The sequence below is a fragment of the Quercus robur genome, chromosome 12, assembly GCF_932294415.1.
Source record: "Quercus robur chromosome 12, dhQueRobu3.1, whole genome shotgun sequence".
NCBI classification, from domain to species: domain Eukaryota; kingdom Viridiplantae; phylum Streptophyta; class Magnoliopsida; order Fagales; family Fagaceae; genus Quercus; species Quercus robur.
In genome coordinates, this window is record NC_065545.1 from 17,049,957 (window position 1) to 17,110,904 (window position 60,948).

A 60,948-nucleotide genomic window follows, 5' to 3' on the forward strand; every position below is an offset into this window, starting at 1 on the left:
GCTTAACTAAGTCGCGAGTTCCAGTCGCGAGTTAACCGTATGGCCAGTTGTCCTGTTTTGTCCTGTAGTGCTCCAGCTAGCATGACTGTTCATCTTCCAGCATGCTTGGCACGTGTGCATCTTCTGGCGGGTTGAAGCCGCGAGTCCAGCCGCGAGTCCCAGCCGCGACACTCTGTTTTCTTGCACACTCTTGAGCAATCTTCACACTATCTCACTCACTACCCTTACAACAATCCCACCTAAATACAGGGTTACTAAATGCTGAATTACAAGCAAATTTGGCACGGAATAAAGCCAATTAGATGGTTGAATAAATTCAACCTTACAATCTCCCCCTTTGGCTATTCCGTGACAAAACCCTAAAACAGACTCTAGACTTAACATGTGAGTTGGGAACAGTTGATCAAAACTCACTCACACCTAACTCTAGAAGCTGTGAAGCACTTGAATCATATGAACATAAACTCCTGAAACACAACAATACACCATGATCATTGTAAGCAGAAAATTATAAATGCATATGAAACAAGCAGAATTTGATCAAGCATAAGATGGAGTTAATGAACTAACCATGGCTTGATCAACCAAGTGAACACCACAAAGTAGTGATCACAGTGTTCATTCACACTTGGAATGAACACAAGGACATACAAGTTAACAAGCACAAAGCAAGACACTTGTATGTTCAACACTCAACCAATGCATAGCTCACATGGCATATGCATCTAGGAACAATCCTACAAGGGCACAAGAGTGACAGTACAACAATCACAATGCAGAACATTTAGATTAAAGTACTGATTTCAACATAGCATAAAGGCTGCACTTAAGCATGGTACATACCACAAGGCCTACAAACTATGCATAAAACATAAACCCTAAAAGCTTACAAAAGCATATGGGTACAAACCAACAAATACCTGAATAACAGTTTTACAAAACATAATATATCAACTTAAAGAGAAGAAGGAAACAAAAATAAAGACACTCCCCCTTAGAGAGTGACACTCCCCCTTAGGGTAATATCCTCCCCCTCTGATTATGCCTATCACTCCCCCTTTTTGTCATGGAATAGGCTAGTCATCCTCTTCTAGTTTTCTCTGAATTTGATCCAACTGAGTCTGAAGAGAAGTAAACTTCATATCCCATCGGTTGCTTTGATGGTGTAGAGAAGCAGTGAGTCCAGACATCTTTGTATTCAACTCATGGACAGAGGAAACAATGCGATCAAGTTTCTCATCGAGGGAGAGATTGCTGAACTGAGAGTCACTGTGAGATGTAGAAGTTTCTGGTTTGGCTCTCTTCCGACTATGTCCAACACTTGCATTGTATGTACGCATGTTGATCGGACTCGGTTTGGGGATAGGCGACTCATCAGCCGTTGGATAGATCCCCTTGAGCTTCAAGATCCGTGAAATGAGACTGCAGAAAGGAATGCAGATCCGAGACTCACTGCGAAGAACCGTTTTGCGCAGAACATGAAAGATGTGAGCACAAATGTCGATTTCTTCATCAGAGATTAGATCATGAAGAAACAAAGCACGTCCGAGATTCATATACCCAGTACTTGATAAAGGGTACAAATTGTGAAACATCACAATTGTAAGCACTCGCAGTTTCGGAGAAAGGGAGGAAACACTGATGGATTTGCCATTGGGTGAGAACTCCAAGTCTTGACCAAGACTTTGTTTGAGAAGCTCCTCATCAGGACATAGATCATCATAGACCGGTGAATGACGAAAAATGGGTCTGTTGATGTGAAGAATTTCTGCCAGGTATGTAGGAGAGACAGAAAAGCTCTTTTGCCGAACCCAACACTTAAGTTCATCTCCTTCCACAATTGCATTAGCATAAAATTCTTTAACCAACTCTTCATACACGATATCCGGATCCGAGAGAAGGTAATTCCAATCCTTGTGAGCAAAACATATCGGAATGTCAGTGTTATGAGGTGAAGGCAGATCCACAGCTCTCTCTAGTAGTGGTGTGGCATGAAGAAAGAAATTCTCATATGACTGATATGCTGAATAGGATCTGAACTTATTGGGATCGAATCGCTGTGATGAAGAGCGAGTCACTTTCGGGAGAGGTGTGTCTTCATCAACATCAATTACGGGTTCCTTCCCTTTGGAAGAACCTCCTTTCACAGCAGCCTTTTTGAATGGAGACATGACCAGTCTGTATTATAAACAAGGGAAATGACAAAACACAATCCAACAGACTATATCAGCAGTGGGTTAGTGAAAATGTAGGAACAATGAAGAAACCCTAACAGCTGGATGAGTATGGTCAGAAAGTAGCAATGAGGGACACCAAAGGCCCAAATTAGAACTACACAGTAGAGAGATCAAATATAACCACAAAGACAGCTGTAAAAGGACCAAAATCAACACCACATCAACAAGATACCACACAAGATCAAAGTGAAACATGATAGCAACAACAGATCAGACAAAAATTAGCTAACCCTAGCTAAGCACATGATGAAGAACACAGCCAACAAAATAAATTAGCTCAAAACCAGAAGCACAGGTTACCATAAGCTAAGAAAGGACAACTATGACAGCAAAAACCATCACAAAACCCACACTCAAAAGTGAATAATCCAGAGGGAAAACCATAACAACAGGAAAATTAGAGTGCAAGACAAGGAACCATACCTGTGAGTCGACGATTTTTAGCTGAGAAGAAGCAAACAATGGAGATCGACAATGGAGGCACGGTGAGAAAGGGAAAGTGCAGAAGAAAAAGACAATGAACAGTCACAAAAAGATCGAGGGAAAACAGAAAATTTTAAAAACTGCCCCTGTATGTCCAAAACACGCGATTTTCGCGACTGAGACAAGTCGCCACACAGTCGCCAGATTAAGCCGCCAAAGAACACAAAAACAAAATTTTGAAAAAAATTTTCTAAGTGTTTTTCGCGACTGGAAGGTCTACCCGCGAGTTAGTCGCGAGCTGAGCCGCGAAAATCTCTGAGTGAATCTCGCGACTGGACCTTCCACTCGCGAACAAGGCGCCAAACAAGACCAGCGAAGATGCGACTGAGGCTCGCGACTTGGCATACCCGCGACTGAGCCGCCAAAACAGGGCAAAACTGTATTTTTGAAATTTTCAGATTTTTCCAACAAAACACTTTCCAAAAACACCTAAAATACTCAAAAATCTTTTTGTGCTTGAATTCACAAAGATTGAGCATGTGAAAACACATTTTATCAAGTACAATCACACAAATGAATAAGGCATTTATTGAACATAAACTTGTGTGTTGTGTGTGGATATCAACAATGAAATAGTCCTTTGTCTAATGTGAAGCTTCAATGATCAATTCAACCAAGGCATACACAATTAGCACTAGATCATGTGACCAATCTCAATTATAGAAATATGAATATATGACCTCCCACACAACTTGATAACATAACTTGGAGCTTTTCATTTGACTCCACTTTCATCCTTAACATTTGATCTTTTGAGGCAATCATCTCTCATTGTGAGAGGGATATATAACATTTCTCTTTGAAGAACAGGCCTTTGGCCTTTTTGAATGAAATTTCACTTTTAATATAAAGTCGCTTACCCTTTTTCCTAGTCAAATACTAGAATGTGCGACAGGCTTTTGCAGCTCAATATCTCTTTTCATTTGGAGATTTACATTTGGTGAGCTCTTTTTAGCAAAAAAAATAAAAAGTGGGAAGAGATATAGACACAAATCTATGCATGTTTCAAGATCAACATCACCATTCACTAATCATTCATGACAAGCTTGAAGATCTATTTACAACAATCACATAGATTTCCAGATTTTTCCCATAGTGATATGAGTGCATGAAAACAAGCAATGCTCGAAAATGCACAAAGCCATTAGCACAAAGGTACAAGGCAAAACGAGTTTTAAGACAAAACTCAACAAAGTCAATCAAGCGTTTTGATTTTCAAATTCTTTATGTAATTTTTGGATTTTTGACTCAAGAAACAAAAAGAATGAATCAAACACAAACATAACCAGCAGCAAACACAAAAGAACAAGCAAACAAGAAACAAGTTGCAAAAAGAAGTGTGTGCTCCAACACAGACAGATATATAAACAATGAAGCACACAACACACAAGAGAGTCAAGGAATTGTACCGACACCAATGGTCTTACGGAGTGATTCAAACCGTGGACCATCGAGAGGCTTGGTGAAGATATCCGCCTTTTGATTGTCAGTGTGTATGAACTCAAGACACACAACTCTTTCCTCTACCAAATCCCGAATGAAATGGTAACGTATCTCTATGTGTTTGGATTTTGAATGCTGAACAGGATTTTTGGAAAGATTGATGGCACTGGTGTTGTCACAGAAGACACACATCGTTTCTTGAGGAATTCCATAGTCATGAAGTAATTTCTTCATCCAAAGAAGCTGAGTGCAGCAACTTCCAGCAGCTATGTACTCTACTTCTGCAGTAGATAGAGATACTGAATTCTGCTTCTTGCTCATCCACGAAACAAGATTGTTACCAAGATAAAAACAGCCGCCTGAAGTGCTTTTCCGACCGTCTACACTTCCAGCCCAGTCAGCATCCGAATATCCGGCAAGACACGCATTTGAGTCTTTTGAATACCACAGACCATAGTTTGCAGTACCATTCACATATCGAATGATTCGTTTAGCAGCAGTCAGATGAGATTCCTTCGGATTAGCTTGGTACCTGGCACAAACGCCCACACTGAAAGCAATGTCCGGTCTACTTGCTGTAAGGTAGAGCAAACTTCCAATGATGCTCCTATACAATGTGGGACTTACTTCAACTCCTGATGAATCCACATTCAGTTTAGTGGAAGAGCTCATGGGAGTGGAGGCATGTTTTTTGGAGTCTAGGCCAAACTTCTTGACAATATTTCTGGCATACTTCTCTTGAGATACAAATATACCCTCCTTCTGTTGTTTGACTTGAAGGCCCAAAAAGAATGTGAGCTCCCCCACCATGCTCATCTCAAACTCCTTCTTCATCTCCTCAGAAAATTCAGTAGCACGATCTTCGATAGTTGCTCCAAACACTATGTCATCAACATAGACTTGTGCCACAAGGAGATAATCTTCATCATTTTTGACAAATAGAGTTCGATCAGCATACCCTCTCTTGAAACCTCTATCTAGAAGATAATGTGTAAGACGATCGTACCAGGCTCTAGGCGCTTGTTTTAAACCATACAGTGCTTTCTTCAATCTTAATACATGATCTGGAAAATGAGGATCCTCAAATCCTTTTGGTTGCTCAACAAAAACCTCTTCATTTAGATATCCATTCAGAAAAGCACACTTAACATCCATTTGATAAAGTTTGAACTTCAAAGTGCACGCAATGGACATGAGGATTCGAATGGATTCGAGTCTTGCCACCGGAGCAAATGATTCATCAAAATCCACCCCTTCTACTTGTGTGTAGCCTTGAGCCACCAACCGAGACTTGTTTTGAATTATCTCTCCATCTTCATCAGTTTTGTTTTTAAAAATCCACTTTGTGCCTATAACATGAACGTTCTCAGGCCGTGGAGCAAGTTCCCACACGTCATTCCTCACAAACTGATTCAGCTCGTCATGCATTGATTCAACCCAATTCTCATCTAGAAGAGCCTCTTCAACCCTCTTTGGTTCAAACTGTGCAAGATAACAATGATATGTTACATGATTGGCTAGCAGAATATTTCCTTTCCTGAGGCGAAGACCGTCATCAAGTGATCCTATGATATTACTTTCCGGATGATTCTTGAGAATTCTTGAGGAAGGCCTTTTTGAAGTGGAAACTTCATCACTACGAGAGATAGGAGGATGAACTTCTGGAGGAGTAAGAGGACTTGAAGTTCTAGACATCGATCTCGTTTCCCTTCTTGGGTTGATGGGAGTCGATTCTACTTCTGGTATAGGTTCTTCACCTTCTATATCCAAAGCTTCTACCTCAACATCAGGCTCTTCGGTGCTCGGCCCTTCTACATCATCAATCATTTCCACCTTAGGTAAGGCATCATCAATCTTGACATTTATGGATTCCATCACAGTCTTTGTTCTCTTGTTGAACACTCTATATGCTCGACTTGTAGCAGAGTAGCCAAGAAAAATACCCTCATCACTTCTTGCATCAAACTTCCCAAGATTCTCTCGATCATTTAAGATATAACATTTACTTCCAAATACCCGGAAATACTTCACTTTAGGCTTCTTCTCATTCCATATCTCATATGCAGTCTTCTTTGTACCAGCTCGAAAGAAAATCCTATTGCCAATATGACACGAGGTGTTGACAGCTTCTCCCCAAAAATTTTGAGGTATTTGCTTATTAAGCAACATGACTCTTGCCATCTCCTAAATCACACGATTTTTTCTCTCTACCACTCCATTTTGTTGTGGAGTTTTGGGAGCTGAAAACTCTCTTTTAATACCATTCTTCTCACAGAAGGACTCGAATCTTGCATTCTCAAATTCTCTCCCATGATCACTTCTAACTTTGGCTATCGGAATCCCCTTTTCATTTTGTAGTTTCTTGCACAAAATCTCCAGCCTCTCACAAGCTTCTGATTTTTCTCTAAGGAATTCAACCCAAGTGTATCTTGAGTAGTCGTCCACAATGACCATAATATATCTTTTTCCCCCTAGGCTTTCAGTTCTGGTGGGCCCCATCAGATCAACATGAAGTAACTCCAAACAACGAGAGGTGGCTATCACATTTACCTTGTGATGACTTGCCTTAGTTTGCTTCCCCATTTGACATGCACCACAAATGGTCTTCTTTACTTTTCCAAACTTAGGAAGTCCCTCGACTGCTTCAAGTTTGGAGACTTTGGCTACTTGTTTGAAGTTGGCATGCCCAAATCTGTGATGCCACAGCTCCAACATATCCACCCGAGCACTTCTACATGATATTGGTGCCGTGGGGACTATTCCATAACAGTTATCCGTAGTCCGATTTCCTTCCAAAACCTGAATCCCCTCTTTATTGATGATCAAACATCCTTTCTTGGAGAATTGTACCAGGAAGTCGTCATCACAAATTTGAGTGATGCTCAGCAAATTCGCCTTCAGCCCTTTTATGAACAGCACATCTTTCAACAGAGGCAAACCGGGTATCTCGATGGTTCCTTTGCCTAGGACTTGAGCATGGCTTCCATCCCCAAAGGTCACATAGTCACCCACCTTTTCTTTGAGTGACTTAAACAATGACTTATCCCCTGTCATATGGCGAGAACACCCACTATCAAGATACCACAAACATGCATTAAACACCTTTAATGAGGTATGCACAAATAGGTTCACATGTGACAGACAATCTTGACCTTCAAACACAAACTCATCATCAGGTTTCATGCTACTTTTAGATTGATTTTTCATTTTCAGATTCTCAATCATCTCACACAACATTCTATTCTTTCTTTTATATTTCTTAATCAATGATTTTGATTCAGATATGCTACTGTGTAAGACAAGATTCTGATTCTCAAGAAATTTCAGCATGTGAACAAAAACTCTAGCATGTTTCTTAGTTTTTAATAACTCTACAAGGTCATCAGTAAGACACCTTTCAGTCATATGCATAGAGACATTTTCACAAACACTTGAGCTACAATTCAGCATGGTATAAACAAAAACAACAACCACAACTCAGGGGTCTAGGATCACACAAATGGTAATGAAACCAAACAGCTGTGTACCCGCTCTGATACCAATTGAAAGTTCAAAAACGTGTACAAAAACACTTTTGAACGTTTAGACCCCCAAAAACAAACTTAACCAACCCAAGCAATATGTCAAACAACTAGTGTGCGGAAACTTAACATATGCTATAATATGGAATTGATTAAACAACTATCTAAGCCACAACAAAATAAACCACAGCAGATAATGTAAAGGCAGAGATAGAGAGGAAGGAAGATGCAAACACAGCGATAACACCAGATATGTTATCGAAGAGGAAACCGAAGACCTCGGCGAAAAACCTCTCCGCCACCCTCCAAGCGGTAATCAATCCACTAGAAAATACAGTTGGGATACAAGGACAGCAATAGACCCTCCAAGCCTAATCTACCCAATGCACCTAAGCCCTCCAAGCTTCTTGCTCCAACGAGGTTGCGCCGAACCTTTTTCTTTTCTAGCTTTCCGGATTCCGCTACTACACCGTAGCATCAACCAATGAATATTGGCTCCTTCCTAACTGCTTCCCAGAACTCCAAACGTCTGTCTCACAGGGATGATAATGGTGAGAACCAGGTTTGGTATAAAGCCTCTCAAGGATTTGACAATGGAGAGGAAGAGAGTGAGGGATTTTGATGAGACTCTAAGGTAGAGATTGTGGGTGAAACAATCTGGTTTTTCTTTAGGGTTTCTCTCTCAAAATTCTCTCTGGAAGCTCTCTTTCAATCGTGGGTTAAAAGGGTATTTATACTAGAGTGAAGAGGAATGCGAAACGTCAGGTTTTTCCAAAACAGGGGTGGCTCGCGGCTTGACCTCGCGGCTTGACTAAGTCGCGAGTTCCAGTCGCGAGTTAACCGTATGGCCAGTTGTCCTGTTTTGTCCTGTAGTGCTCCAGCTAGCATGACTGTTCATCTTCCAGCATGCTTGGCACGTGTGCATCTTCTGGCGGGTTGAAGCCGCGAGTCCACCCGCGAGTCCCAGCCGCGACACTCTGTTTTCTTGCACACTCTTGAGCAATCTTCACACTATCTCACTCACTACCCTTACAACAATCCCACCTAAATACAGGGTTACTAAATGCTGAATTACAAGCAAATTTGGCACGGAATAAAGCCAATTAGATGGTTGAATAAATTCAACCTTACAATAATTTTCAATGGCATTTAAGCCATTGCATGCACATCATCTTGGAATGAATTTAGTTCAAGTTGCGTTTACTTGAGTGATTTACTCTCTTTTAGAATGAGTTATGCAAAATGGCATTGTGGTTTAATATATATGCTTAAAATATTATGCTATGTTCATTTTTCTGAATTTACATTTGGGTTCTAATTCATGCTACTGTGTTAGGATCATCTAGTCATAGAAAAAAAATTAAGCGTGATACAAAAATAGTATATTGAAATTATAACGACAACACAATATTTCATTTTTTTTTAAATTGAAATTATCTTGAGAAAAGAATTGGTAACTTTGGTTTCCTCGTTATTTTCATTTTTTGAATTACTGAATGTTAAATACAAGGAAAGAAAAGTGAACAAACAAATAACAAATAGTTGGATGTGAGTTGGGTAACCATGTAATTTATCAAGACCTAGTTATGAGTCTTTTGACTATATAAATAAAATTTTGAAATGAGGAAAATGTGTTTATGCAGTTTGAATACTTTTTTCATGGTATCAATCTATTGGATTTTCCATAAAATGTGGTTGTACAATGTCAAAATAAAAAATAAATATAACATGTTTTGGTCATTTTCATTGATAATGTCTTTTGTTTTAAAATATTGGACTTGAGTTTGAATTATGGCTACCCAAAAAAAGAACTCAATTAGTGTCTTGGCTTGACATTAAAAAACAGTCATTATGGATCATACGTCACAAATTTTCAAATATTATTATAACTATATATGTAAAAAATAAATGTTGAGTAAAAAAAAAAAGATGAATATTGTGTCCTATGGATTGTGAGTTGAATTTTTTTTTTTTTTTTTTTTTTTTGTAATACAATATGCATATATAGTGACGACCCACAAATAGTCTACCAAGGACCAAACACCCTCCTTTCACTCAAAAAACAATAAGTATGTGAAATTTTAAAATTAAAAAAAAAACATAATTACTAATATTTAAAAACAAAAATTTTGTGTATATATAAAAATATATGTTTTTATGAGGACATCAAATGAATTTATATTTCTATATATAAAACAATATTTTTAAAGTACTTCATTTTTATTATAAATCTTAAAGTTATTTTGATTCATTTAAATAGGGTCACAATCCCATAAGTTACATTCACAAGTGTTTAAATTAAATGAACATTCACAAATTTTGTACTGATGCTTAATTTAGTTGGTATTTTTTTATTTTTTTTTTTTGTGCTTGTCTGGTGCCTAAATGTAACTAACTAATGATAAATTTAAAATATTTTTTATTAACATTATTATTGTCATAATTTGTCAAGTTACACCAAGTGCGACTTTAAGTAATGTTACTAGAGTTAAAATGTTTTTTTTTTTTTTATTGTGAGTTTTAATAAATCTATTGTTGAATTGCATGTTCTCCGTATAACCTTCATGCATGTAAAATTTCAAAATGATCGGAGAACAATAGCACATTAATCTATTAATTGTTCAAAATTTAAGCCTTAATTTGTATATTAAATTTGTACATTAAAAATGAGCTTTTGGACCACATAGTAAAAAACATTTGATTAGCATGAAATTTGACACGCGTATTAAGAATATAGAAAAAATGTAATTCAATAGTGTATACGTTAGGTTAAAAAATGTAATTCATCAGTCACAAACTTTTACACAAATTTGAATAATATATTTTTGGTAGTACGCATACAGTTTGGGTAAAAGATTTCTATCCTATAATAATAGAAAAAGGATCAAAACACTTACAATATATTTATTAAAATGTTTCTACTTTTCTCTTTTTGAGGAGTATTTCTCCTGTGAGTTTTATTTTAATCGATAAAATTCTCTTGTGAGTTATATATAGTATATACACAAAATCATGGATATTGTAATTTAGAAGTTGACAACTCTTTTACGTTTGATTAATTGGAAAAGTAGCAACAACCAAAGTAGTTTTATTTGAAATCCTTGATCTTTATATCGAAACACCCCTTCATCAGTTTTATCATTATTGAGATTAAATTCGTTATTCTCAAGAACATCTTTGGGAAAAATGACCAGCATCAATGAAGTATAACTTACCATGATCTTAATGAAAGTTTTCTAGCATTGATGGTATTAATAGAACGGATTTTGAAGTATTAAACCAATGCATCAATGACACTTAAACAAGTTTCAGTTTTTATGTCATTGATAGGTAATATAAGTTCCCATCCTCTCGCTTCCATTAGCCTCAAGCATCCTCCATTACCAATTATAAACCAGTACTCACACATACTACCAGTTTATCCAATTCGATAAGTACCATGGCATATAAATCACAATGCTTTGCTTTCATATTGATATATGCATGTTTGGCAGTGTTGGTTCCTACGGGGCTAGCTCAGTTGCAACAAACACCTGGATCACCTCAAATACCCAGATTGTCACAAATATCTGGATTGTTGCCACAAATAACTAGATTGTTCCCAAACCTTGGAGCTGGGGGACTTTCAGGGGCAAATGGGCAGTGTTTGTCATCTCTTGTAGACATACCAGGGTGTCTTACTCAAGTTTTTGGTTCACTTGTCAATGGCCAATTCAGCATTATAGGTTCCTCTTGTTGCAAAGCCATCTTAGAGATTGAGGGAAATTGCTTGTCTAATTTGTTCCCCTCCAATCCCATCTTTGCTCCTTTGCTCAATAACACTTGTGGTCAACCATCTAAAGGAAACGAACAGGTCTTCGGAATCACTGCCAGTAAGGCCGCTTTACCAGGGATTTTACCGGGGAATCAAGACGTACAGGAATGTTGGTCTTCTCTTTCGGGCGTACCAGGGTGTCTTACAGATGTCATGAATTCACTCTTTAATGGCAGAGTTAACTTCCTTGGCCCTACTTGTTGTAAAGCCATCACTTTGGTCAATGACCATTGCTTGCCTAAATTGTTCCCTTTTAACCCCGCTTTTCATTCAACACTTAAAAACGTTTGCTTAACTGGCTTTGGGGTTGGAGAACCTGCACCTTCACCTCTAGGAACAGATCAACTCACTGTGAGCAAGCTTTATTTGCCAGTGAAACTACCTTTCCTAGGAGTATCAGACGGGAATTGGGAAAAAGATGTTGCAAAATGCTGGTCATCACTTTCAAGCATTAATCAGTGTGTTGATGAGATTTACGGAACACTTTCCCAGGGCGTATTTAGTGTGGTCGGTCCTTCTTGTTGCAAATCGATCACTATTATTAGTCACAAGTGTTGGCCCAAGATGTTCCCACTCAACCCATTGTTCCCTCCATTGCTCAAGAGTAAATGTGAACGCAATTCCATGGCAGCACCAAAACCTTGGAGAATTTGATCTTCCCTATGACTTCATACGGGCTCATCTTTGGCTACTGTAATATTAATAATGTGTTGGCTAGTGATTGTAGGAAAATGTGGTCTTTTTTTTTTTTTTTGGAGTTTAATTGAGGCTAGTGTTTCCCAGTGTGTTGCTTTTGGAATTTTCAATTCATCAATAAAATTCTCATTGGCATTTAATCCATTGCATGCACGTCATTCTTGGAATGAATTTAGTTCAAGTTGCTTTTACTTGAGTGATTTACTCTCTTTAAGAATGAGTTATGCAAAAAGGCATTGTGGCTTAATATATATGCTTAAAATATTATGCTAAGTTCATTTTTCTGAATTTACATTTGCGTTCTAATTCATGCTACAATGTTGGGATCATCTTGTCGTAGAAAAAAAATTAATGGGGATACGAAAATAGAATATTGAAATTATATAACACAATATTTCTTTTTTTTTTAAATTGAAATTATCTTGAGAAAAAATTGGTAACTTTGGTTTCATGTTGATTTTCAACTGTTGAATTACTGAATGTTAAATACAACAAAAGAGAAGTGAACAAACAAATACCAAATAGTTGGATATGAGTTGGGTAACCTTGTAATTTATCAAGATCTAGTTATGAGTCTTTTGACTATATAAATAAAATTTTGAAGTCAAGAAAATGTGTTTATGCAGTTTGAATACTTTTTTCATGGTATCAGTCTATTGGATATTCCATAAAATGTGGAGGTACAATTTCAAAATAAAAAATAAATATAACAACATGTTTTGTTTATTTTCAATGATAATGTCTTATGTTTTGAAATATTGGACTTGAGTTCGAATTATGTCTACCCAAAAAAGAAATCAATTAGTGTCTTGGCTTGACATTAAAAAACAGTAGTTATGATGTCACAAATTTTGAAAATATTATTATAAGTATATATGTAAAAAATAAATGTGGGGTAAAAAAAAGATGAATATTGTGTCCTATGAATTGTGAGTTGATTTTTTTTTTTTTTTAATACAATATGCATATACAATGATGAGCCACAAATAGTCCAATTCAACACAAAAATGTCACTAGGACATTTTGTCAAACACCTAACATGCAACAAAGTACACAGATGATGTAAAATGCATGAACATAATGAAATTTGCCTCAATACATGCTCAAACTGCCACAAGGGGGCAACACAAGAACAATCACAGCAAATGGGACTTAGCCCAATCAAAAATTTTGAAAAAATTTCACAAAAACTAAGAACCCCAACCCATTTTTGAAAAATCCCCAATATATAAAACCTTAAACTAAAATTTGCATAATCTCAGTAAAATGATAAGAGAGGTTATCAGAAATGCATACCTTGAAGAGATTTTGCAAATATAAACTTGAAATTGATGGGGTTTTGAAGAAAAATAAGTTTTGGGTTGAAGGGGGTTCAAGAGAGTCTAAGCGAGGGAAGTGAAGAATTTTTGAAAACCTGTCACATCTGCTACATAAAAACTGAAAACATGTGTTTTTCGCGGGTTAGAAAGTAGCAAAACAATCGTGAGACATACTAAAGCTTTCGCTAAAAGCACTTAGTCGCGATAGCCTCTGTATGAACTTGAAAAAATTCAGTTTTTGCCTAAAAACATTTTGCGAGAAGAGTTTAGTTGCGAAATACTCGCGAGGCAGTAGCAAGACTTTCTGTATGAAAATGTGACTTTTTAATTTCCCTTAAGCACATTTCACGGGAAGCTCTCAGTCACGAGCTTCTCGTGAAAAGACCTCTGAACCAATTTTTGAACAAAAACACAAAAATGCATTTTGAACAAAAACTAAAAGCACGAAAGTATAAAATTACTTTCAAAAATATATAAAACACTCAAAAATCTTTTTGGGTTTGATTAGCAAGTACTTGAGCATACACATCACATTTGAACATGTACAATCACACGAATGAGATAAGCAGTATCTAAACAAAGTCTTGTGTGTAGTGTGTGAGTATCAAATGAGGAATAGTCCATAGACCAGAGTGAAGCTTCATTGATCAATTTAATCAAGTCATACACAACTGGTACGAAATCAAGTGGTTAATCTCAATTATAGAAATGAACATATATGACCTCCCACAGGAGAAAGATTACAAAACTTAGAAGCTTTTCATTTGGCTTCTGCATAAATCATAACAGTTGATCATTTTTTGGATAATACATCTCTTTTTGAGATCGGTGCTTGAAATTTTTGATATTTCAACATGTAGAGTTAGCCTTTGGCTTTTTGTGCACCATACATTTCAATACATAAGTCGCTTTTCCTTTTTCCTAGTCAAATACTAGTATGCACGACAAGCTTTTGCAGCTCATTATCTCTTTTCATTTGGAGATTTACATTTGGTGAGCTCTATAGCAAAAACATAAAAGTAAAGTGGGAAGAGATATAGGCACAAGTCTATGCAAGTATCAAGACCATCAAGACTATTGACCAATCATTCATGACAAGCTTGAAGATCTATTTATAACAATCACACATAGATTTCAAGATTTCTCCCACACAGATAAATGTGCATATATATCAAGCTAGGCTCGTAAATGCACTACGCCATTAGTACGAAGGTACTAGGCCAAACTCACATGTGATACACACAAAACAAGTGATTAACCTTTTTGAAGATTTTTCAAATTTTTATGGTTTTTGAATTTTTTGAACACACTCAAAAACAGAACAAGAAAAGTAAGATCAATAACAACAAGTAAGAGCAAAACTTTTAAAAGAAACATGCTATAAACAGAAAGAAATGCATGATATGATGCATGAACCTATGATCTTAAGCTTTGGAAGTATTGATGCATGGACATAGAAGATAATCATGCATAAGTACCCCTCTTCACCCACACGTCACGTGCGTTTGGGGTGATATCCCTATAGGATTGGGTACGTGAATTGTGACCTTCAAACCTGTGTTGAAGTTTGCCAAACATGTGGTGAATGCCTCAATCATCTTCATTACATCCATCACACCGGAATCTCCAATTTGACTTCTTGGTTGTCCAACAGCACAATTCCTCTTGTCATCTCTTGGTCCTCTTGACCTTCGATCCCTAGCATTATTCAATGCTCTCAGCTTATGACAATTAGGTTTGGTGTGTCCTTGAAGTCCACAATGATGGCATGCATGGTTCGTTCTCGAACCTCTTTGTGATTTTGAAGGTGATCTCCCTTTGGCTTCAGACTTGACCGTTGATTGGTTGCGAGGCTTATTCAACATCCTTTGGTCAGCCACAGTCTTCTTTTTCTCAACCTTTGCCTTCTCCATAGTAGGGGCAACTACAACTGGCTCTTTGGCCTTCATAAACTTCACTTCTTTGGAGATATTCATGGCTGAACTACTTTCTCCGGTGTACCCCAATCCGGTTTTGTTGGGGAAAGGTTTTTGATGAGAAAGGACTTCATCGAGCTTCTTGGAGGAGACTCGCTCTACTTTAGCATTGGCTTGAACCACTTCAAGCTCAAGAAATTTTATCTTTGAGTAGGCTTCGGTCAATTCTCCTTTTAACGTCTCTATTTCACATTTGGCCTCCTTATAACACACTAGAAGACTTCTATAGTCCTCATCTGCCTTCTTCATCTTTTTAACTGTGACCTTGGCTACCCTTGCATATTCTCCAGACTTCTCAAGAAAGGAATTATAGTTCTCTTGAAGGCCTGCTGAACTTTCATTTTCTTCAACATCCGATTCTTCTATAATTCCCATGGATTCCTCATCACTATGCTCCCCATGTTCTTGCACAATCAAATTCAAGTTCTCTGAAGATTCAACATGAGCAATAGTCATAAATGCTGAGAAATACCCTTCTTCATCACAACTTTCCTCCAAATCTAAATTGGAAGAGCCCGAATCACTGAGAGTTGTGGCATATGCCTTGCCCTTCATTCTCAAATAATTAGGACATTCTCTCTTGACATATCCATATCCATTGCACTCGAAGCAAGTGATTCCTTGAGTAGATTAAGGCTCCTTCCCATTTTTCTTCCTGAATTCATTCCTATCACCCTTGTAAGATGAAAACTTCCCTTTGTTGAAAGGCTTCCCACTGTTTTTCATCTTCAGAAATTTTCGACAGTTCTTTGCAAGGAATGATACTTCCTTCTCCACATCATCCTCTTCAAAGGAGTTGTCCATTCTCTCAATGATGGTTTTAAGAGCAAGTGATTTGCTCGATTTATGAGAAGGCAATCCCGGCTCATATGTTTGGAGAGATCCAATTAGCTCTTGGATTTTGATCTCATCCAAGTCTTTACTCTCTTCTATAGCTGTGACTTTTGCTCAGAAACTCTCTGGTAAAGACCTCAAAATCTTTCTCACCACCTTAGAATCTTCAATCTTCTCTCTAAGATTGAGTTTGGCAATTACAATTTCATTGAGCTTTCCATAGAAAGAATCGAAAGTCTCATCATCTCCCATCTTAAGTTCTTCAAATCTAGTGGTAAGCATTTGAAGCTTCGTATCCTTGACTTTCTTGGTACCCTCATAGGTCGTTTCAAGGATCGTCCGAGCTTCCTTAGCTGTCTTCACGTACGATATCCTGTGAAACTCATCAGGGGACATACCACAGAATATAGCATTGATGGCCTTACTATTCGCATTAGCTAATGCAAGAGCTGCCTTGTCCCATTCGGACTTGGTAGTTGTGGGTTTAACATACCCATTCTCAATGGAATTACATACAGACTCATCTATAACACACAAGAAAGCTCTCATTCGGACCTTCCAAAAAGCATAGTTGCCTCCATCAAAGAATGGTGGGACATTAAGAGATTGTGACTAGTCCATCACAAAGGGTCAAGGAACACACTCAAGTATTTAAACCACAGCGGGTGTACCCGCTCTGATACCAATTGAAAGCTCGAAAATGTGTTAAAAAACACAAAAGCTATTTAGACCCCCAAATTAAAGTTACGGCTCGATAGATTTTACACTAACTTAATTCTAAGTGCGGAATAGTGTAAATGCGAGCGGATAAATAAACAAGCTACTCTAACACATATTCATATAATCACAGCAATAAAATAAAATGTAAAAGAGTAGGGAAGAAGAATGCAAACACAGATAACACGCCAATGCGTTATCGAAGAGGAAACTGAAGAACTCGGCGAAAAACCTCTCCGCCGCCCTCCAAGCGGTAATCGATCCACTAGACAATCAGTTAGGATACATGGGTTAGCAAGAGACCCTCCAAGCCTAATCTACCCGCTATACCTAAGCCCTTCAAGCTCCTACTCCAACAAGGCTTCTCGGAACTGTGTCTTGTCTAGCTCTCCGGATCCCGTAACAAGCTCCATGTTGCATCTACCATCCTTAGCTTCTTCCAGTGCTTCCCAGCAACACCAAATGATCACTTGACACTCTGAAAGGGTGTGATAAGTGTTTGGGCTATCAACCACTCAATGGTATGGAAATGGAGAGATAGGAGTTGAGGAAAATCCACAAGCTATTATGTAGAGGATTGTGGGTATAACAATCTCTAACTCTCAAGGTGTTTGGCTAGGGTTTTCTCTCAGAAGCACTCCCTTACATTTGTGGGTAATATGGGTATATATAGTGTGGGTATAGAAAGTGTGTATTAGATAGCACAGTCTGGCAAAACAGAATGTCTCGCGGGAAGGCCTTACTTGCGAGATACTCATGAAACATAGATGTCTCCATCTATACTGACTCTTCGCATTCCAATCATGTGCAGGGCACATGCATTACTTCGCGAGATGCTAAATCGCGAGATACCCGCGAAAACCTCTTTATTCTTCAATAGCTTGAGTCTTCACACACTCTCTCTCTATCACACAGCCCTTACAATCAAATCCCATAATAAATACTGGGTACAAAAGATTGATTAAAATTACAATCAAATTTGGCATGGAATTAAAGTCAACAAAACACATAGTTGTAAATCACAACTTTACAATGGTATTAATAGAACGGATTTTGAAATATTAAACTAATGCATCAATGACACTTAAAAAAGTTTCAGTTTTTATGTCATTGATAGGTACTATAAGTTCCCATCCTCTCGCTTCCATTAGCCATAAGTATCCTCTATTACCAATTACAAACCAGTACTCACACACACTACGAGTTTATCCAATTTGATAAGTATCATGGCATATAAATCACAAAGCTTTGCTTTCATACTGATATATGCATGTTTGGCATTGTTGGTTCCTACGGGGCTAGCTCAGTTGCAACAAACACCTAGATCACCTCAAATACTCAGATTGTCACAAATATCTAGATTGATTATTCCCAAACCTTAGAGCTGGGGGACTTTCAGGGGCAAATGGCCAGTGTTTGTCATCTCTTGTAGACATACCAAGGTGTCTTACTCAAGTTTTTGGTTCACTTGTCAATGGCCAATTCAGCATTATAGGTTCCTCTTGTTGCAAAGCCATCTTTGATATTGAGGGAAATTGCTTGTCTAATTTGTTTCCCTCCAATCGCATCTTTGCTCCTTCGCTAAATAAGTCTTGTGGTCAACCATCTAAAGGAAACAGACAAGTCTCCAGAATCACTACCAGTAAGGCCGCTTTACCAGGGATTTTACTAGGGAATCAAGACGTACAGGAATGCTAGTCTTCTCTTTCAGGTGTACCACGGTGTCTTACAGATGTCATGAATTCACTCTTTAATGGCAAAGTTAACTTCTTTGGCCCTACTTGTTGTAAAGCCATCACTTTGGTCAGTGACCATTGCTTGCCTAAATTGTTCCCTTTTAACCCCGCTTTTCATTCAACACTTAAAAACGTTTGCTTAACCGGCTCTGGGGTTGGAGAACCTGCACCTTCACCTCTAGGAACAGATTAGATCATTGTGAGCAAGCTTTATTTGCTAGTGAAATTACCTTTCCTAGGACTATCAGACGGAAATTGGGAAAAAGATGTTGCAAAATGCTGGTCATCACTTTCAAGCATTAATCAGTGTGTTGATGAGATTTACAGAACACTTTCCCAAGCTGTATTTAGTGTGGTCAGTCCTTCTTGCTGCAAATCGATCACTGTCATTAGTCACAAGTGTTGGCCCAAGATGTTCCCACTCAACCCATTGTTCCCTCCGTTGCTCAAGAGTAAATGTGAACGCAATTCTAGGGCAACACCAAAACCTTGGAGAATTTGATCATGCCTTTGAATTCAGACAAGCTCATCATTGGCTACTGTAATATTAATAATGCGTTGGTTGGTGATTGTAGGAAAATGTGTTCATTTGTTTTGGAGTTTAATTGAGACTACTGTTTCCTAGTGTGTTGTTTTTAGAATTTTCAATTCATCAATAAAATTCTCGTTGGCATTTAAGCCATTGCATGCACGTCATTCTTGGAATGAATTTAGTTCAAGTTGCATTTACTTGAGTGATTTACTCTCTTTTAGAATGAGTTATGCAAAAAGGCATTGTGGCTTAATATATATGCTTAAAATATCATGATAAGTTCATTTTTCGGAATTTACATTTGCATTCTAATTCATGCTACAATGTTGGGATCATCTAGTCATAGAAAAAAAATTAATGGCAATACGGAAATAGTATATTGAAATTATAACAACAACACAATATTTCATTAAAAAAATTGAAATTATCTTGAGAAAAGAATTGGTAACTTTGGTTTCCTCTTGATTTTCAATAGTTGAATTACTGAATGTTAAATACAACAAAAGAAAAGTGAACAAACAAATAACAAATAGTTGGATGTGAGTTGGGTAACCTTGTAATTTATCAAGACCTAGTTATGAGTCTTTTGACTATATAAATAAAATTCTGAAATCAAGAAAATGTGTTTATGCAATTTGGATACTTTTTTCATGGTATTAGTCTGTTGGATATTTCACAAAATGTGGCCGTATAGTATCAAAATAAAACATAAAATATAAAAACATGTTTTAGTTATTTTCATTGATAATGTCTTATGTTTTAAGATAATGGACTTAAGTTCGAATTATGCCTACCCAGAAAAGAAATCAAGTAGCTTGAATAGGCAACTTCTTTTTTGTTGTTGTTGTTGTTTGGGGGGCAGGAAGGTATAGGTGACTGAAAGCATATAAAACATCCAATGTGACATAGAGCTAATAATTAGCTTTTTCGTTGAAGGTGCTATCTGTTACTTACGTCAAAGGTGGTACTACATTGGACACAATTCCAACATATGTTGAAATTGGGGGTACTTTAAGGAGTCTCACAATTGAAGGCATACGCCAACTCAGGCAACGGTTGAAAGAGGTATATACCATACCTTAGCCTTTTCACTTTTTGCTTTATTAGAAAATAGTTTTGCTGCTGTCATTGATGATGAGAAACTGCATCTGCATGTGCAAAAGGTGGGCAAACTTTTGCTTGGTCCTCAGAATGTCAAGGTGGGCGTGAAAATGATGGTAGGTGAAGACTTTGCCAACTATCAAGAACTGATTCCAGGAGTTATGCTTGGCATTGGAATTGGAAATGAGGACTTGGGTTCAGTTCACTCCCCACATTCCCCTTACTTCTTTCTTGATGAGAATGTCCTTCCAATTGGCGCAGCATTACACACTTCTATTGCTGAGATATATTTGAGCGAGCACCAATGCGCACTTGTGCCATAAAATTTTCAGAATATGATGTTAATAACAATGCCACATTGCCATAAAAAGCCAAAAACCTTCTATGGTCTCTACTAATTTTATGCAGTAAAATTCAAGGACTAAACCTCACTGAGTGGATTGGAGGCTAGCTTAATAACCTGCATCATTTGAAGCACCTGTAACTAAAACTGCCTTGTTATATTTAGCTCTTATTGAAATAGTACCTGTACTATTTATTTAATTCTTTTTTCTGGTGTCTTCTTTAAGGATGATAGCTACTGTATGTTTTTAGACCCCTTAAAACACAATTGGATTAACTTAGTTAATTAGCCAAGTGATTACTTAGTCCAAATTTTAGATCTAGGTTAACACACAATCATATAATCATATCAATGTAAAGTGCAAAATATAAAGAACACAAAGATATGATGACCTAGGAAACCAAATCGGTAAAAACCTGGGGAGGATTTAACCTAGTTATCCTCAAGGTAAACCTGAATCCACTATGAAAGAATCGAAGTTTTACAATAGAACTTAGACCACTAACATTCTATTGCTATCCACCAGTAGAAACTTACTACACGACCACGTGCAAGCTCTGAGACCACGGACTCCTTCTTTCTTGGATTCTCCAGCAAATATAAGTACACCCGCTTGTGTTTCTTTTAGCTCTTTAATGCAGCAACTGAAACGATTACCAAGTTCTTGACATAGTCTTGAATCTTGGAAACCCTAAGTATGTGTGAAGGCAACCACCTCTTGATCTTACAAAAGATTCACATACACAGCATAATGGACAACCAAAAACGTGGTTAGGGTTTTCCCTTTTATATTTAAGACAAAACATAAAACCCTACATGCCAAACGGGCTTGGGCTGAGTTGGAAAATTCTGCAGAAAAACATTCTGCTCGTGTTTCGATCGATCGAACCTAATTTTCGATCAATCGAGCCAGACAGAATTGCACAGTAAATTCTACAGTAACTTGATTCCAACTTTACATAAAACGTATATACTTTGAGCAAGTCTAAACAAGACTAAAACCTGTTTTGATCATGGTTTGCCAACAATACAAATTAGAGTTCTAATACATTAGTTCCTAATCCCTAGAACCTAACAGCTACAATAACATTCAAGGTGAAATTCCATATAGCTTAGCCCTCAATGCCACAAATATGTAAGATGCCTGTTTTGTAAATTGTGATTCTTATATGCTTAATTTTTTTTTTCAAGTTTTTGGTGATTCTTCTACTTTTTCGTGAATGCAGAAATATGGCTTACAACTATTGAGCCAAAATATTCCCCACTCTTAACCGACCTTGAAATATCTTCAACATCTGTGAGTTACTTCTTCCCCCCCCCCCCCCCCCCCCCCAGTGCCTATTTACTGAATTGCTTTTGTTATTTGGTTATTTAGTCAAAAACTCTTGATTTTTTCCTTGTAGAAATCTCAGCCACAATTTGTTGTCTGGACCAATTGGCAATGTTTTTACTAGGTTACAGAATCCAAAGAGATGTACGTGTTCTTCACCTGATCCTTATATTTTCTTTTCCCTGGCGTTTAAAGTGAAAAGAAGGTAATGCAAAGTACAACATTCCATGAAATATAAACAAGTTCTAGTATAACTGAACTTATGGTTTCTATTACAAGTTTTTCTTATGAACAATTCTGAAACTTCTTTCATGGTATAGCCTCTTACTATCTATTTGATGTGTTTGAATCAAACTTAATATAAATTGAGTAAAGCAGAACTAAGATAGCTGGTATTGCTTCCTGAAATCTTCTGTCTTAAGCGTTATATTTGTTTATATAGTAACAGGAAGGGCAACTGTTTTTTCTTCCTAGGTTAAACTGTCAAATTGGTCTTCTTTCTTGTAGTTCATTTGATGAATTCATCATGCAATTTAAGTTTAAGCATTGGGCAACCCTCTTTTTGAATTGATTATTATTCCAAACTTAAGTGTATTAAGCATGTTGTCAATTGATAGTATAATCTAATGGACATCCTTAAATTAAATGTTTTGTGTCACTCCTTTAACAAGGACCTATCATAGAATAACTTTACTGGAGATCTACCAAGTTCATTTGGTGAAATATGTAGTTATTAATGCTAAGTTTATATAATTGGAATGTATTTTGAAGATAAAATATTCCATGATGCCATAAATTAGATGTTACATGCACTATTATCTACTTATAGTTCTCTGGAGAGTCTTTTATTTATTTTTTTATTAATTTGCAGAATTTTCAGAATAATTTGTGGAACCTATTTAGTCATAGTTGGTTCAACAAGAAAATAAACAGGTTGTACCAGTGAACATCTCTTACTTCTGTTGGGTTTAGGAAAGCTAGTTGTTATTCCCAACATTGAAAAGGTTTAATGTCCACTTAAGAAATAGCAATAGGATTTTGATCATATCCTTACAATGCATATGTAATGATATTACAATGTGAAGTCACTTTCTTTGCATTTTAGAGACTTGCTGTGCCCATTTGCACAGAATGTGTGGGCTATGTTCAAGGGAAGAGTTCAGAAATGCAGGAATGAGGCCACTGACTTTTTCCTTCTCTTCAGGCAGATGCAGCAGAAGCTTTAGCCAGTTGGAGTTGGAGAGATGGGCAACCATGGCATGGGCAATCTTGAACCCAAGAAATAGATTCTATTTTCAGTAGGTCCAAGTCCATCCGAAGGCAATCTTTGAAAGTGCAAGTGGTTTTTTGGAGGAATATCAAAGAATAATGGCCTCACAAGTCTTAACGGGCTTTAGTATAAACTTTCTGCAGTTGGGGTCTGTTTTTTCCTTTGTATTCCACTCTTTGGATTTCAGCTTGTGTTGGGGACACGACTTCATGTAGTTGGTGTTTCCCCCCTACGCTAGTTTTCTAACCAGATTTACTTGTAATTCTTCTTTGTTTTCTAATAAAGCATTTCTATCCTTTTTAGCTCCAAAAAAAGAGACTTGACTTATTTGATAATGTTTATATTGTGATTGGCTTACATTCCAATTGGACAAGCTCGCTTTCCTTGATGGGAATAAATTTTTATTCACTTTTGAGAAAGAGAGAGAGAGTCCATAAGGCTGCTATTTTTGAATTTTAGGCCACCATTTTGAAGTTGAAAGTGCTATCATTTTTTTATGGGTAAAATTTATTAAAAAATAAAGACAGACCTTTCATATATAGGATGTATATAAAAGGCTTTAAACAAAAGGTTCATCTAAAGAATACAAAAGTGCCATATGTTTATACCTTTTCTTTTTCTTTGAATCTTAGAATAACTTTTATCTCCAAAAAATTTAACATTTTAATGATTATTCACAAAGGCCAATCGTGGGTCTCGCAAATGATTTAGTGTTAGTGAGGGCATATTTTTAACCCACACAAAAAATAAACTTTTTGTGAAGGATTTTTATTGTCCCTTGGAAATAATTTGGTGGGAATGTTTCCCTCCAAATATTTTGACATTTTAATGGTTATTTGTGAAGGTCGATCTTGGCCCTTGCAAACAATTTAGTATTAGTGACGACATTTTTTTAACCATCACAAATAATACACTTTTTGCAAGATATTTTTAATTGTCCCTCGCAAATAATATGGAGGGAAAATTTCCCTCCAAAATATTAACATTTGTAACGGCTACAACACATAATTGCGACAACTTTTCTTGTTGGTCCCAAATGTTTCACATTTTACCAAGTATTTGTGAGGGCTTTATTTTGCCATCGGAAATAGGATTTTTTGAGAGGGCTTTTTGGATCTGTCAAAAATTCTTCGTCGCTAAAAGGCATTTTTCGTCACTATAAGTAATGTTACCATAGTTAAAATGTTTTTTTTTTAATGTAAATTTTACTAAATCTATTGTTGAATTACATGTTCTCCGTATAACCTTCATGCTAGTAAAATTTCAAAATGTTCAGAGATCAATAGGTCGTTATTCTATTAATTGTTCAAAATTTAAGTCTTAATTGGTATATTAAAATTATACATTAAAAATGAGCTTTTGGACTGAATAATAAATAACATTAGTTTAGCATGAAATTTGTCACGCATATTAAGAATATAGAAAAAATGTTATTCAATAGTGTGTACGTTAGGTTAAAAAATGTAATTCATCATTCAAAATTTTTTACACAAATTTGATTAATATATTTTGGGTAGTGCGCATACAATTTGGGTGAAAAGATTTATATACGATAATAAAAGAAAATGATCAAAACACTTATAATATATTTATTAAAATGTTTCTATTTTTCTCTTTCTGAGGAGTATTTCTCTTGTGAGTTTTATTTTAATTGATAAAATTCTCCAGTGAGTTATATATAGTATATACACAAAATCGTGGATATTGTAAATTAGAAGTTGACGACTCTTTTACATTTGGTTAATGGGAAAAGTAGCAGCAATAAAAGTAGTTTATTTGAAATCCTTGATCTCTATACTGAAAGACCCCTTCAGTTTTATCATTATTAAGATTAAGGGTGCGTTTGGACACCGCTTATTTTACTGAAAACTGAAAACAATAAAAATAATAATAAAAAAGTAATTGTTCACACTGAAAGTACTATTCATTTGCTTGTTTGCATTGTTCATGTCCCATGAACAGTGCAAGAGGCGCTGGTCAGTAAAAAAAAAAAAAAAAAAGCAAACGCAGGAGATTTCATTAGTATCCAAACGCCTTCTAAATTCATTATTTTCAAGATGTTTCAATTTTATCATTATTAAGATTAAATTCATTATTTTCAAGAACATCTTTGGGACCCTTCAATTCTATCATTATTAAGATTAAATTCATTATTTTCAAGAGTATCTTTGGGAAAAATGACTAGCATCAATAAAGTATAACTTACCATGATCTTAATGAAAGTTTTCTAGCATTGATGGTATCAATAGAACTGATTTTGGAGTATTAAACTAATGCATCAATGGCACTTAAAAAAGTTTCAGTTTTTATGTCATTGATTGGTACTATAAGTTCCCCTACTTTCACTTCCATTAGCCTCAAGCATCCCTTATTACCATTGATAAACCAATACTCACAGACACAACAAGTTTATCCCGTTTGATAAGTACCATGGCATATAAATCACAAGGGACTGCTCTCATATTGATATATGCATGTTAGGCAATGTTGGTTCCTACAGGTCTAGCTCAATTGCAACAAACACCTAGATTGACTCAAATACAAGGTTTGTCACAAATACCCGGATTGTCAAAAATATCTAGATTGTTGCCACAAATAACTAAATTGTTCCCAAACCTTGGAGCTAGGGGGACTTTCAAGGGCAAATGGGCAGTGCTTGTAGTCTCTTATAGACATACCAAGTGTCTTACTAAAGTTTTTGGTTCAGTTGTCAATGGCCAATTTAGCAATATAGGTTCCTCTTGTTGCAAAGCCATCTCGGAGATTGAGGGAAATTGCTTGTCTAATTTGTTCCCCTCCAATCCCATCTTTGCTCCTTTGCTCAATAACTCTTGTGGTAAACTATCTAAAGGAAACGAACAGGTCTTTGGAATCACCACAAGTAAGGCCGTTTTACCAGGGATTTTACCGAGGAATTAAGACATACAGGAATGTTGGTCATCTCTTTCAGGTGTAACAGGGTGTCTTACAGATGTTATGAATTCACTCTTTAATGGCAGAGTTAACTTCTTTGGCCCTACTTGTTGTAAAGCCATCACTTTGGTCAGTGACCATTGCTTGCCTAAATTGTTCCCTTTTAACCCAGCTTTTCATTCAACACTTAAAAACGTTTGTTTAACTGGCTCTAGAGTTGGAGGACATGCACCTTCTCCTCTAGGAGTAGATCAGATCACTGTGGGCAAGCTCTATTTGCCAATGAAATTACCTTTCCTAGGACTATCAGACAGGAATTGGGAAAAAGACGTTGCAAAATGCTGGTCATCACTTTCAAGCATTAATCGGTGTGTTGATGAGATTTATGGAACACATTCCTAGGGTGAATTTAGTGTGGTCAATCCTGCTTGTTGCAAATCCATCACTGTTATTAGTCACAAGTGTTGGCCCAAGATGTTCCCACTCAACCCATTGTTCCCTCCGTTGCTCAAGAGTAAATGTGAACGCAATTCTAGGGCTGCACCAAAACCTAGTAGAATTTGATCATGCCTATGAATTCAAACAGGCTTATCATTGGCTACTACAATATTAATAATGCATTGGCTGGTGATTGTAGGAAAATGTGGTCATTTTTTTTTTTTTACTGTAATTGAGACAAGTGTTTCCTAGTGTGTTGTTTTTAGAATTTTCAATTCATCAATAAAATTCTTGTTGGCATTTAAGCCATTGCATGCACGTCATTCTTGGAATGAATTTAGTTCAAGTCGCTTTTACTTAAGTGATTTACTCTCTTTAGAATGAGTTATGCAAAAAGGCATTGTGTCTTAATATATATGCTTAAAATATCGTGATAAGTTCATTTTTCAAAGTTCACATTTGCATTCTAATTCATGCTACAATGTTGGGATCATCTAGTCATAGAAAAAAAATTAATGGTGATACGAAAAAAGTATATTGAAATTATAACGACAACATAATATTTCTTTTTTTTTTAATTGAAATTATCTTGAGAAAAGAATTGGTAATTTTGGTTTCCTCTTGATTTTCAACAGTTGAATTACTGAATGTTAAATACAACGAAAGAAAAGCGAACAAACAAATAACAAATAGTTGGATGTGAGTTGGGTTGGGTAACCTTGTAATTTTTCAAGACCTAGTTATGAATGTTTTGACTATATAAATAAAATTTTGAAATCAAGAAAATGCGTCTATGCATTTTGAATACTTTTTTCATGGTATTAGTCTATTACATATTCCAGGTCAGATGAGCAGCAAATAGGTGGTATAGCAGAGAGGTACTTCCAGGGGATTTTCTCCACATCACACCCAACCAATGAGGATGAGGTTCTGACCTCGGTAGATAGTGTAGTAACGGAGGGAATGAGCCAGGAGCTAAATAGACCCTTTTATGGGAGAGGAGGTGAGGAAGGCTTGCCTTGAGATGCATCCGTCAAAATTGCTGGGCCTGGATGGTATGCCTCAGTTTTTCTTTTAGAAATTTTGGCACATAGTGGGTGGGGATGTCACTGAAGCAGTGCTCTCAATCCTAAACTTGGGCCACATCCTTAACAAGATGAATTTCACCCACATCCTACTCATCCCAAAGATTAAGGATCCGCAACATATGGTAGACTACCGCCCTATCAGTTTGAGCAATGTGGTAAGCCGTATAGTCTCAAAAAATTTGGCTAACGCTGCATCGATTGAGAAAAAGAAGACAAGGCAAAATAGGTCACATAGCTGTGAAGCTTGACATTAGTAAAGCTTACGACCGAGTGGAATGGGAATTCCTACACAAGACAATGCTAAAACTAGGTTTCACAGAGAGGTGGGTAAACTTGGTTATGCGGTGTGTTTCGTCAGCAAGTTACACTGTGCTTCTTAACGGGGATCCATGAGGCTTCATCTCTCCAACCTGCGGCATAAAACAAGGTGACCTTTTATTGCTATACTTGTTCTTATTTTGTGTTGAAGGCCTATCTGCCTTGATCTAGAAAGTGATTGAGTCACAACAACTTCGTGGGGTGCTGACTTGCCATGGTGGGGTCAATATCTCCCACTTGCTCTTCGCGATGACAGCCTGTTCTTTCATCCAACTCTCCATTTGGAATGTAGTAACCTCCTCCATATGCTGAATATGTATGAAAAAGCCTCAAGCCAGGCTATTAACTAGCAGAAAACGACCTTATTTTTCAGCCCAAATACGGATCGGACAGTGAGGGATGACATTCGCAAGTTGCTAAATACCCAGATAGTAATAGAGTTTGAGAAATACTTGGGGTTGCCAATGGTGGGAGGAAAAAATAAGGCCAACACATTTAAGGACCTTCGAGAAAGAATAGCAAAACGGGTCACTGGTTGGAAAGAAAAGCTAATTTCTAAAGTAGGGAGAGAGGTTCTAATTAAACGGTGGCACAAGCAATACCAACATACTCAATGAGCCTGTTCAAGCTTCCAAAAGGCCCATGCAATGACATCAACTCTATCATTGCAAGTATTGGTGGGGACAGATGAGCAACAAGAGAAAGATACACTGGATAAACTGGGAACGATTGTGTGAGCCTAAGAAAAAGGGTGGAATGGGCTTCCGGAATATTAATGCCTTCAACTTGGCTATGCTAGCGAAACAGGCATGGAGGTAACTCAACCAACAGAATTCCTTGTTCGTCAAAGTGTATAAGGCTAGATACTAACCTGCGTGCTCTTTTTTGGAAGTTGAACTAGGGAGCAACCCATTGTATGTGTGGCGGAGCATATTACAAGCTAGGGATGTCATACTAGCCAGGTCGAAGTGGAAGGTGGGAAGTGGTAACTCAATGGATATAGCACGTCACATTGGTTGCCTTGACCACCATTGATAATAGCTTAATTTTGCATATTTATATCATTATTAGAAAGCATTATCATACTTATTTTGAGTTAATTCATGCATTTTATAGTTGGTTTTGGAATAATTCTGAATAACCAATTTTGTGCTTAATTGAATTTTAATGCGTGAATTTGTTTTTTGTAGGATAATGAAATTAAATAAGTGGATTTGTGCAAAGAAGAAAGCTAATGGATTTTACATTTACAAGGGTCATGATGAAGTCAAATAAGGCCAACCCAATTAAATTCAAGTCCAATTGGAGTAAGGAATTAAAGGAAATTTGCACTAAATCCAAGTCCAATTCGGATTAGGATTCTAGCCTGCGTACCAATTAGTATTCGGAGCACACCTTTTGGCTCAGATGTTCAATCGAGATCATTCAAGTTGGGATGGAAAGCTAACTTAAAAGGATACAACTTTTTAGTTTACCAAAAGTCCAAATTTTGAAGTTAAATAGGCCTAAAACGTCGGTTAAGTGAAGCCTAAAAACCTGGGATTTTCTCCAAACTCCATTCAACTTGTAATAGGATTCCTTGGCCTATTTAAAGGCTCTTTAGGGAAAAATTCAAAGGAGCTGCCGTAGAACATAATTTAGGTTTTCTTAAAGTTTCTTTACAGTTTTGAGTTTTATTTGTGTTATGGCTTGCTAGAAGCCTTGCTAAGGCAAGGGGTGAAACCCAACCGTTTAATGGTATGTTCTTAACAATTATTTTATGGTTTTTATGCTTATGTTATTATGTTTTTGATTGATTTACTCATCTATAAAAAATTTTATTTCTATATAATTCTTTGATTTATCGTAGACTCTGGGCACGTTAAATGCTTAGTATTCCTTGCGAACTAATTCACTAGTTTTGTTTCGCCTTAAATCAATCAATTTCATAAAACTACCTTAGACAATTAATTCTTGAGTTTTTATTGTTAAATCATCCAACTAAGATCATCCTTCATATGAATTTTAGTTGAGTTATAAGATAAATATTGTTAAGACTACCAATAGATGTTTTGTGTGTGGATCCTTAAGTCTTAGCGCCTTAATATATTGTTATTTTCTCTCAATTTAAATTAACTTTACTAAACCATCAAAAATATTTTCAATTAAACTTTATTATTTTAGTTTTATTCTCTTGTGGTTTGCTAATTAATTTCCTTTTTCCTATGGATTTGACCTCGAACTTACCGAGTTATTACTTTGCAACAATCCTGCACTTGGGAGTATTATTTAAGTCACAGCAAGTTTTCGGCGCCATTGCCGAGGATTAGGCGATTAGAGAAGCATTCCACTTCATTTGAAGAGGTTTTCGGCATTAAATTTCTTCACATATTTGGTAATATCTCTCCACCTCTTTTCTTTTTAAGTAGTTTAGTTTTCCTTTAAAGTTATTCTTTTTTTTTTACTTCTTTTTTTTTTTGTTTAAGGTATTTGTTTTCTTTTCTTTTCTTTTTCTTTTTCTTTCTTACTTTACTATTGCATGCATGTTTGGTGTCATGATAGTGTTAATAGCTTGGTTAGAATTGAGTCGAATAATTTGTTTGCCAATTTATCTGATTCTTTCACACATTCTCACACACTTGATATCATGGCAAACTTAGATAGTAATCATGGTGATGATAATAATTTAAATAATGAAAACTTCCATGCTCATCCACCCATTAGAACTCTCAAGGATTATTTGCAACCTACTAGGGGTAGTGCACCATCATGCCTCATTTTTCCAACTAATGCAAATAATTTTAATTTTAAGCCCGGTATGATTTCATTACTTCCTAAATTTCATGGCTTAGATTCTGAAAATCCTTACCTACACTTTAAGGAATTTAAGGAGGTACGTTCTACCTTCCATGACCAATCATGTAATGAAGAGAACATTAGGTTGAACTTGTTCCCTTTTTCTCTTAAGGACAAGGCAAAAACTTAGCTTAATTCTTTGAGACCTAGGTCAATTGGTACTTGGCAAGAGATGCAAACTAAGTTTTTAAAGAAATTTTTTCTAATTCATAAGACTAATGCACTTAAAAGACAAATAATGAATTTTTCACTAAAAGATAATGAGACATTTTATCAATGTTGGGAAAGATTTAAAGATTTGCTTAATGCTTGTCCACATCATGGCTATAAAACTTGGCATATAATTAGTTTTTTCTATGAAAGTTTAACTCCAAAGATGCAACAATTTGTAGAGATGATGTGTAGTGGAGAGTTTTTGAATAAAAATCCTAATGAGGCTTTTGAATATTTTGATCTCTTAGCTGAGAATGCTCAATCTTGGGATACCACTGATACCTCAGATAGATCTAGAGCATCCACCAACCCCTCTGGAGGTGGTAAGTACCAACTTAGGGAAGATGATGACTTTAGTGCTAGGGTGGCTAGTCTAACTAGGAAGCTTGAAGCCATAGAATTAAGGAAGGTCAATGGAATCAATATTGTGCCTAAAATTGATGAAGTTTGTAGAATTTTTGAGACCGTAGAACACCCTACCAATGAATGCCCTACAATTCCAACTTTTAAAGAGGTGTTGCATGATCAAGCAAATGTTATGAACATGGTGAAAAAATCATACCCTTCCCCTTATTCAGAGACATACAATTCAGGGCAGAGAAATCACCCAAATTTTAGTTGGAGGAATGATAATGAGGTTGCACCTTCAACACATGGTTCTTCAAAGTTTGTTCCCCATAATCCCCCTCCAAAAAAGAGTCTTGAGGACACTTTGCAACAATTCATGCAGACTCAATCCACCATTAATAATCAGAACTCACAAGCCATAAATGACATTAGGAGCACTCTCACTAAATTGACCACATCCATGAGCACAATAGAAAATGATAAGTTTCCATCTCAACCACAACCAAACCCCCAAGGTCAATTTTGTGTTGATGATTGTAGTTCCTCTGAAAATAAAATGAGTCAAGCTAAATTTGTAACTACTCTTCGTAGTGGAAAAATCATTGAAAAAGATATTCCTAAAAGCAATACACAAGATGAATCTTCCAAAATAAAGAGTAGTGATGAGGTCCTTAAGCCTAAATCTAATGAAATTGAAAGGTGTCCTATCCCTGCTCCCTTTCCCCAAAGGTTGATTCCACCTCAAAAAATGAACCAAAATTTTGAAATCCTTGAAGTGCTTAAGCAAGTTAAAGTGAACATTCCTCTTTTGGATACCATAAAGTAAATTCCATCATATGGTGAATTTTTGAAAGATTTGTGTACTGTTAAGCATAAGCTTAATGTGCATAAGAAGGCATTTATGACTGAACAAGTTAGTGCAATTATTCAAAACAATAGACCTCCAAAGTTTAAAGATCCAGGTTGTCCCACTATTTCATGTGTGATTGGTAATTCAAAAATAGAGAAAGCTTTGCTTGATCTTGGGGCAAGTGTGAATCTTTTGCTGTATTCAATGTATGAGCAATTAGGTCTAGGCGAGTTAAAACCCAATTCCATAATTTTACAACTTGTCGATCGATCTGTGATTGTTCCAAAGGTTGTTGTTGAGGATGTTTTGGTTCAAGTGGACAAATTTTATTTTCCTGTTGACTTTATTATTTTGGACATGCATCCTATTTCTAATGTTAATTCTCAAATATTTGTGATTTTAGGATGCCCATTTCTTGCAGCTTCTAATGCATTGATACATTGTAGAAGTGGAGTCTTAAAATTATCTTATGGGAATATGACCCTCGAGCTTAATATTTTTAATACTTGTAAGCAACCTAGGGATGAAGAGGATGTGCATGAAGTTGACTTAATTGAAACACTTGTTGAAGAACAATTCAACAAAACATGTTTTTTAGATCCATTAGAAGCTTGTCTAGTCAATTCATGTGATTTTATTTTTTATGAGAATTTCAAAACTACCTACATTCACTATCTTTTGGAATCTGCATAGGAATTAAGTGAGAAATTAGAAATTGAAATATGAGGAGTTGCCACCTCATGAGATAAAGTTGTTGTCATCTAGTGAGCAAGTACCAAAATTGGAGTTGAAGCCATTGCCTGTTGAGCTCAAGTATGCTTTTCTAGGAACCGATGAGACTTTTCCTATGGTAATATCTTCTAAACTTGACTCTTTACAAGAAGGTCAGTTATTAAATGTTTTGAGAAAACATAAGAGTGCCATAGGATGGAACATAGCTGACATTAAAAAATTAGCCCATTGGTTTGTACTCACAAGATTTATTTAGAGGACAATACTAAACCATCTAAGGAGATGCAATGTAGATTGAACCCTACAATGAAAGAGGTAGTTAGGATTGAAGTGCTCAAATCGTTAGATGTGGATATCATATACCCCATTATAGATAGTAAATGGGTAAGTCCTACTCAAGTGGTGCCTAAGAAATCTAGAAAAACTGTGGTAAAAAATGAGAATAATAAGTTAATTCCAACTCGTGTCACCACAGGTTGGCGCATATGTATTGATTATAGAAAATTGAATGCAGTCACTAGGAAAGATCACTTCCCTTTACCTTTCTTAGATCAAGTTTTAGAGAAAGTAGTGGGTCATGAGTACTATTGCTTTTTAGATGGGTATTCTGGGTACTATCAAATTGAAATTGCACTTGAAGATCAAGAGAAAAACCACATTTACTTGTCCTTTTGGTACTTTTGCATTTAGGAGGATGCCATTTGGATTATGTAATGCACCTGCCACTTTTCAAAGATGCATGCTAAGTATTTTTAGTGACATGGTAGAGCATTATTTAGAGGTTTTCATGGATGATTTTTCTGTGTTTGGTGACTCTTTTGATAAATGCCTTTCTAATTTGCAAAAAGTCTTAACTATGTGTGAAGAAAAGAATTTACTATTGTGCACGCCAAAAGTGAGGTTGATGGACCAACCCTCACTTGGGCTCACAATCTATTTGTGATATGGATTTTGGATTTCCTACTCTGGGTAGTTCATTATACATAGACCCAATGGAACTGCCTTCCCCTCTAAATTATCTTACCCCCTCTCTCCCTATTATTATTGTGCTAGCATGGTACACTCTTGCTTGTTCTATCCTCATTTTCTTCTTGAACCTTTCAACAACCATTTCCCTCTTTAGTTTCTCATATTTATAGCCTAATAATTAGTGGGGAGTTATGATTACTCTTGTGGTTAGCGGTAGAAGAGGTCCAATGTTATTATTGCTAAGTGGATGTTTAGTTGGGAATGGGGTGTGGGTGGCATTGCAACTGGCTCCCCACTTCAGAAGGGATGTTCAGTAGCGATACTTCCCAAGGCGATACTGGGTAACCGGGATACAGAGTTCCCGAGAAATCATGCTCCCGTCCGAGGTGTACTTTGCCGGGCAACTCCCAGGCTATGAACTATAATGAACATATATTATAATGGCTTGCTCAATGGGTTTTCGGCCGGGCGTAATGTCATGAGGCCTAGGCCCATGGCCTCAGCAGGCTTAGAGCCCAGTTTTGGACAAGAGGGTTGGGCCTATGGGCTGTACTGTAAAGTTGGAATTTAAGTCCCAAATGGGTCTGAGAGTTCTATGTTGTACATTAGCCCCCCCTTGATTTGTGCTCGACCACCGAGGACAAATCAAGGAAGCCAAGAGACAAAGACCACCCTGGAAAGCTCAACGAGTAGATACTGAACAATTAAGAGACCCATTAATGCGCCATAAAAAGGTGCGTTGTATCTGACTATTGGTTCAGCCGTCATCATTGTCTGTCGGTTCGCGAACCGAGGCGACGTGCGTGTGGCAGTTGAGGTGGGGATTCATAGAGTTCCCCGCTCCTCATTTATTAAGTGGCATTTATTCCCTTATTTGGCTCCTATAAATAGTCCTTTTTGAATCTCCTTTTCACTTTTGCATTTTTCACTCTCTAAACTCCTTCCTTGGTGTGCATTCATCTATGCGTTCATCCTCCAGCCCAGAACACCCTTGTTCCCTAGAGCCCAAAGTAAGTCTCTCTTCCTCCCTCTCTTATCTTAGTTTCTTCCTTCAATTTTAGAGTTTAGGATAGGTTTCGCTCACCTTTTAAACACTAAAGCGTCCTTAGCCACCTTTAGGAAAACATTCAACATCCCTAAGGATGTGAATGTGGCGTACTACCATAAGAGCGACATTGTTCTCCACAGACATTCTAGGTCAAGTACCGCTTTCTTTCCCTTGATGGCAATTTTGGAAGGTGGGGTTAGGTTTCCCGTGGACCCTCTTTTTATGGTTTATGCCCTAACTAACTTCCTCCAAATTTTTACCAAGTAGTTAGTTGTGTCAGTAGGTTGAATCAGATTTATGGTTTGCAGTTGAACCACCACCATATAAATTACATGTACAATCTGTGTGGAAATAAAAAGACTAACTATTACTTAAAAGTTAGGGATATGCGGGTACGGCTAATTTCATGCCTACTCGATTCTAACAGAAACTCAGCTAGGGAGTATGTCCGGGTGAGTGGCAACTGGTTTACCGATGAACTCCCCTGCCCATTTTCACCACGAGAAGTCGGTTCGTACTGAACACTAACTCATTTTCTTTTTTGTTTACTTATGATTGTTTTGTTTTCCCCAGTATTAACTTGCTGTGTTCTTTCATTGTAGACGGTAAAAGATTCAACCCGGACCTTAGAGTGGTGCATGTAAGGGACTTGAATTTTGTGCTTAGGTCCAAAATATTCGTTCATAGAAACGGGCAGCTCTAGGCATTGCATCTCATACTCGGTTGCACCCCCGTATACAAGACTTGGCAACCCTTCAGCCAAGCTCTATCAATAGACAGCCCTCTGCTCTCTTACATAGACGTATAGCACGCCAACTTCCTCCCCCCCTCATTAACCACCAACGAAGCCCGAGACCTCGGTCCTCGTTGCACAACCGCAGAAGATCTCGCCCCAATCAAGGACGAGTTAGCCGAACAGTTTTCTCGGGCTCTCAAGGAGCAGGAACATATTCCCGTTGAAAGGAACACAGGTCAAATACAAGCAGCCAAGCAGGAAGTGGCCGAGGGCGAACAAGAGGCAGAAATGGTGACAAAAAGGAAGTTAACTGCCGACCGATTTTTGTTTGACTCCCAACCATCAACTCAGCCTCAGCAAGCCCGAGCCAAGGACCGTACTCCTTCTCCTCCTCCCCCATTCGGCCAGCAAAAAAAGAAACAGCGCGTAGAGGACCAACCACTCAGGGTTGTAAGCGATGCGCCCACCAAAACACCTCCTCGTCCCTTGGGCAGGATTGTGATCCGGGAACCGGTGAGTGGTCCCCAACCTACGGCCCGAGGCGGTGCTGAAGTGGCCTCTTCCTCTCGGGCTGCAACTAACTGGCAGCCCACATTCACGCTCGGTGGCGAGCCTCTGCCATCTTCAGCGAGTGTAAGGATGTGGGCTCAAGGTAAGGGAGGGAGAGTGGCATAGAGCTTGGTGAGCGGCCTGTTGTTGCCCGAGGACGTTTAGTTCTTCTCAAATGGCTCTGAGGATTCCATTGTACGGCGGCTGCAGTGGCACACCATCACGGTAACTTTTTCTCACCCTACTTCTCATTTACTTTGCGGTATGAACGATTTTCTTCTTCTCCTCTCTCTTTTCTTTGCATTCCTCTTAGTTTGTTATTGTGGTGTTATCAGGCTATGTAGATTACTCACATGCTCAATGAGAGGATAGGCGAGCTCACCGAGGAGGCTGAACGGGAAAGGGCGTTGAAGGACGTTACCGACACTTCAACTCGGGACAAGGGCAAGGCTACTGAAGTTGCGAAGAAGAAGGCACAGTCCTCGGAGAAAGCTCGGCTACTGGTTGAGAAGAGGTCGGTAAAGGTGGAGACAAAGCTGTGGGAAACTAAGCTTAAGTTAGCACAAGCAGAAAGCTTAAACCTGGCCCATGTTGAGGAAGTGGCAGAACTGAAGGCGGCCCTTGAGGCTTGTGAGAACAAGTGGTACAATGAAGGATTTGCAGATGCCGAGAACTCCGTGGAGCCTATTGTCCACCAAGCTCAGGTCCAGGAGGAGGGGTGACTGGCTACCCTTCAGGCGTTGGGAGTGCTCAAGAATTCTCCGCTGAGGAACCTGGAGCAAATTTCACGCCCAGCTCTTGCTACTCCCGTTCAGAGCCAGGTTGAGGATGCCAATGATGAAGATACCCCCAGCATGAAGGAGCTGGTGAAAGCAATCAACACCCACGTGGAATCTGTGGATCTAGAAATCACCAGCAACTTCAATGCTCCTGAGAATGAGGGGACTCAGCAACCGCCTACCGAGGATGCCCCTGATCAGCTTACCGATGATGAAGTCCAGTTTTTCCCTACCGACCTAGCTACTTAATGCTTTTTAATCATTTTCTTTCTTTTACTTTTATTTACCTTATCCTTTATTATTTGGTTTGCCCAGTCACCGGGATGTGGTGGCAGAACACTGAATTTAATTTATGCTTTTTCTAATCTTGACTTTAAGTTTTATTTTCCTATGGTCACCAAGCTGTGGTGACAAAACACTCGTTTAACTATTTTATTTTGCTTTAATTTGTTTCCATTCTCGGCTTTGGAGACCGAGCATTTTATGACTTCTTATTTCATTACTGCTTGGCTATCATTCTTATAGATCTGATTATGATTGTTTTTGTTTGTTCCTTTCATATTATTAAAACTAGCCGGGTAGCTAGATGATAGTACGCCTTGAACCGTACATAGGAACGGGCACTTCTTCACATATATAGTGGTCGGGATTGGCCTAAAAAGATTTAATATGCAGGAAGAACAACTCCTTGCAATTTGTGATTGCCGTGCTTTACCCAATTTAGGAGAAATGAGGACTAGACAATTAAGCCGAACTGAGTGCAAAGCTAACCAGGCATAGAATCTTCTGTTGCGAGGAATTCTAATTGCAGAAGCATTGTTAGGAACATTTGGCGCAAGGTTTTCATCTACCCAGTGATGGAAGTTGAACCGAGAGCAGGCTTTTATCCTTAGATAGTTCGAAACAAGGTTTCCACTTGTCCGGTTATGGAAATCGAACCAGGGACAAGTTTCTGTCCTTAGATAGTTTAAAATGAGGTTTCCACCTGCCTGATTATGAAATCTAACTGGGGACAGGTTTCTGTCCTTAGATAGTTTAAAATAAGGTTTCCACCTGCCCGGTGATGGAAATCGAACAGGGGACGGGTTTCTGTCCTTAAGTAATTTAAAATAAGGTTTCCACCTATCCGATAATGGGAGTCGAATCGGGGATAGGTTTCTATCCTTGGGTAATTTAAAATAAGGATTCCACTTGTTCGGTAATGGGAATCGAATCAAGGACAGGTTTTTGTCCTTAGATAGTTTAAGATAAGGTTTCCACCTGTCCGGTGATGGAAATCGAACCAGGGACAGGCTTCTGTCCTTAGGTAATTTAAAATAAGGTTTCCACCTGTCCGGTGATAGGAATCGAACCGAGGACAGGTTTTTGTCCTTAGATAGTTTAAAATAAGGTTTCCCCTTACCCAGTGATGGAAATCGAAATGGGGACAGGCTTCTATCCTTAGGTAATTTAAAATAAGGTTTCCACCTATTCGGTGATAGGAATCAAACCGGGGACAAGTTTCTATCCTTAGATAGTTTAAAATAAGGTTTTCACCTGCCCGGTAATGGAAATCGAACCGGGGACAGGCTTTTGTCCTTAGGTAATTTAAAATAAGGTTTCCACCTGTTCAGTGATAGGAATCAAACCGAGGACAAGTTTATGTCCTTAAATAGTTTAAAATAAGGTTTCCACCTGCCCGGTGATGGAAATCGAACCGGGGACAGGCTTTTGTCCTTAGGTAATTTAAAATAAGGTTTCCCTCTGTCCGGTGATGGAAGTCGAACCGGAGACAGGTTTTTGTCCTTAGAATAGAACAAGTCCCCTTAACTCTCCTTGTATTTGCTGGCCAAGGCTGATGGATTAACAATAATGGAGCTAAATGCACCTGCATGGATAAATATCACCTTCATATTAGTTGATAAGACATATATACAATATTACATTCAACTTACACCCCCGTGTACAACTAATCAGTGATAAAACTTCTTCAAGTTATGGACATTCCATGGCCAGGGAAATGGTCTCTCATCTAGGTCCTCCAAGTAGTATGCTCCTGCACCCGCGATAGTAGTAACCCTGTAAGGCCCTTCCCAGGTTGGGGCCAATTTCTCAGCACTCGTATCTCGCATATTCCCCACTACTTTCCGTAACACCAAGTCCCCAGCACTGAATTCCCTTGTCTTTACATATCGGTTATAGCGCCGAGCAAGTTTTTGCTGATACTCGGCTAGCCGTATAGTCTCTGCTTCCCTGAATTCTTCCAACAAATCTAAACGTTCCACCATCAACCCATCATTACGGGAGGGGGCAAACTCTTCAACTTGTGCACTACATATGTTCACCTTGGTCGGTATCACAGCTTCTGCCCCATACGTTAAGGAGAATGGAGTCTCTCTTGTAGACCTCTTGGGAGTTGCTCGGTACGCCCACAAAACATTGGGCAGTTCTTTGACCCACCTACCCTTTACACCATCCAATCTTTTCTTCAATCCATTCACAATTGCCTTATTAGTGGCTTCAGCTTGGCCACTACTCCGAGGATACGCCAGGGTGGAGTACCTGTTCTTAATGCTGAGATCACTACAAAACTCGCAAAAGACTCTACTATTGAACTACAATCCATTATAAGATATAAGAGAGTCTGGCACCCCAAATCTCATGACTATATTCTTCCACACGAACTTCTTAACATCCACGTCCCGAATATTGGCTAACGCCTCTGCCTCCGCCCACTTGGTGAAGTAATCAACAGCCACTAAAACAAACTTTCGATTGCCCGTGGCCCGGGGAAATGGGCCGAGAATATCCAACCCCCATTGTGTGAAAGGCCAAGGGCTGTTGATCGGATTCAAATGGCCTGTGGGTTGGTGGATCAAGGGGGCATGCTTTTGGCACTGTTCACACTTACGCACATACTCAGCGACATCCTTCTACATCTGTAGCCACCAGAACTCCTGAGTCATTGCTCAGTGTGCTAATAAGCGTCCCCCTACATGACTGCCACACACCCCATCATGTAGCTAGTCAAGAGTTCATTAACTTTCTCAGGATGTAAGCACAAAAGGTACGGCCCCCCAAAAGACCTCCAGTACAGCTTATGATCTGCCGACAACCAGTACCGAGCAGTTACTTGGTGAACCCTGTTAGCCTCCCTCTCATCATCTAGGACTCAATCCTCGGCTAAAAATTCAATGATTAGGTCCATCCAACATGGCTCGGTCGTCGAAATCACTGCAACACCAACACCAACCGCTATATTAATGCTCTACTCTGCTATGAGCTCTACCTTGATTAACCGAGGTACATCCTCTATTATTGATGATGCCAACGTGGCTAGAGAGTCAGCATGTCTGTTCTATCCCCGAGATACTTGGGCCAACTTTGCCATACAAAACTTTCTCATGACTTGCTTTGCCACTTGTAAGTACTCTTTCATTCGAGAATCCCAGCCTTCAAAATTGCCCTGCACCTGGCTAACCACCAGCCAAGAATCTGAATAAATCTCTACATCTCGAGCACCCATATCCAAAACAGTTCTTAATCCAGCAAGCAAGGCCTCGTACTCAGCTTCATTGTTAGAGGCCCTAAACCCCAACCTAAAAGAATGCTCCAACCATATTCCTTCTGGGGTGATAATGACAATCCTAGCACTAGTCCCCATAGCACTTGATATACCGTCCACAAATACCTTCCACGTGCGACATTCCACACAACAAACCATCTCCCCTTCGTTCTTAGGAGAAAACTCTGCAACAAAATCAGCAAAAACTTGGCCCTTCACCGAACTTCTTAGCCTGTACCTTATATAGAAGGATCCTAGCCGGGTCCCCCATTTAGCTATTCGGCCCGTAAAGTCGGATCTTTTCAACAACAACTATAATGAGTACTCGATTGAGACATAGATGGTATGAGCTTGAAAATAGTGAGGCAACTTTCTCGTAGCGTGTACTAGTGCTAGCACCAACTTCTCCAAGGGTAAATATCTTGTCTCGGCATCAACCAAGGTCTTACTGATGTAATACACAAGCTGCTGCACTCCTTGATCCCTTAATAGCACGACACTTACAATATGATCAGACATCGAGAGGTACATGAATAAGTCTTCCCCAGGTTCCGGGGTTGTTAACATGGGTGCCCGCATCAAATACTCCTTCAAATCCTGAAAAGCTCTTTCACATTCCTCATTCCACTTGAACCCCTTCCACTTTTTCAAAAGTTGGTAGAATGGACGACAACAATCGGTAAACTTAGAAATGAACCAATTAAGGGCAGCTAACATTCCGGTCAACACCTGCACTTCCTTTGGATTGCCCGGCGACTTGAGGTGCTGCGCAGCTTCAATCTGATCGGGGTTGACCTCTATCCCACGATTAGTTATAAAATAACCTAGAAACTTGCCAGCCCTCACCCCAAAAGCATACTTGTCCGCGTTCAGGCACAACTTATGTTGCCGAAGCACTTCAAATACCCCCCGGAGATCCTCTATATGCCGCGTCTCTTGTTTACTTTTTACCACCATGTCGTCAATGTACACCTCAACCGTACACCCAATCTTGTCCAGAAACATTCTAGTCATCATTCGTTGGTACGTTGCCCCGACATTCTTTAACCCGAAGGGCATCATGGTGTAATGGTAGTTTGCATTAAAGGAGATGAATGTCGTCTTCTCCTGGCCCTTGGCAGCTAGGGCAATCTGATGATAATCCTGAAAGGTGTCCAGGAAACTCATCCTCGGGTGCCCATAGGTAGCATCGACCAATTGGTCTATCTTTGGCATAGGGAACGGGTCCTTTGGGCATGCTTGGTTAAAATCCGTGAAATCTACACAAACTCTCCATTTTCCATTCTTCTTCCTGACCACCACGATATTCGCTAGCCATTCCAAGAAGAAGATTTCCTTTATCGCCCTAGCCTCTTTTAACCTCCCAACCTCCTATCTCACTACCTCAACATGTTCCTTAGCCGACCTTCTCGGCTTCTGCTTTTTTGGAGGAAATGACAGGTCTACGTTAAGCTTGTGAACAATGAACTCAGGATCAACCCCAGGCACCTCATACGGGCTCCAAGCAAACACATCTACATTCTGTATAAGAAATAACAATATTTCTACCTTATCCCCATCCCTCATACTTGCCCCTATCTGTAAATACTGGTCAACATCCAGTAGTATCTTTACTCTAATTAATTCCTCGGCATAACTAGCCCCCATTCCCTCTCAGGGCTCCTGTAATTGCTATAAAGGGAATTCTCCCGCGGTTTCCTTCTGTTTAGCCTGCTTGTGCTTCCAATCAACCGTGGCCACCAAACATTGCCTAGCCACTTGTTGACTTCCCCTTACTACAACAATACCCTACTCGATGCGAAACTTAACCTTCACATGCAGGGTGGAAGGGACTGCCCCAATCGCATGGATCCACGGCCTTCCCAAAATGACCGTATAAGGAGAAAACGAAGTGACAACTATAAAAGCCATTGTTACTTCCTTTCCTTCCATATTCATGGGAAGTGATATTTGCCCCTCGGGAATCACCACTTGGCCATCAAACCCGACCAAGGGCATATCGTATTTTGAGAGGTCCTCTTTCTTCAGCCCAAGCCCTCTAAACAGATCCGGATACATCACATCAGCCCCACTTCCCTGGTCTACCATTACCCTCTTTACTATGAAACCGTTTATTCGGGCCGTTACCACCAACGCATCATCGTGCGGCTGAATTGTTCCTTCTAAATCATTGTTGTTAAAAGTGATGGGCTCCCGATCAATCTTCATCTTCTTCTCGGGGGGTTGCTCGCCTAAGCAATTTCCCACGAGTGCTAGAATCAACACCCCTCTCCTCCCAGCCACAACAGTACCCCTTGGGGCAGCATAGATGACCTCAATTACTCCCAGTGGAGGGCAGGAGAGGGTTCCCTCTTTGTTAAGCACCTAGCCCAATACCCCTATTCCTTGAATCCACCACAAACTCCTTCAAATATCTCGCCCTCACCAATTGCCCCAAATGGTCCTTTAACACCCGGCACTGCTCAGTGGTATGCCTCTTATCCCTGTGATAGGTACAGTACAAATTCTGGTTTTTTCGAGACGAGTCACCCCCCATCTTGTTCGACCATCTGAAGTACGACTCGTTCTTGATCCGATCTACGATTTTGTTCACCGGCTCCTTAAACGTCAAGTTCACCTCCCCCAATTACAACTCTAGCTCTTGTATCCTTAAATCCTTTTGAGGCCTTGGCTGAAATCCACTCTAACGAGGATGATTCACTAACAGGGCCTTACCCTTACTCTGTAGCCGATCATCCTCCAGGCGTTTGTACTCCTCAATACGCCTCATGAGCTGCCTCATATCCTCGGGAGACTTCCTCGTCAATGACTCCCGTAGTTCGGAGTCCTTAGGCAGTCCCATCCTAAAGGTGCTCGCCACAATCTTCTCATTGCCCCCACTGATCTCATTATAAAGCTCCCAATACCAACCGGCTCTAGCTCTTGTATCCTTAAATCCTTTTGAGGCCTTGGCTGAAATCCACTCTACCGAGGATGATTCACTAACAGGGCCTAACCCTTACTCTGTAGCCGATCATCCTCTAGGCGTTTGTACTCCTCAATACGCCTCATGAGCTGCCTCATATCCTCGGGAGACTTCCTCGTCAATGACTCCCGTAGTTCGGAGTCCTTAGGAAGTCCCATCCTAAAGGTGTTCGCCACAATCTTCTCATTGCCCCCACTGATCTCATTATAAAGCTCCCAATACCGACCGGCATAACTGCGAAGGGTTTCCACTGGTTATGGTACCCGGCTACAAGTTACAAACTGGACACCGAATTCTTGGATCAACTTGGCAAAACTGTGAATGGAACTCTTCTGTAACCCATTAAACCATCACAAAACAGTGGACCCGAGGCTTGAGGGAAACACCTTACACATCAGCACGTCATTGTGAGTATGCAGAGACATCATCTGGATATAATGGCTGATGTGTTCTACTAGTCTGCTTTCCGATCGTAGGAATTGAATGATGAGCACGTAAATCTGCTCGATATTAGGGCCCATTCAATGTCGTCTGAAAATGGCGACCAAGCAGCTCTACGTAAGGCATGGCTCATAGCATCCATGGCGGCATTACAGGGTCGTCGCTCTTCTGGGGAGTCTAAACCCCGGTCTGCATACTCTCGTGAACGTGAACAGTCCCGATGTTGACGGGACTCTCGTGAATGTGAACGGTCCCAGCATCGACGGGATTCCCGTGAATGTGAACAATCCCGGCGTCGATGGGACTCCCGTGAATGTGAACGATCCTGACATCGACGGGAACCAGACTGACTGGACCCCGCCCCATAACGATTTCCCTCCCTATCAGATCTCCTTTCTCGATTGTCTCGGTCCCTTCTCCGGTGCCCACCCCTTGCTTCCAACCCCAAATCTCTCACCAGTCTGCGTAACCGCTCAAGTTCCTCATCTCTCTCGTCAAATTGCCCATGCCCTAAAGCACCCAATATTGTCTGATGGGTTTGGTACGACCCCTCTCTAAGGCCAAACTGCTCTTCCTCTTGTTCACGATCTCTATCTTCACACCTCTTGTGCCTTTGTTCTCGCCAGGTGGATCCCCGAGAAGATCCCACTGAACCACTTTCAGCGTAACTCCCTGAACGTCTTTCAGACATTTTCCCGAGCGTAAGTCTTAGTTGAACCACGACTTTGTAGGAGATCCCCACAGACGGCTCCAATTATGCACACCAAAAGTGAGGTTGATGGACCAACCCTCACTTAGGCTCATAATCTATTTGTAATATGGGTTTTGGATTTCCTACTCTAGATAGTTCATTATACATAGACCCAATGGAACTGCCTTCCCCTCTAAATTATCTTACCCCTTCTCTATCTATTATTATTATGCTAGCCTGGTACACTCTTGCTTGTTCTATCCTCATTTTCTTCTTGAACCTTTCAACAACCATTTCCCTCTTTAGTTTCTCATATTTATAGCCTAATAATTAGTGGGGAGTTATGATTACTCTTGTGGTTAGTGGTAGAGGTCCAATGTTATTATTGCTAAGTGGATGTTTAGTTGGGAGTGGGGTGCGGTGAGAGTGGTATTGGAACTGGCCACCCACTTCAGAAGGGATGTTCAACAGCGATACTTCCCAAGCCAATACCAAGTAACCAAGATATAGCGTTCCTGAGCAATCATGCTCCTGTCCAAGGTGTACTTTGTCGAGCAACTCCTAAGCTATGAACTATGACGAACATATATTATAATGGCTTGCTCAACGGGTTTTGGGCCGGGCGTAATGTCATAAGGCCCGGGCCCATGGCCTCAACAGGTTCAGAGCCCAGTTTTGGACAAGACGGTTGGGCCCATGAGCCGTACTGTAAAGTTGGAATTCAAGGCCCAAGGCCCAAATGGGTCTGGGAGTTCCGTGTCGTACAACTATTAAATTGTGAAAAGTGTCATTTCATGATCACAAAAGGGATTGTATTAGTCCACATTGTTTCTTCAAAAGGCACAGGGGTGGATAAAGCAAAAATTGAGTTGATTGCTAATTTGCCTACACCTAAGACTGTTAAAGATGTGAGATCATTCCTAAGACATGCTGGATTTTGTAGGAGGTTCATAAAAGACTTTAGTTTCATATCTAGACCTATGTGTAACCTCCTAACAAATGACACTCCCTTTGAATGGACCCATGCTTGCCAAGAAGCTTTTGATAAGCTAAAAGGCATGCTTACCACTGCACCTATCATGCAACCACCAAATTGGACTTTACCTTTTGAAATTATGTGTGATGCAAGTGATTTTGCGATTGGAGTTGTTTTAGGGCAAAGAAAGGATAAAAAATATCATGTAATTTATTATGCAAGTAAGACTTTGAATGAAGCTCAAATGAATTACTCTACAACTGAAAAAGAGTTATTTGTTGTGGTATTTTCCTTAGATAAATTCCATTCATATATTCTTGGCTCTCTTGTTGTTGTTTTCACTAACCATGCAGCTTTAAAATATCTTCTTTCAAAGAAGGATGCAAAGCCAAGGTTGATTAGATGGATTCTTCTACTACAAGAATTTAATATTTCCATCAACGATAAAAATGGAGTAGAAAATGTGGTGGCAGACCATCTGTCGCGCCTCACTTTTAATAAATCCATGGATGCATTGCCCATTAGGGATTCATTCCCTGATGAAAAATTGTTTTCCATCTCTACTTTGTCTTGGTAGGCTGATATTGTCAATTTTCTTGTCACAGGCCAAACACCATCTCACTGGAGTGCTCAAGATAAGAAACGCTTCATGGTGGAAGTACGCAATTTTTTCTATGATGATCCTTATTTATTTAAGTATTGTCCAAATCAAATCATTAGGAGATGTGTCCCTGATAATGAAATATTTAGTGTCATCTCCTTTTGTCATAATGAAGCTTTTGGTGGCCATTTTTCTTCAAGGAAAACCGTTGCAAAGATTTTGCAATGTGGTTTTTATTGGCCTAATATGTTTAAAGACACCCATCATTTTTGCAAATCTTGTGAGTCTTGTCAAAATTTGGGAGGAATAACTCGTAGAAATATGATGCCTTTAAACCCAATTTTAGTTGTTGAAATTTTTTATTGCTGGGGCATAGATTTCATGGGTCCATTCCCACCTTCTTTTGGATATCTTTACATTCTAGTGGTTGTAGATTATGTTTCAAAATGGGTTGAAGCTATTCCTTGCAAAAAGAATGATCACAAAATTGTTTTGAAATTCTTAAAGGAAAATGTTTTGTCAAGGTTTGGCATCCTTAGGGCAATTATTACTGATGGGGGCTTGCACTTTTGCAACCGACCTTTTGCATAACACACAAGGTTGCCACCCCATATCACCTACAAACAAGTGGACAAGTTGAGCTTGCCAATAGGAAGATTAAACAAATTTTGGAAAAGATGGTTAACCTAAATCGTAAAGATTGGTCTTTGAGGTTAAATGATGCACTTTGGGTGTACCGCACTGCCTATAAAAATATTCTTGGTATGTCTCATAGACTTGTTTATGGTAAAGCTTGTCACTTGCTTGTGGAATTAGAACATAAATCATATTGGGCAATAAAGATGTTTAACTTTAACTTAGACAAGGCTAGTTCATTGAGAAAATTGCAACTAAATGAGTTAGAGGAAATTCGGCGTGATGCATATGAGAATTCTAAGATTTCTAAAAAAAGAATGCAGGTTTATCATGACAAACAAATTTTAAGGAAATCTTTTGAACCATCTCAAAAAAGTTCTTTTATATAATTCTAGGTTACATTTGTTCTCGGAAAATGGAGATCTAGATGGACTGGACCTTTCATTGTTAAAAATGTTTTCCCCCATGGTGCCATAGAAATTGAAAATCCTAGGAATGGTAACATATTTAAGGTGAATGGACAACATCTTAAGCCATTTCTTGAGAATTTTTCACAAGAGGAGGAATCCATTAATTTGGAGGATCCCATTTATCAAGACTTGCCAAGCAATTAGCATTAGTGTTTGTATTTTATTTTAGATTTTTTTTTTTTTTTTTTTTTTTTTTGTTTTCTAACCCCTTTTGCAGGTGTTAAAGTTTTTTTTTTTTTTTTATTATTATTCATTTATGTTCATCTCTTCAAGGTACTCTCTATAATCTCTACTCTTTATTGTTTTTCCTTGTTATCATTGAGGACAATGTAAGTTTTAGGTTGGGGGAGGAACTTGAGATGATTTGCATTTGGTTTTATTTTATGTTTAAAAAAAAAATGTGTTGTTTTTAGTGATTTTTGTTTTTTTTTTTTTAGTCCAATTTTCAAAAAAAAAAAAGTGTTGCTTTAGCAAGAGTTTTAAATCAAAGTTGTTTATGCAAGTTCTATCTAAAGAATTCCACTGTTTTTCATGCTCAACCATTATGCACGTGCACTTTAGCCACATGAACATGTTTCTTGGTTGAGAGATAGAGACAACTATGAAAATCTTGAAAATAAAATGTAGAGACTATAACCCAAGTGAGTTCTTGAGCCATTCATTTTTTTAGAGTGTTATTTTCTTTTGATCTCATATTTCATTTGGAAGCACATAATTTTGTTGTTGCTTAGTGTCATTATTCTTTGATTTGGTCGAATGCTAAGAATTCATCAATTTTATGCAACACTTGAATATATTAAAGTCATGGATTTTGAAGAACTATTCCAATCCTTAAGAGATGATTTTAGGCCATATTTGTTAATTTTGAGCCATTATTATTTTCTTTCTTAATACATTACCGCTAGTCACCTAGTTGAGCCTATTATTTTAGCCATTCTTTCTCAAGCCCTTTCCTAAAGTGTTCCAAGAATGAATGCAATCAAACTGTCTTATTGCGGTAAATTTGTAGTGAAATAGTTGGAAGAAAAGGAGGACTCACTCAAAAAAAAATTTTAAAAAAAAAAAAAAAGAGTCATAAACAAAAAAGGAAAAATGGTGCAAAAAAAAGGGGGGGAATGTGAAAGATGAAGAAATAGAAATGAATTTGTTGATGAAATTTTGAAAAAAAAAAAAAGAAAGAAAGTGAAAGTGCAATATTCAAGAAACCTGAGAGGATAAATCAATTGTCATATACTCAAAAGAAATTGTCTCTCTAATTATTCTTGGGAACACTTTTTATTTTTACCTATACCCTTTGTTCTAAATTCCTCCTCTTTACCCTACATTACATCCCAATGAAAGTCCTATTTGATCTTAAGGACGGTATGGTTTGGATCTTGACATGACTAATCAATGTGTGTGGTGTAATATTCTTAGTATTTGGCATCCTTTCATGAGACCATAAATGTCCTTTATCTTGGTTCACCGTTCTTCATCTTATTTATATGTGAGATATTAGTCTTTGTTATACATTATTCTGGTCACATATGTTTGAGAGTGTTACACCCTTTTCGAAGTGATTTTATTTTTTGAGTGTTAACAACTATGAGCTTTGATTTGAAGCATAACTTTTGATAGAAATTCAAGACATGTTCTATCTTAAGACTAAGATTGTGTTAGTGTTGGCTAAACTATTCACACATTGAGTATTAATGGCATGTAAAATATCTTTGGTGGTTGTTAGTGTTTTGACCTTTGATTAACTATTTCTACTAAAGTAATAATTTTTTGTTATTTTGTGTCTTTGTCTCGAGTCGCTTAAATTGCTAAGGACTGGCAATGAGCTGGTTGGGGAGTGTGATAATAGCTTATTTTGCATATTTATATCATTATTAGAAAGTATTATCATACTTATTTTAAGTTAATTCATGCATTTTATAGTTGGTTTTGGAATAATTCTGAATAATCAATTTTGTACTTAATTGAATTTTAATGTATGAATTTGTCTTTTGTAGGATAATGAAATTAAATAAGTGGATTTATGCAAAGAAGAAAGCTAATGGACTTTACTTTTACAAGGGCCATAATGAAATCAAAGAAGGCCAACCCAATTAAATTCAAGTCCAATTGGAGCAATGAATCAAAGGAAATATGCACCAAATCCAAGTCCAATTCAGATTAGGATTCCAGCCTGCGCACCAGTTAGTATTTGGAACATAGCTTTCGGCTCATATGTCCAATCGAGCTGATTCAAGTTGGGCTAAAAAGATAACTTAAAGGCCTACAACTTAGTAGTTACCAAAAGTCCTAATTCTGAAGTTAAATGGGCCGAAAATGTCAATTAAGTGAAGCCTAAAAATCTGAGATTTTCTCCAAACGGGAATTCAACTTGTAATAGGATTCCTCGACTTATTTAAAGGCTCTTTAGGGCAAAATTCAGAGGAGCTGCCATAGAACATAATTTAGGTTTTCTTAAAGTTTTTTTTATAGCTTTTAGAGTTTTATTTGTATTATGGCTTGCTAGAAGCCTTGCTAAGGTAAGGGGTGAAATCCATCCGTTTATTGGTATATTCTTAACAATTATTTTATGGTTTTAATGATTATGTTATTATGTCTTTGATTGATTTACTCATCTAGAAAAGGGTTTAGTTTTGTATAATTCTTTGATTTATCGTAAGCTCTGAACACGTTAAATGCTTAGTATTCCCTGTGAACTAATTCACTAGTTTTGTTTTGCCTTAAATCAATCAATTTCATAAAACTACCTTAGACAATTAATTCTTGAGTTTTTATTGTTAAATCTAATGGGCCAAAAATGTATTGACCCATTTGGAAAATCAATTAATTAATTACCCAAGTGAATTAATTAATTCAATTTAACATACAATAGTGTGGTAGCACAAACAAATCACCAAATAATTAAATGCAATGGAAATTAAATTTGACACAAGTGATTTGTTTATGAATGGTAAAAACCACCGAGGCAAAACCCCACCGAGTGAATTTAAGGTCACCACTCCCGAAAATCCATTATTATAAAAAACAAGCGGTTATAAGTAAAAGGAATCCCAGTACCTAATACCAACCTATAGTTGAACCATTACCCCAATACCCAATTGGACTTGTATTGTAGCAGCAATCTCTCCATTCAATGCACGACTCCCAGTACATAACTAACCAATGATGCACAAATCCCAGTATGTGACTAACACACCAACTTGAGAAGAATTGTTGGCTGCAAAGTTCTTCAATTCATCAACGATGAAAATTAGGAAGCTTCTTGGTCACAAAACCCTTAACGTAAAGATACAGTAGTTTCTACAAAGAATATGATGATTTAGAGCAAATTCTGCTTCCAGTTACAATATGCATGGATTATTCTTTTGCAACACCTTACATCACTTATGACGGCTCTTAAAATAATCATTATATATGTATAGAGTTGTGAGAAAAGAAACCCTACACAAATGCTCAACGATATGCGTGCAATCAGATCTGGAATTTCTGATTTCGTAATTCTCAACAGATACAGTTTGTGTTGAACTTCTGTTAAGTTTCAGCAGTAATTCTCGATAGAAAGGATTTTGTTGAGACTTCTGTAGAGTTTTAATGAGCAGCACATACTTCACTCGTTTCTTTGTCAGATTTACATGGCTTCAATACTAAACATGAGTACTTGTTTCTTAAAGTACTAAACTCATCCTAAACCTACCCAATTACAAGTAAAATGCGTTTTGTTAAAAAATTAGCCAATTACATCAAATATGTCCCTAACAAAATCATCTGACTAAGATCATCCTTAGTATGAATTTTAGTTGAGTTATAAAATAAATATTGTTAAGACTATCAATAGATGAGTAATGTGTGAATCCCTAAACCTTAGCGCCTTAATATATTATTATTTTCTCTTAATTTAAATTAACTTTACTAAACCATCAAATATCTCTTCAATTAAACTTTATTATTTTAGTTTTATTCTCTTGTGGTTTGTTAATCAATTCCATTTTTCTTGTGGATTTGACCTCCAACTTACCGAGTTATTATTTCATGACAATCCTGCATTTGTGGTTTGCTAATCAATTCCCTTTTCCCTGTGGATTCGACCTCCAATTTACCGAGTTATTATTTCGTGACAATCCTGCACTTGAGGGCATTATTTAGGTCGCAGTAAGTTTTTGGTATCGTTGCTGGGAATTAAGCTATTAGAGAAGCATTCCACTTCATTTGGAGATGTTTTGGGCATTAAATTTTTTCACATATTTGCGGAAGGTGAGGGAGTTGGTGGATGTAGCTACAAGTAAGTGGGACAGATCAAAACTAGCATATTGGTTCAAAAGACATACATGTGATGACATTCTACGAATACCTTTAAATAACCTGCATGGCAATAATGTACTCGTCCGGAAGGAGAACAAGGCCCAGAGATTTACGGTCAAAACATCGTATGGTGTGGTGCAGAGACTGCTCATCCCTCCGGGTGGGGACCATTGTATGGCTAGCGTGAATAGATGGGTCTGGAAATTGGTGTGGGCGCTCAATACTCCTTTAAAGGTAAGGAATTTCCTATGGAGGGCTTGTTCTAATATCTTGCCAACCCACGACAACTTACACAGAAAAAAGTTGCAAGTAAAGCCTCTCTGTGTGGTGTGCCACCAACATATTGAAACCTTATGCCATGCTCTTTGGGAATGCCCCTTGGCTTATAATTTGTGGCGACTGGACAGTGGTAAGATTCAGAAAAGCAATGCCCATGCAACAGATTTTAATTTTCCTTTTGACGCGAAGCATGTTGGAGAGGCTACCAAAAGACGAGATGGAGCGATGGATGAGGATTGCGTGGGCAATATGGAGGGCATGTAACAAGTTTTATTTTGAGTACTTCCAGCCTAGAGACTAGACCTGAAGCTATCTTTCGCGAGGCTACGTCCATTCTGCATGAATATCAAAAGTTAGTGGCAAACCAACGGACACATTAGCTGTTGAAGGGATGGGTGTAATGATGTCTCTTGCTTCTTTCTTTGTCCTGGGTGTCAGGCTATTATGTATAGCCCTGAAGCACATCAGGACTCTTACTTACCTTTTTGTACTTTTTATTTTATTATTTTAATACAAATTCTACATTTTCAGTAAAAAAAAAAAACATGAACCAAAAAAATTGAATAAATGAAAAAAATATATATATTAAACTGGTCCCATAATCTATTTTAATATTTTTTTTCTTTTTATGAAACTGGCCGCCTAAATTAATGGGCTATTTTATAAACCTTGAAGGCCCAAATTAAGGACACACACAGGGTTATTCTCCACTTCTCCTCCAACATCTTCTGGAGAAGTGGTAGCTGTAAATATGTGCAAATTCTGAATAAAGAGTGGCTTTATCATATAATAGATATGCCAAGTAATTTGAATTTAGATCTTTGTATGGTCGAGAAAAACACAAGGAGTTGCTCCCTTTGACCAGGGTCCTCAGAAGTGGATCGCAGATGGGACTCCGGACTTGGATCAAATGAAGGCAATAACAAATTCTATTTGAAAAACAAATTGAAATAAAGGCTCATTCATTCAAAAATGCCTCGAGGAACATGTCCTTGCTTATAGTAAGGGTTTAATAATCTAAAATTGGCTGCAAAGTTTGCCAATGCACTTACATAAAAGGCCCAGTAGCCCATTTCTAAGGCCTTGACCCTGATCCAGAGTCAATCAACTTGGTCCAATTCCAAAAGCCTCATTTTACTCCCAAGACCTCTTCCCAAATATTTGACCTATGCATGATGTATCAGTGATTAAATTCATTCCCGAGTCTTCTTTAAGAACAAAACAAACATACTCTTCTTAAGGGGGTGTTTGGATCATCAATTTCCATAACTCATAACTTTGTTTCCATAACTCATAACTTAAAAATTGTGGGACCCCATAGTTAGAAGTCCATTTGACACCACCATAATTCTGTTTCCATAACTTTATTTCCATCACTCAATTCTTTGATTTTTGAGTGATGAGTTATGGAAACTAAAAACATATTTTTGAGTATGTTTTCAGTTTTCATAACTCATAACTCAATGACATTTTTGTAATTAAATACACATGAGGACCCACTAGTTATAACTCAGCCGCACCTTTTGACTAATCTACCTTTTTCTTTTTTCTTTTTTTCTCCTGGGTTCGGTCTCAGGTGTCTTCCTTTTTTTTTTTTTCTTTTATCTTCTTTCCTTTATTCTCCTAGGTTCGGTCTCGAGTGTTCTTCCTTTTTCTTTTTCTTTTTTTTCCTTTCTTTTCCTGGGTTCGGTCTCAGGTGTTCTTCCTTTTCTTTTTCTTTTTCCTTCTTCTTTCACTGGGTTCAGGTTTCTGGGTTTCTTTTTTCTTCTTCTTCTTCTTCTTCTTCTTCTTCTTCTTCTTCTTCTTCTTCTTTCACTAGGTTCGGTGATCTGGGTTTTTTTTTTTTTTTTTTCCTTTCTTCTTTCACTGGGTTTGGGTGATCTGGGTTTCTTTTTTTCCAGTCTCGAGTGTTCTTCCTTTTTCTTTTTCTTTTTCTTTTTTTTCCTTTCTTTTCCTGGGTTCGGTCTCAGGTGTTCTTCCTTTTCTTTTTCTTTTTTTTCCTTTCTTTTCCTGGGTTCGGTCTCAGGTGTTCTTCCTTTTCTTTTTCTTTTTCCTTCTTCTTTCACTGGGTTCAGGTTTCTGGGTTTCTTTTTTTCTTCTTCTTCTTCTTCTTTCACTAGGTTCGGTGATTTGGGTTTTTTTTTTTTTTTTTTTCCTTTCTTCTTTCACTGGGTTTGGGTGATCTGGGTTTCTTTTTTTCTTTTTTTCCTTTCTCCTTTCACTGGGTTCGGGTTTCTGGGTTTTTTTTTTTTTTTTCCTTCGTCTTCTTTCACTGGGTTCAGTGATCTGGGTTTTTTTTTTTTTTTTTTTCCTTTCTTATTATGGTTTTTGGGTACTAAAAAAAAAAAAATACACCAAGTGACAGGTATAGAGCCCACAAATAATGTGAAAAATATTAAGTGATGACAAGTGAGTGATGGTGCCAAACGGATGTGATATTTTAAAGTGACGAGTGATAAGTGATGGAAATTGAGTAACGAAAATTGAGTAATGAAAAAAAGTCATCCAAACAACCCCTAAAAATTGAACCCAAATTCAGTTGTTGGCACAACATTATAAACTTGAGAGATTAATTTGATATTTACAATTTAGAGCATTGATGTAAAAAATAAAAACTTATTTTTCATTCCCAAAATTATTCTATCTATTTTACTCACTTTGACTTATTTAACAAAACAATCAATATCTCATATTTTTATTTTTACATATGACCTAATAAAATAATATAAACTATACCATTAAATAATTTTAAAAAATTTGTTTCTCTCTCCTCTTCCATCTCACTTTCTTATAAAAAAAAAAATATATATATATATATATATATATTTTTTTTTTTATGTTTACAATATATTTAAGAACTCACCATTCGCTATTGCTTAAAAAAAAATAGGTATAGATAATCTTAATTTTTGGGGTGTTGATTGGAAAAATAGCAACCGTTGATTTTTTCAACCCGATGCTAATGTTCTGAGGAGTAAAGATAGCTCTCAAATCTGAACCAATATTTCAACGTTAGTCTATGGGCACAACAGAATCATCAAAACAAAATCGTGTAAAACTAATAAAAATTAAAAGTCACCCTTTATTTACATCTGGATCACTAGCCAAAAAAAAAAAAAAAACTAAAAGACTATAGTATTATAAACAAGTACATATCATAGATCTCTCTACAACAAGGGAGATTTATAGAAAGAAGAAAAACAAAAGTGATATATATATATATATATATATGTTACTGAACCACCAAATGTCTGGCACAAACGGTGCAAGAAAACTTGCGCTTGGTTCTGAAATAGAGAGGTAGAAAACAGAACCTCCACTGGGTCTCAACATCCATGGCTTGTATCATTCCTCCACAGTATGGACACGCCCCTGGTGCTGGTTGCCTAGCCAAAACCCTCTCATCTTGATCGCACACAAACACTAAACACATCTTTCTTTCTGTCTTTTGATTTCTTTTGGCCGAGAAAAAAAAAAAAAAAAATTGAAGTTTAGCGTAAAGACTAGGTTGATTGCTGTTTGGAGATTCGAATTTTTTTATGTTGTTGTTGTCACGCGAGAGTATATGCTGGTGGTGTAGACTTGTAGATATATTTAAAGTTTGGGATTTTTGGGAGTCTAGAACAATTTAGCTGGCTCTGGGACTCAGATTGCCTATCTGGGTTCCGGGAAAGTGGAATTGATTTTGTGTATGAAGCGCGTTTCTTGAACTTTCTGTGAAGTTCTAACCTGCCCCAAATTCACACTTCTTATCTTTTGAAGAATCTAGTCATACTGGGGCCTGGGCCGCCTGGCGCGGTATGTCACACGCGTTTCACACTAGGTTTTTTTTAGGGTCTAATATATGCTGTAATAAACAATTTTATAAAAGTATTAACATTTAACACGAAATATAAAAAAGTGGTCAAAAAATAATTATTTTTTCTATAATCATAAAAAGTTTTTAAAAATAAATTTTAAACTAATACCCTATTGATATTATAGGTTCCAACTAGCTCAATTGATAAAGTTTCTAATGGTTGAATAAGAGATTTGGGATTCAATCCCTGCCTATACCAAAAACTAATTGGTATCTTGGTCTGATAATAAAGAGTTATCATCAGGAACGGACGTCATAAATTGAAACTTTCTCTAAAAAAAAAAAACTAATACCCTATTTATTAACTTTTCACTTTTTTTAATGAATTTGGTTAACAAGTGTCCTTCGGGTATTTGCATTGATCATTTTAAAAAAATATTTGATATAAAATTTATAGAAAATATAAAAAGTTGTCAAAATTTTTTTTTTCTTTTTCCTTAAAAAGTTTCTAAAAATAATTTTTAAATCAATATCCTTAAAGCATTAGGTCCCGTTTGGTATGCGAGTTTAAACACATGTTTTTAATTTTTAAACAATATTACACGTATTTTTACACACTTTTTTACCAACACATATTTCAAAAAAAAAAAAAAAACTGAAAACTGTTATTTAAACACACGTAACCAAACGGGCCTTGGTTTCTTTTTTCAATTGATAAGTGTCGGGGACGTTTTGCGACAAGGGCCAAAAATGCGAAAACGGCCCAAATCTCTCCTTGGGTTCTTTAAAGGTGTTTATTATGGAGAATCAAACCTAAAATTCCAAATGTATAATAAACAAAAGGCTAATGATGTTTAGACAAGAGAGAATTAAAATGCTAATAACAAAAGTGCAGAAAAAGCATAAAAACATAACAAGTCTGAAACTTCGACCCACAGTCACCCAGAGGAGGAAATTGAGAGAGGTCATGAGAAAGAGAAGGAAGGTTCCCCTATACCCATATTTCCACCCCTAAGGTTCGGAACTGTGAGATTGTTGATCGAATGAATGGGTTTTTGCTTTGAAATTTCAGCTCCCTAGGTAGAACGTGGTTGGTTGTTTTTTTAGTTGAAAAAAGACTCTTGTATTAAGCTTGGGTTGTTGCTCTCAAAGTAAAACCTCCTCCCCTATTTTGAATATGATTGTGGAATTTATATTGAGTTTGGGGTGCTCTAAGTGACTAATTTTTGGTCAATAGAAAAGGCTTTGGACCCCAAGGTGTTAAGCAAGTAGTAATTTTCAGGTTTGCTTTTGTTTGGATAAAAGGAAGGATTACTTTTATCATCATTAAGGGAAATGCTTGACTAAACCCTCATTGGCTCCTCATTTTCAGTTGTTTCAGACCATTGGGAGGCTCAACTAGATGAGAGCTAGCAGCTGAAGTTGGCCAATGAGAGCCAACCATTTTTAAAGGAAAAAAAAGGGTTTGAACAGAAACTTTGGACCGCAGTCACCCAGAGCATAAAAGTTGTTTTGGAGTGGAAATTTTAGATACAAGACCTCTTCCATGAGCCTGAGGTGCTACCAGTGTCCCTTGCTCACTTGGTAGCACGCATGGGCTGGGCTTATGCAAAAGGTCTGAAAGGAACCAACCTATACCTTCCAAACCACACTTTCTCAATTTCCTCATAAGTTGCATGGGCTTGGGCCATGCTTAAAAAAAATAAAATATAATATAACACATGAATTGAGCCCACAAGGAAGTCGGGCTTATTTGAATCGGGCTTGTACGAAATGTGTCGCAAAAATGGGTATCAACATTAGCCCCCCGAGCATGCGTGGAGCTTGCGGCATGCGGTGTGAGTAGTTCATGTTTCCCATTGCTTTGTAGATGTTGTCAGTTTGAGAATTAGTCCATCCAAACGCTTCATTTTTTTGTTGAGAAGGTACAAGTAGATTAAGCTCGTTTGTAGAAATGTCGCGCGTCATAGTGCCCACAAGTCCAAGAAAGTCAAGTTGTAACCAGGTTATAGGTCCAACACGAAATGGTCCTTGCCTTCCATGTCTCACATGTATATAAATCTCATCGTGTATTAACATTATTGTACCGCTTGCTTACTTGAGCTTGTACCTGGTAGTGAGAAATTTGGTGTAGAGTGCCTGTAGGCTAATTATAAAACAAAGCTGAGTACTTGGCCTGATATGTGTATCGTGCCCGTTAATACTTTTCAAAGGGAGCAAAATTGGCCAAATGAAAAATAAAGCCTTCCCTTAATTCAACAAGGTTGGCCCAGGTCGTTTAACTTGCTCCATTAAGTCACCAAATGCCAACATAACCATCTGAATTAGTCAATGCTTACTAAACTCCAAGTCTCGAACGCCACATCAAGCTTTTCATCACTTTTGTTTTTATTTCCTTAGCACCGTTGCTTTGCAATATAGATTAGGCTTTTACTATTCCTTTCTTGCTTTTGTATTTCTTTTCTTTTTTCTTTTTTCTTTTTTCTTTTTTCTTTTTTCTAAAGCCTTCCATTAGGGGTACATAAGTACATTCCACGCCACTTACTTCTTTGCTTCTTTATTAGGTACCCGTTTGGATTCAAATAATTGTGACGTTTGTGTTTTTGTTCTGCGTTTTTCTCTTCTTCTTCTTTTTTCCTTTTTTTTTTTTTGTTCAGCCTGCAATGGTTGATAAGTCAACTGTGAACAGTGCACTCCCACAAATTACACTTTTCAACAACTTTTTCATTAAAAATAAGTCTCACAGCACTATTTACACATTTAAAAATTATTTCTCTACAATGTTTTCAATTTCAACAAAAATAAGCTCAATCCAAACGGATCCTAGATTGCTTCAGTTGCTTCTCTCTTTTATTCCTCAGCCACTTTCCTTTTCGCTTCTTTCAACACGCCTCCTTCAAAATACTATGTCGAAGACCCAAAAGAGCAGTGTGGCCCATGGGTAAGGTTTTGATGTCGACAAAAGAGGGGATCTTTGTTAGCGACAAGAAATCGGAAATAACTTGAAGAGCTTGGCACCAACCATCGTTCTAAGAGTCAGGATTTAAGTGAGCCAAAACTCCTCTGCCGTAAAAGAGAGACGTCTGCTGGTAGAAAGTAAGGAGCTTTGCTGAAGACGACTAAAGGAGGTTCGTGGCAGCCCTCTGCTCACACTTGTGGGCTTGTTGGTACCAATGGTGGGAAAGTGGCATAGACAACAAGGAGGAAAAAACCTTCATTCCTAAGGAGCAAAGTTTTGTTGTAAGAGAATGATGCCGAATAAGGTGACTAAGTGTTGATTCCATTCTTTACGCAAGCTTGATAAAATGCGAATGCATGATGCCCACCTTGGTGAGCTGATTTTTTGTTCGCTATGCCTTGGTTGTGCTTGTTGATACGTTGAACGTGCTGTTCAATTCAATTTGTAGGGTAGCTTTTCCTTGGAAAAATGATAGTCTCATTGCGTTGATTCATTAGGTTGAGCCATTGTTCTCATTGAAGTCGAAGCTTATGTCGAAGCTGATTCCCATTGATTTCGATAGTCATGGAAATTAGTTTGCAATGCGGCTGTGCTTGACTTCGTGTTGGAAGTAAATTGTCCCTATTGCTTGTTATAAATTTAAATGAGCGAATTGGGTCCATATGAGGAGATGATGATGAAACAATACATTGAGGATGATTCAATTTCTAAGTAGCCTTATTGTTGGCCAATTTGGTGAGATCGTGTTTGCCAAGATTAATTTCGATGAAGTCGTAACCATGAGCGATACTATTGGCTATCTTGGGACAGCTTTTTTGAGATAGAATGGAGCATATCACTTGGCGATGTAGTATAGGGGTGTGACATAGCTACTACATTGGTTGGCAGCCCCCTGTATCATATTCTTGCGATGAACGCAAGTGAGAGTGATAGTCACTGAGTGGTAGTCGCTTCTTTATTCAACAAGCTTGAAATGAAAGTGTAGAAATAAAACTTGAATTTCTAGTCCAGGGGCGCCTAACGGTTGAGTAAGCCTTTAGCCCCCAGCAATGCCATTGAGAGTAAGCCATGTGTTGCACAGCCTGATTATTAGCATGAATTGGTGGAGCCGAAGTTGGTGATTCCATGTTGCAGTCACTATTCCTTCAATGTTATTGTCGACAGCCTTGACATTTTGCACAAACAGCAGCTCCATTTTGAAAATGAAGCTGAAATTTCTTTGGCAAGTTAAAATTTGTTGTGGCAAGTCAAAATTCGCTGTCAATCCCTTTTCATTCCAATAGGGATTGTTGATTGCACCGCATTGCCATCTTGCATAGAATAAGTGTACTTTGGGAAATACGCCATTATTGAACGGGAACTTTGGAACTCACTTGGTAAGTCACACATCTTCTTCATTTTTTTTATTGCATATAATATTATATTGAGTGAGTTGTACTATGGATTCTTGTAGAAGGACTTTGGCTTAGATAATTGTGATGTTGTCGTTGGGACTTTCATTCCCGAGGCCACTCCCATTGCCAATGCATCATTTTCTGAGGTTGAAGCCGCTGCAAACAGCAACATGGAGCTGCAATAGATGGTACCATGGCTGCCGCTAGTAACTTTGAATCTTTTTAGTCTGTCTCTCTCTTGCGGCTTTAAAGTAAAGAAGAGAGTGATTGCAAACCAACGCCCCGAAGATGGTGATGTTGGAAGGGGACTATGACATCACTTCAAATTTTCCTTTACCTCCTTTCTTGCCTTTTTTTTTTTTTTTTTTTTTTTTTTTTTAATCTAATTGTCTTGTATCGAGCTCCAAGCTTTGAAAGTTTGAACTAGTTATAGTGTGTAATAGGGCCTGCTATCTTAGAGACACTTTCTCTTGTATTTCGTCTTTGTGAACAGCCCACTTATGTATAGAGCAACTCCTATTTAGTTGTATTGGTGCCACTTTGAGTTTGTACTATCATGGTTAGTTGACATAATTTGCATTTATATACAAAATGAACATATATGATATTTGGATGTATATTTTATATTTTGGAATGAAAAATTTATTTGTACCTCAAGGATGTATATGATTTGTGATTTATACCTTGAGAATGACTTTGTACCTTTCGTTGATAGGCTATGAACAAATT

At 37.9% G+C, this 60,948-nt stretch overlaps 1 protein-coding gene, 1 non-coding gene and 1 pseudogene across 2 annotated transcripts; 1 reads left to right on the top strand and 2 right to left on the bottom strand.

Moving 5' to 3' along the window:
• Positions 1-25,836: 25,836 nt before the first annotated feature.
• LOC126708209 (uncharacterized) lies at positions 25,837-47,636 on the top strand (annotated as a pseudogene).
• On the bottom strand, positions 31,165-31,271 carry LOC126710645 (small nucleolar RNA R71). The gene has a single exon (XR_007649707.1). It is a non-coding gene; the product is annotated as a small nucleolar RNA R71 (small nucleolar RNA).
• A 7,465-nt stretch (positions 47,637-55,101) lies between the features above and the next one.
• Positions 55,102-55,869, bottom strand: LOC126709896 (uncharacterized). The gene has a single exon (XM_050410262.1). The coding sequence runs from the start codon at positions 55,498-55,500 to the stop codon at positions 55,300-55,302; it is 201 nt and encodes a 66-aa protein (XP_050266219.1). The 5' UTR covers positions 55,501-55,869; the 3' UTR covers positions 55,102-55,299.
• Between the last annotated feature and the right edge of the window lie 5,079 nt (positions 55,870-60,948).

Coding starts and splice junctions, on each gene's coding strand:
- LOC126709896 (XM_050410262.1), bottom strand. CDS start 55,500: ATGTGTTTAGTGTTTGTGTGCGATCAAGATGAGAGGGTTTTGGCTAGG.